General features: G+C 33.8%; 8 protein-coding genes across 12 annotated transcripts; 6 read left to right on the top strand and 2 right to left on the bottom strand.

Moving 5' to 3' along the window:
• Positions 1-1,747: 1,747 nt before the first annotated feature.
• LOC110682301 (abscisic acid 8'-hydroxylase 4-like) lies at positions 1,748-7,424 on the top strand. The gene is made up of 9 exons (XM_021858613.1): positions 1,748-2,247; positions 2,571-2,892; positions 3,206-3,355; positions 3,963-4,208; positions 4,352-4,441; positions 4,747-4,825; positions 5,759-5,865; positions 6,009-6,136; positions 6,963-7,424. The coding sequence occupies exons 1-9, from the start codon at positions 2,039-2,041 to the stop codon at positions 7,072-7,074; spliced, it is 1,443 nt and encodes a 480-aa protein (XP_021714305.1). The 5' UTR covers positions 1,748-2,038; the 3' UTR covers positions 7,075-7,424.
• Positions 7,425-10,423: 2,999 nt separating this feature from the next.
• On the top strand, positions 10,424-14,315 carry LOC110682300 (pentatricopeptide repeat-containing protein At4g39952, mitochondrial-like). Its single transcript, XM_021858612.1, has one exon. The coding sequence runs from the start codon at positions 10,940-10,942 to the stop codon at positions 13,871-13,873; it is 2,934 nt and encodes a 977-aa protein (XP_021714304.1). The 5' UTR covers positions 10,424-10,939; the 3' UTR covers positions 13,874-14,315.
• A 7,958-nt stretch (positions 14,316-22,273) lies between these two features.
• On the top strand, positions 22,274-24,085 carry LOC110681715 (ethylene-responsive transcription factor ERF109-like). The gene has a single exon (XM_021857844.1). It carries the CDS (start codon positions 23,090-23,092, stop codon positions 23,861-23,863), a length of 774 nt encoding a protein of 257 aa, XP_021713536.1. The 5' UTR covers positions 22,274-23,089; the 3' UTR covers positions 23,864-24,085.
• A 4,181-nt stretch (positions 24,086-28,266) lies between these two features.
• Positions 28,267-29,929, top strand: LOC110682299 (ethylene-responsive transcription factor ERF110-like). The gene has a single exon (XM_021858611.1). The coding sequence runs from the start codon at positions 28,878-28,880 to the stop codon at positions 29,634-29,636; it is 759 nt and encodes a 252-aa protein (XP_021714303.1). The 5' UTR covers positions 28,267-28,877; the 3' UTR covers positions 29,637-29,929.
• Positions 29,930-30,748: 819 nt separating this feature from the next.
• On the bottom strand, positions 30,749-40,513 carry LOC110682298. 3 transcript variants are annotated; one of them, XM_021858609.1, is made up of 8 exons: positions 40,288-40,513; positions 34,966-40,089; positions 34,641-34,885; positions 34,412-34,556; positions 33,287-33,470; positions 32,869-33,201; positions 32,065-32,771; positions 30,749-31,775 (listed from the first exon to the last, which is right to left on the bottom strand). In XM_021858609.1, the coding sequence occupies exons 2-8, from the start codon at positions 39,910-39,912 to the stop codon at positions 31,122-31,124; spliced, it is 7,215 nt and encodes a 2,404-aa protein (XP_021714301.1). In that variant the 5' UTR covers positions 39,913-40,089; positions 40,288-40,513; the 3' UTR covers positions 30,749-31,121. The 3 variants fall into 3 exon arrangements, with proteins under 3 accessions (XP_021714301.1, XP_021714299.1, XP_021714300.1); XM_021858607.1 differs by having other exon boundaries at positions 33,287-33,488; positions 40,288-40,512; XM_021858608.1 differs by having other exon boundaries at positions 32,065-32,762; positions 33,287-33,488; positions 40,288-40,512.
• Positions 40,514-43,137: 2,624 nt separating this feature from the next.
• Positions 43,138-53,067, top strand: LOC110682296 (ATP-dependent RNA helicase eIF4A-like). Of its 3 annotated transcripts, XR_002503403.1 has the most exons (9): positions 43,138-43,363; positions 43,451-43,499; positions 43,600-43,737; positions 45,848-46,060; positions 46,616-46,655; positions 46,739-46,836; positions 47,024-47,077; positions 52,498-52,654; positions 52,912-53,067. XR_002503403.1 is itself a non-coding variant. In XM_021858604.1 (8 exons), exons 1-7 carry the CDS (start codon positions 43,302-43,304, stop codon positions 47,039-47,041), a joined length of 618 nt encoding a protein of 205 aa, XP_021714296.1. In that variant the 5' UTR covers positions 43,138-43,301; the 3' UTR covers positions 47,042-47,077; positions 52,498-53,067. The 3 variants fall into 3 exon arrangements, 2 of the variants coding, with proteins under 2 accessions (XP_021714296.1, XP_021714297.1); XM_021858604.1 differs by having other exon boundaries at positions 52,498-53,067; XM_021858605.1 differs by lacking the exons at positions 52,498-52,654; positions 52,912-53,067 and adding an exon at positions 47,454-48,163.
• A 1,686-nt stretch (positions 53,068-54,753) lies between these two features.
• On the top strand, positions 54,754-58,173 carry LOC110682297. Its single transcript, XM_021858606.1, has 3 exons — positions 54,754-56,646; positions 57,541-57,820; positions 57,911-58,173. The coding sequence occupies exons 1-3, from the start codon at positions 56,598-56,600 to the stop codon at positions 57,966-57,968; spliced, it is 387 nt and encodes a 128-aa protein (XP_021714298.1). The 5' UTR covers positions 54,754-56,597; the 3' UTR covers positions 57,969-58,173.
• A 4,024-nt stretch (positions 58,174-62,197) lies between these two features.
• On the bottom strand, positions 62,198-65,457 carry LOC110682578 (protein FAR1-RELATED SEQUENCE 5-like). Its single transcript, XM_021858934.1, has 5 exons — positions 65,142-65,457; positions 63,654-64,645; positions 63,332-63,495; positions 63,022-63,247; positions 62,198-62,941 (listed from the first exon to the last, which is right to left on the bottom strand). Exons 1-5 carry the CDS (start codon positions 65,455-65,457, stop codon positions 62,198-62,200), a joined length of 2,442 nt encoding a protein of 813 aa, XP_021714626.1.
• Between the last annotated feature and the right edge of the window lie 2,718 nt (positions 65,458-68,175).

The raw sequence follows: 68,175 nt of genomic DNA, 5'->3' as shown, positions 1-68,175 counted from the left end.
CTGTTAAACGTAAGGTTGTTCTCTGAATGCATGAACCACAAAAATTTAGAAAATGACAATAAAAAATTATGAACCACTATTTCTAATTATAATTTTTTTTGTTCTAATTATTTAAAAATAAAAATCGTTACAATAACCAGTATACATGTATTCAATAAATTTCAGACATCACCATTACGACGAGGATGCCTGCCGCCCCCTTAAATAATGGCGTACAATTCATTAGTGACCTTGTATTATAGACAGTAATATGGCACTCCTATTGGCTAAAATCAATTATTCTCCATTAAAATTGAGAAGTCACGTAAGAAGTATAGTGACTAAACCAAAAGTCCAATGTGAAAGAGCCCCAATAGTTGAGGAAAGGGTCTAAAATCCACGTCAAATGCCAGTGTGGATACAATAAAGGGACCCACCTTCTCGATTGATCGAACGTGATCAGCACCGCCCAAATTGGGTGATGGATTGCCGTTGGATGAGGAAAACTGGTGATCATCATCATAAGAAGGTTTGGGACCAATGGCGAAAGATCTTGTACTAGTAAGAGTGTAAGACCTCATCCCTCCTTTTGTGGTCCGTACTTCACATTATTCTGGAACACAAATTTTTTAATGGGCCCATTCAAATTTTCGAAGCCGACTCGATACAAATTGACAAACGAGGTATCTTGTGTGTTTTTCATTTTATTTTATTGTGGAGTATTTTTTTAAGCTGTGCCTAGTTAATATAATCGCCATTTTAATTACCAGTAGGGAAGTATATACGTTTTTTTATGTATTAGTTGAGGGGTAAATGTGTAATTTCTTAAATGCAAGTTGCAAAAAGTAATGAGATAACTCACCACAAGTACTGAATAAATGACCACGCTGTTTCAATATATTTATAAAAATGCCACCAGATTAATAAAAATTCGTTTATCTGGCAGATAAACTTGTATTTGCCGTTCTTTTAAGTAACAAACGGTAAATAGGATATTTGAAAAGTTATATATAGGATATATTCTTATAAAACCATAATCAACTAATCTACATGGTTCATTGAATTAACCATTATGACTTAGACACCTTATACTTATTGTATGGATGTGTCTAAATACCAAACACAACCTTAAAACAACTCTTAATTAAATATCCCACAAGAAATGTCATAGGACGTAAAAGGTTTATTTGAGAGTGAGTGATAGCTCAGGTGATTAAAGCTTCCCCTTTCTGATGTCATACAATTTACACTTTTCGATTTCAGGTCATCTTGGGATGAATTCTCATCACTCACTCTTGTGATCCTTTAAAAAAAAAACACAAATCTTGTCATTTTCAATATTATTATAAAATCTAATAGGATCATTTTCAGTATTGTATAAATCTTGTCATATTGCTACTTGTATTAACTAGTGTGTTACTTATGATACAAGTAATAATCTTGTCATATAAGCTACAATTGGAAACTACTAGTTCCCAATCAACTCAAGTTGTGAGTTTGATTACCTAGAATTTTTGCTCATCCCTAATCATAATCATGATACACATGCAAAAATTAGTGAAACAATATAATCATCATTTAGGTCTTTATCTAGCCGAGTAACACGCTAAAAAAGGGCCCTCTAATTAAAAGTGCAACGTAATTAGTGAAAATGAAAACAAAACGTGAACCAAGTTAGAAAATTAAGATCTCAAAGAATGCTAATGGCTCCTCTAATAAACAAACAGCTGGACAAGGGCCAAATAAAAGGTGCGGTGTCCCTACAAATCGTACCCTCTTTTAAATAGTAAAGCCTCGTGACTTCAAAGTGGGCCTTCCCACTAGATTGGCCCTCTTCACAATCCTTGCTATATATATATTCCCAATTTATTTCCATTCTCAACATTCTCAAAGTAGCACATACACGCCCAAAGTAGCATAATTTCTCATTCTTAGCTTGCATTCTTTTTTTTTGTTTTTTTTTTTGTTTCCCGTGTGTGTGCGTGCACGCTCGTGCATGTGTTACCTAGAAAAGAAAAAAAACAAAGAAAGAACGAGCGATTGAGAGATAGATAGCGCGATGTCATCCATTTTTGTAGTGATTTTATTAGTGACAAGTTTTGTAATTGGATATGGTTTATTCTTAGCAAGAAAGTTTATTCAATGGAGACTATCTATCAAATATGGAGCAAAGCTTCCCCCCGGTTCTTTGGGCTGGCCATATATTGGCGAAACTCTTGAGCTTTTCTCACAAAGCCCACACGAGTTTTTTACCACTAGGCAAAAAAGGTTACTGTGAACTCCGATTATCCATGAACATTCTATGTTGCCATGTTGGTTTAAGTTTTGCAATTGTGTAGTCGAGGGATTTGCAGCGTCTGTTGTTGTTTGATTGGCTGAATAGATGAATTGAAATTTTAGTTACTTAAGAAATAAGAAATAGTAATCGAGCAATATAATATTTTATTAAAAATTTCAACTTGTGATTATAAATGATTACTTTTTGGGATGGAAAAATATAATTTAAAATACATAGTCGTGTCAATCAATAAATTTATACGTGTACTAATTCAATTCTCACATGGGTGTCTTGTTTTGATTATTTTTATTAGGTATGGGGACATTTTTAAGACCCACATACTAGGGTGCCCATGCATCATGTTAGCAAGTCCGGAAGCCGTAAAGTTTGTTTTGATGACCAAAGCTAACTTGTTCAAGCCTACGTACCCTAAGAGCAAGGAAAAATTGATTGGTTCAATGGCAATTTTCTTTCAACAAGGCACATACCATGCTCAAATTAGGAAATTGGTTCAAGCTTCTCTTTCATTAGATTCCATTAAATCTCGTATTTCCAAGATTGAAGCCATTGCCAAATCTACTTTGGATTCGTGGGCCGATGATCGGGTAGTTCATGTCTTCCATGAGTTAAAGAAGGTAAGACAATAATATCCAATTTATGTATCTTTTTCTGGTTTCAAAAGTATTACACTCTTTTTTTTTTTCTTTTTTTTTTCACTCACTTGGTAAAACTTTTACGTTCACATTAACAATGTCCTGTTATAATAATAGTAACTTTGTAATATTTGTTAGATAACTTGTAACCTACTTGGTTTCATTTTTTTTTGTTAGGGGTGACTAATTAACAATTACAATTTATTTTTCGCATGGTTTTTAAATGTATATTCTAGATATGATAATGACTGATGAATGATGTATGTGTTGGATATAAATTTTGATTGGTGTGCAGTTTACTTTCGACGTAGCGGTGCTATCGATATTTGGTGAGCTGAACAATTACTATAACGAAGAATTAAAGGAAAATTACATCACGTTGGATAAGGGTTACAACTCTTTTCCTACAATGATCCCTGGCACTTCTTACTTCAAATCTGTTAAGGTATGTTTCTTCATATTCCTACTCAATTAATCTTATGCATTACCCAACGTGCCTATAGTTTATTCCATTACGCATTACGCATATGACTTAGTCTGTCGATATTGGATCAAGTATTGTTAAAGACATTTAACTGAGAGAATCTATTTCTTACATTTCCGTCCTTATAAGTGTTAGGTTTTAGGCCTTGTTTGGCAAGTGGCTGTTGGCTGGTTCACTTGGCTTGTTTGACCAGCTGGTATATTTGGCTGTTTATAATGGCTTTTGAAATTGGCTGTTTATAAAAGTGTTTGGTAAATTAATTGTTGGTAGTTGGCTGTTTATTAGATAATTTGTGGGCCAACAAGCCAAAAGCCAACAAAAAAGCTACTCAAAGCAGCTTTTTCATTTTGGCTTAAAAGCCAGCTTTTTCACTGGCTAAAAAGCCAATTACCAAACACATTTTTTGGCTGTTTGACCTCATAAAAAAGCCAAAAATCAAAAGCTAACCAAAAAACCATTTACCAAACATGGCCTTAATCATCCAAAACTTTAATTGAGAGATTTTTTTTTTTTTAAAGATGCATCGTATTTTCGTTTTCTAATATTGCTCTTGTTAAAAAAAATATAGGCAAGGAAGAGGTTGGGACAAATCATAAGAGAGATAATGAACGAGAGAAGAGAAAAAAGATTGGCAACAAAGGACCTTCTTGGATGTCTATTGAATTTCAATGAAGACAAAAAAACATTAAGTGATGATCAAATCATCGACAATGTTATTGGTGTTCTGTTTGCTGCTCAAGATACAGCTGCTAGTATGATGACATGGATTTTGAAGTACATTTCTGATTACCACAATTTACTTCACGACATACAGGTGATTTAATTTATTAATTCTGTACTTTAATTTGTTGTTTTTGTTACAATATACGGAATAAGATGCATGCTAGCTTGACATTAAATTACAATAATGGTGCTTAAGTTTGCTTAACACAAATTCTTTTTCATTAAACGTTTCAGAGTGAGCAAATGGCAATTTACAAAGCTAATGACAATGGAAAGCGACCATTGACATGGACACAAATTAAGGAGATGACGGTTACACATAAGGTACCATGTCCAATATGAAATAACACGTCTGCTAGAGTAACATGTTATTGTTCTTTCAATTACATATTATGGAATAGTTTGAAGAAAATCTTTATTTCTCTTTAAATAAGATTTTTATAATCAAGGACTTGATATGATTCAAATCTTTTATAGTTTGAAGAAAATCTTTATTTCTCTTAATTTTTTAAAATTTATTTTTAGTATAATCATGTCAAGTCCTTAATTATAAAAGAATTAAATAAATGTTTGACCTAATATTTTGAAATACAGCTTTAGTCAATTAACTAATTGGTGCATAAATTCAGGTTATGTTGGAGAGCTTAAGGATGGCCAGCATTATATCATTTACATATCGAGAAGCAGTTGAAGATGTTGTTTATGATGGTAAGTAATGTGCTGCTAGTTATGTTTTATTTTGATTTGATCATATTTATTCTAGTCTTATAAGAGAGCGAGGTACAAATTTTTTAATAAGCTTTTAAAACATAAATACTTCGTATTTAGTAGTTTAGTTTGAAAAGGCTTGAGATGTGACACACGATACTCATACTAGTAATACTACATATTTAGGAACACATGCCTCCATCGCGATAAATCTTCATGGGAAGTAAAAAAGGTTAGTTAGACCGTACCATAGCAAAACTCTGGAAACCGAATAAAATCAAACCGTATCTAAGCAATCTAGCTAGGTCGGATTTTTGTCCATCCATATATTTTGTCATAATTGTTAGACACCGCCTTTTTCAAACTAGTTAGTAGGCAAGCTGAGCTTCAATGAACATTATGTTGATGGAATTAGAAATTAAGACATAAAGTCAAAGAGGATGTCCCAGTTTCTCATTTGTTTCTCACATGTCATTTTCGTAAATAAACCAACAACTTTATTCAATTATTGAATAAAAAAGTTGTTGATTTATTAACGAAAATGCCATTATGAGAAACAAATTTAATTCTCACCATGAGAAACTGGAAATTTCCCTAAAGTCAAATGCTACAATTTGATGCAGACATATTGTTAGTAAAAAGAAAGAACAAAAGAAACACATTCCATTTAAATCAGTACGTTAATCAGATACTAATCTAGTCATTTTCTGCCTTGCTTAATTATGTCAACCTTCTAACAGCTAGAATGATATGGAAGATTCTGTTCATGATTCAATGCTATATATGTAATTATGTACAGTAGTTTTCTACTTTTCTATACATTTCTGGAAGAAAAACATAACTGCGTTAGTTTGGTGCCAATAATTAAACATGCATACGTATTTAGTATTTACAAGATTGAATTTGATACATGGTTGATTTGAATTAATGCAGGGTACTTAATACCAAAAGGGTGGAAAGTATTACCATTATTTCGAAACATTCATCATAACCCGGCGTTTTTTCAAGATCCAGAAAGGTTTGATGTTTCGAGATTTGAGGTATGTTATTTTTCGTATAAAAAAAAAAAAAAAAAAAACTTTCTTGCAATAATTCAAAATCGTCATAAATCAATTGCTTAGATTAATTCAAGTACGTACTACGGAGTAATAATGAATAATATGTTGGTGCCGTATAAGTGCAGGCAGCTACAATGAATAATAAGCCCCACACATTTATGCCGTTTGGTTATGGCGCCCATGCATGTCCAGGAAATGAGGTCGCCAAGTTATTGATGTTCGTTTTTATCCATCATCTCGTCACCCAATTCAGGTATATATATTTACATGTACTCTCTTTAGTGATATGTAGTACATCATGCATGCATCTTAAATACATACGTAGCATGAAGAGAATATTATACACTTTTTTTTTTTTTTTTTTTTTTTGAGGGAATACGTACATAGTGTACGATACAGCATCTATAAGCATTTTCTTCTTATTTTGGTGATTTTATTTTATTTTATTTTATTTATTTATCTATTCATCAAATGAAGAGTTAAAAAAAAAATTTACCAATCCAAACCACGATTTATTTTTCTTGGCTCATATAGTCATTCCTGCATATGAGAAGGATGGTAGTAGATTAGTAGTAGAGTAGATATTATTACAAATTTACAATCAACATCACACACTTTATCTTCAAGCATTTATTCTCATGTGAAGGCAGCAATTCCTCAAAATACAAGCTTAATTGATAAAATGATAGTCACATCCCCACTTTATAATAATTTTATGAGGTCGTATTTTTATGTTGCATGGATGCATGCGTTTGAAGGTAAACAAAAACAAAAATAAAAAATTTGCAATTTTAAATTTGTGGTGAAAATAACTTGATAGTAACTTCATTTTTATCTGTTATTTTTTTTTAACTCAATGTATTTATTTATTTAATTTTGTGGTGAATAAATAACAGAACCAACTGATCACATAATTAGCTTAGCAAATTGCCAAATTACGCAAACATGCATACATCAATTTGTAATTTAGACAATTGAAAGTGATATAAAGTTTGTAATTTATTAGCTCTCAAAAAAAAAAAAAAGTTTGTAATTTATTAAAATGACAAAAAAAATTATATTTTCTTTTTTATTGGCAGGTGGGAAGTGGTGGGACCCCAGGGTGGTGTTGAATATGGCCCATTTCCAATACCGGAACAAGGACTCCCAACTAAGTTCTGGAAATTATCGCAATCAAACTCAACACAATAGCACACATGAATAGCAGTAATAGTAAACAAAATGGTCCTAGATTTTCATAGCAATAGCAAATTAGCAATATAGCATAGTGTATGTTACAATAATGCTAGCTGACTTGGCAGATGATAGGTACGCCAAGTCAGCTAATTAATTAAGCTCTCCAATAATACGAGTTTAATTTGGCATGATTAAACAAGCCAACTTTAATTAGTAGTTCTAAAATAGTTTGATTGGTTTTTTATCTTTAAATATTTTTAAAATTTATTTTAATGCAATTGTAATAATATAAATAGTGCAAAAATCTCAAAGAGATGAAGATTTTTTCTTATGGAGTTTTTGATTTGGTCCCAGCCTTTGATTAAATTATGTAATTTTACCATAACATGTTGTAAATATACATGTACTATAAATTATGAATAGAGCTTTATTATTGATTGAAAGCCATTTCTCACTAAAATAGTCATCATATATAGTGGTTGTTAATTTATCTATATAGATTGACACTTATAATAAATGTCAAACGTCTGGTATACTTAACACTTTTCACTTGCAAACCGATATAATATAAATATTATTATGACTAGATAGCAAATACAATTAGAAAACAACTTACATCTAATGCATGCACACATTCAATTTACATTTATGGAATTGAATTAACAACTAATTGCTAAATCACAAATTTAACATGATTTAGTTGCTTGGCTTGAACTATTATCAAGTATGTTTAATTTATGTTACAAAAGCATGCTACCAATTAATACTTTTTTCACCCATTATGGACTTTTATGATCGATCTCTAATTCCTCAGCTAAAAATTTCAACAATCCCTACATCTTTAGAAAATGTGAGGCAGCCAACATGTTAATTAACAATGGTTAAATTTTCTAAAAGTACTGCTTAAGAGTGACTAAGAGTTTTTAAGACGATAAAATGAGATCAAGGAAATAAAGTGATAAAATAATGGTTTTGAATATGCATACTAAGATGAAAAGTCATACATTGTTCAGCTAACATTTGACTTATTCTATCTTTTCAAATTGAAGATGTGAAGGAGAGGAAACAAAATTGATGCTACGTAATATGTATTATGCATGCATATATAGCCGACCATTAGTATATGCTAGATTTAAATGTTTTTAGATTAGACATTAACATTCACAATTCAAGGTCAGAAGTTTGCATCCATCCAAAAAAAGGAAAAAATTAACTAATGAAACTATTTGTCTCTTTTGCCGGATTTTTTTGTCCAACTTGAAACCTATCATTATAATTAGTCTGAATCCAAAGAATTGAATCAATGGTCAAATTTAGTTAAAGTTCCTTTGTAATTAAAATGAGGGGTAAACTGTATAAGGTAAGAATAGCTTAATATAGTACGGAGTAATATGTAATTATATTTATGTCAATTGGAAATTTATACACGTGCAATTGTTACACCACCCCATAGATTGAAATACGTAGTACCAATATACACCGTACAATTGATTGAATTGTATTGTTTACTGGTTAGATACAAGATAGTGCTTATTATCTCTTGGCTCAAAAGGATGTTAACTACCACTTCCTCTGTTATTTTTTACTTGACCTGTTTATTTTATCACGCTTGCCAATGCAAAATTTTAATAGTCAATAACTTTAATTCTCCATAATTAAAAAAATTAAAAGTTATATATTATGATAGTACTTATTGAGACGAATTCAAAATGATCCAACATAAATACGTTTTTCCTTACATATTATTTACAAAACACGGTCAAAGGAAGGGTGGTGAATAGTGTAAAAGTCAAAGCGGGTCAAGTAAAAAAGAACTGAGAAATTATATCTATATGTATATAAGGTGGTACAGTGGCCTAACTTGATGGTCAATTGAATATTCTAGTTTAGTATTGTTATTAGAGTACTCCTTATCTCACTAATAACTTCTTATAATTGTAACACTTTAACTTTTATATTGTTATCGGATATTATTAATGCTTGCAAACTATGATAGTTAAGTTGGTATCATTATATTAAACAAATGAAGTTGTAAGAATATATAATTTCCCTACTTATTCGTGCATTTGGCGCTTGCAAGGCCACAAAACATGGGATGTATCTAGCAACACAACTAGATTGGATCAACAGAAAGTAGTATACTTGACTACTATTGACATACTCCGAATGAAAATTTGACAACAAAACAATTAGGTCGTCAATCGTCATCTGATCTCCAATGAAGGGATCAACTGTGGTCTTAATAGAAGAACCAATTCAGCTTGTTGAAATTGGAGACCACTATTGTAAGGACGTTGACATTTTGACTACATTCTTCCATCTTTTGAATTTTTATTAGTAACAAATTAACACTGTTTTGACTTTAATTTCTATTAAAAATAAATTTGGGCTTTAATTGTCTATAAGTCAAATTTTAAGCAGAAAGAAGTAATCATTGTGAAAATTTACATTAAGACTAATTCAACAATATTTTCCATACAATATTTTATTTTATTTAATTATGTTTTACTTTAAATTGGTTAAAGTTTACTTATAATACATGGACAAAATGGTGTAACAAAATTGAAATATTCAAAATGTTACAATACAAAATGTTTAATTATGAAAAAGTGTAAAAAACGCATAGTAAGCTACTAAGCTTGCATATTTTAGTGCATTATTTTTATTTACTAGCCAAAATATATAATCATACCACCCATACCATAATTTTTGTCCCTCACACATTTTATGTACTAATCAATATGTTAATGATCTGTCCTCTTCCACCTTCTTGTCCATCTCTCTCCACCATCTTTCCCCTCCTCCCTCTGGCTCCTCATATTTGCCACAATTAGGACCTGTTCCGATTGACTGAACTCAGCTGAACTGAACTGAACTGAACAAAACTGAACAAAACTTATTAATTAGTGATTTTTAACTACGGATTAGTGATCTTTGATTATTTATTGATTATTTATTACTATACATATGTGTATATACAAATGTACATATTAAAATATTTACGAAAAATATACTATATAATTATAATTATAAAATGTATGGAAAATATATTATAAAATGTATGGAAAATATATTAAAAACTTGAAACCTCTAAACATTTTAAACACATATACTATTTATTATTATTATTATTTATTGATGATTATTATTATTAGTATTATTATTTCAATTATTTTTATTATTATTATTATTATTATTATTATTATTATTATTATTATTATTGTTTTTGTTGTTGTTGTCGTTGTAATAAGAGCTTAAAAGAATGAAATTTGGCTTTATATCATTAGCAATATCATTAGACATAAACTAAGAGTTGAGCTGAACTGAACTGAACTGAACTGAACTGAGCTGAACTGAACTGAACTGAATTTCAACGGAACAGAACAGGCCCCTTAGAACCGTCTAATAAACAACTAACTTCTATTCAAAAAAAATAAACAACTACTATTACACCTTTCATATAAGATTACATTCGCTAATTTAACCCTAGATCGTGAAAGATACTTTTGCGTAATAATTTTCAAAACCAATCTGATTTGTACAATTAAAGTATTAAACTATACTTTAAATCAATCAAAAGGCCCACCAAAGCCCTCCACATACCATCAAATAGAAATAGAAATAAGCCCATTTCAGTCTTTCAAATTGGTCATTGCTATTTCAAATTCCGATATCGGACAATTTCACTCTTTCAAATTCGCCATTGAAAATTAAATAATGCTTAATATATTGTGATCGTTTCCGGTCAAAAAAAAGAAAAAAAAAAAAAAGCCATTGAACTAAGCTGACAATCTATTAATAAAAAAAAATGAAAAATAAAAAAACTAACTGAGAATTTAAGGGAGCAGCTCGTGTAAGAATGTAAGATGATGAAGCTGACATGGTTTTGAAAGCTCTAATCCACTTTCTTCCTTTCTCCAACTTATTTCCTGTCAATTGCAGAAATTTTGCAACTTTATCTTCTTCCCAATGCTATGCTCGATCAAAAATTAAACTCACCAATAAAATTACGGACTTAAAACCACTCAAATCACTTCTAATTGTCACTGGATTAAGTCATTATAAACTCGTTATTTCTGAGTTTATTGATCGATGCTTTCATCTGGGTACCCCTGAACTTGGGTTGTCTGCATTTTATGCATCAGATAATCGCAGCTTACTTTTGCAGAATTTGATTGTTAAGCATCTTTGTAGATTGGGTTTATATCAAGATGTAATTTCTGTGTATAAAACATGTAAGTTTTTTGGTACTAAAGATGGTGATTACACATTTCCTTATGTAATTAAGGCTTGTTCTGTTCTAAGTTATGAAAAATTTGGAAAGGAGATTCATGGTATTGTTATTAGAACTGGGTATGATAGGAATGTGGTTGTTCAGACTGCTTTTGTTGATTTTTACTCGAAAATTGGGTGTATGGACAATGCACGGTTGGTGTTCGACAAAATGTCCCAATGGGATGTGGTTTCTTGGAATGCTTTGATTTCAGGCTATTCTTTTAATGGCCTTGATTATGAAGCACTTAAGGTAGTGCAAGACTTGTGGGTGAAGGGTGTGAAGCCTAATGTGATAACTTTGGCTAGCATAGTTCCTGTTTGTACCCGTTTAGGATTCCGGTATTCGGGTTGGTCACTACATGGTTATGCTGTAAAATGTGGGTTTGATCAAGATGAGTTGTTGACACCAGCTTTGATCTCAATGTATGCTAATGAAGGCCATATTCGAGTTGCTAGATGCTTGTTTGATCTTTCTCCTATAAAAAATGTGGTCATTTGGAATTCTATGATATATGCTCATGCACAAAACCAAATGCCTGAAGCAGCCTTTAAAATGTTGCAGCAAATGCTCTCTGCTGATCTTCATCCTAATGTAGCCACTTTTGTGTCTGTGATCCCATGCTGTGAAAAGGCAAATCTTTACGACCATGGCGAAATCCTTCATGGGTATGCTGTTAAACAAGGGATGCATAACCAGATATCTGTGGCAACAGCTCTTATATCTATGTATGAGAAGCTAGGAGATGTTCACTCAGCAGCAAATGTATTCACTTGGATGCCTCACAAAAACCTTCTTGTTTGGAATTCAATCATTTCAGCGTATGTACATCATGGGCTCTCACAAACGAGCCTAAATGCTGTCCATGAGATGCAAGTTGCAGGAATTGAGGCAGACTCAATATCCATTGTCAATATTCTTTCGGCCTGCTCGGTGCTAGAGGCATTGCTTCTTGGTAAGTCTGCTCATGCTGTATCTATAAGAAAGGGTTTTGATTCAAATCATAATGTGTTGAATGTTCTCTTGAAATTTTATTCTAGCTGCTGTCAACTCCACTCTTCTTTTAAGCTTTTTGATTTGATGGCCTCAAAGAATACTATTTCGTGGAACACGATGATATCTGGTTGTACACATAATGGAGAAACAGAAAAGGCTGAAGCCTTATTTGTAATAATGCAGCTTCAAGGAGTGCAACCGGATGTTGTTAGCCTTATTAGTATCCTTTCTAGTCTGACTGAGAGTGGTAATTTGGCACGAGGGATGGCTCTACATGGATTTGCTCTCAAGTCATGCTTCACTTTCGATGTTACATTAGCTAATGCTTTGATTAGCATGTATTCTAGCTGCGGGGACCTGGATGCTGCTGCAATGGTTTTCCATTCAATGACAGACAGATGTTTGGTTTCTTGGAATTCATTGATCACTAGTTACCGACATCACAATTTACACAAAGAGGTCATAATCTTGTTCAAGAATATGATAAAAGATGGTCAAAATCCAAATTACATTACATTGCTAAATGTATTGCCCGGGTGCTCTACACTTTTACAAGGCAAATCAGTTCACTCTTACGCCATCACAACAGGGGCTATGCTGCAAGCTCCTTTTGTGACATCTTTGATCTGTATGTATGCAAGCTTTAACAATATAGTTTCGTGCTTCTTACTGTTTGAGGCTGGGGATAAATTGGATATTTCTTTGTGGAATGTGATGTTGTCGGTCTTGTTTGAATCAAGAGAGGTAGAGAAAGCATATTCTCTTTTTTGTGAATTGCTGCAAACAGAGGTTAAAGTGGACTATATAACCATTCTAAGCTTGGTTTCGGCTTGTATACAGATAAACAGCAGCTCTGTCGCTAATTCTATATTGGCATCTGCGATTAAGAATGGTTTTCTCCGAGAGACAATAGTTAGTAATGCTTTTATTGATTTGTATGCAAAATGTGGAGATATTCTGATGGCTAAGAAAGTATTTGAGGTTTTACCAGAAAAGGACATTGTCTCTTGGAGTGTCATGATAAACGGGCATGGATTACATGGGGATGGTGAAGGTGCAATTTCTCTTTTGTCGGAAATGGAAGGTTCAGGCATAAAGCCTGATAGCGTTACATATCTTAGTATCCTATCAGCCTGCAGCCATGCTGGGTTAGCTGATCAAAGCTATGCAATATTCAACTTAATGCTAAAAAATGGGATTCAACCAACAATTGAGCATTGTGGTTGTGTAGTGGACCTTCTTGGTAGAAAAGGTTTGCTAATTGAGGCATATGACATTGTTAAGAGAATGCCTGGTGGAGCTTCAGTCAGTATACTCGAGTCTTTACTAGGTGCTTGCATGGTTCATGGAAATCTTGAAATTGGGGAAAGAACTGGGGAGTTGCTTATTAATAACCGTGAAAATGTTGGAGCATACGTGATACTTCATAACATCTATGCAGGTGCTGGAAGATGGCAAGACGCAAACAGAATGAGGAGTATTATATCTGATAGAGAATTGAGCAAAATTTCTGGGTTTAGCATGCTTGAAGGACAGAAACTATGATGCCACTGAGGTTATTATTTGGAATCAGGATAGTGAAGGGTCCATGATTTCGAAACTAAACATTACAATGTTGGAAGTATTTGGAAACGGGGGCTGCCCAGTTAATCTTCATGATTAACAAACTTTGTCAATCTTTTATGCCATGTCAGAAGTTAGAGTATGTGGATGTCGACTCAGCAGCCGAGTCAGAAGTAGAACGATACACATTAGCATATTATTTGTAAATGGTGGCGCTCGCTGCTGTTAGTCTGTTACTTATAGGGGTTGTTCTTGATTGACGGTGGAAGATGAATTCATGGTTGCATTTAATGTTGGTAGGTAATGGTTTACTACTTTGCTGTTTTCCAAGTGATGTAATAATTGTCTTCTTGCTCCATTCCCGTAGAATTTGACTATCAAAATTGAAATAAACTTTTTAATCTAAAACACCAAAAGTCAAAAATATAGAATTATTGTCAAAAAATATATATTGTAAAAAAAAAAAAAGAATTATTGCAATAATTTCTATTTATTTGAATTTGATTATACTCGTATAAAATATTATACTCGTATTTGAATATTGTTTGTTCATTAAATCAATATATCTTATGTAAATGTTTTATGCTTTATTATTAAAAAAATAAATTTACTATTCAAAATATATACTTGTACTTTTCTATTTTTTTGAAATTAAGTATTAACTATATACTTGTATTTTTTATAATATATGTAACATACCCATTTTTACCGTATTTAAGAAAAATGGATTAAATGATTGATAAGAGTATGTGGGTCATGAGTTTTAAAGAAGAAAAATTTACAATTGATGAATTGAAAATAAGGTTTTTTTTTTTTTTTTTTTTTTTTTTTTTTTGGACACAAAAACAGAGCTTAGCCATTTATTAACTCATCAAAAGTTCAAGATCATTACAAATCGCCCTGTGAATTTCCGGGGATACTCCTCTAACCAAACCCGAAAATCACTAAAAGTACTACTCAAACTAGCTAAACCATGGGCAACACTAACTTAAAAACTGATGAATTGAAAATAAGTTAGATTAAAGTAATCATATCAAATTTGATGAATTGAATGTGTAGATGATCTGACCACTAACTTAAAAACTGAAAAAGAAATGAATTTTTTTGTACTTTCAACAATTTTTTTATTTATTTTTTTTTTTTTTTTTGTTGTTGTTCCATCCGGTATACCCTTTGGGCTAATTCGAATTTGGGGATCAATTTTGGGTGAATAAGTTCCAATCCCCTCCCAATTGTTGTTACAAGAAATCGAACACGGATTCTCCCTACCAAGTATAGTCTCAATCATCACTACAGCATCAACCAATTTGTTGTTGTTGTTGCACATAATACATAAGATAACAACTATTTTTAGTAAATGTTGCACATAATATGAAACGGATGTAATATAAAATATTTTTTTTAAAAAAATAAAAATTACATCGCTTTCATAAGATTTTGGAATGACAGATAGTAGCCATATTATATTTATTTATCTTTATCTTTAAATTTTATTAGTTGGATTTAGTGAAGACCATGAGAGGCTATTGATATAATATTTAATGTAGGTTTTTGTCAAAAAAAACTCAGGGCATGTTCACTTCAGCTTAATTTCAGTTCAGTTAAGTTCAGCTCCAATCAGTTGAATTCAGTTCAGTTCAGTTCAGTTCAGCTCCAATCAGTTCAGTTCAATTCAGCTCCTAATTTCCTTCTCTCATAAGATATTCATTTCACTTTAGTTCAGTTAAGTTCAGTTCAGTTCAGTATGGTAGATAAAGTTATTCTTTTATTGAGAAGTAAAGTGGCAATTCAATAATACGTGGACCATTGGAAAAGTAAGAAATGATAAATTAAATATGAGTGGAGATATTAGTAGGTAAAGATATATTATTACTCCCTTTGTCCCTATATTTTTGCCCCATTTGACTGTGAGCAAAATTAAAGTTACGGAGGGAGTACATTATAAGAGGAGTTCCGCATAGTCCCTATGTGCAAAAATGCATATAGGAGGGCAAAAGTGGAAAAGCACTGAGTTTTGACATCCAAACTGGTACTTTTAATGGTTACCATGGTCAGTGGTACATTTTTTATACTATTATGCATGTATATGTACTATTATGTCTTAGTACTTTAGTACAGTAGTACTATTATATCTCACAATGGCATAATATTTTGATATACCATTTACATACTTATTTGTAATATTAGCATTATATATAATTATTTATACCACTACAACATTTAGGGCCTGATCACTTTAGCTTAATTTCAATTTAGTTCAGCGCCAATCAGTTCAGTTCAGTTCCAATCAGTCCAACTATGTTCAGTTCAGTTCAGTTTAGCTCCTAATTTTTGTCTCTAATAAAATATTCATTTAAGCTCTATTCAGTTCTGTTCACTTCAGCTCCTATCAGTTCAATTCACTTCATCTCATTTCAACTCCTAATTTTATTTTACACCGAACATTTTGGGGCGTGTGAACAGTAATTTTTTCATAAAAGTAACCTTTTTTTTTTTTTTTTTTTTTTTTTATAAAAGTGACCTTTTTTTTTAACAAAAAGTGACTCTTTTTTTTTTCATAAAAGTGACCCATATTTTTATAAAAATGATTTTTTTTTTAAAAGTGACTCATATTTCTACAAAAGTAACCTCTTTTTTTTTTTTTTTTTTTTTTTTTTTTTTTTTTTTTTTAATAACAAAAGTGACCCTTTTATTTTCACAAAACTTAATACACAATAGATCTCCATCATTTTATTGAAGCTAGATTACTAGTCTTCTTCATTCCACAATTTACAAGTAAAAATGTACTGAAAAACGATGAAAGAAACGCAATTAAAAATTGAAATCAATGTTCAACAATAGCAAAATCACATAAATTATACTAATTGTAGACACCCATTTGCGTCTCCCCAAAACCAAACCCGGTGATAAGTCTCTTTCACGTCATTTGATTTATCAAACAAAGCGAAAGTGTGAAAAGTCTAATGATGAGGATGTTTTTATTAAAATATCTCTTCTTTCTGTTTTTGAAAACAATTCTTTTCTTACCTTATTTATGAAAAACGTGCATTCCATTTTAGTTTGGTCCATGATAAGGGTCCAATAATAGTGTAGTTGGATGGGGCTTGAAAAGAGCTTTCCAACGATATATTATAAGCCCAATTCCGATGAATAATGAGGAAGTTATGGCCAAAATACTGAACTAGGCCCGGTTTGATCTTTATATGGGGCTCAATGATCTAGAGGAGGGCCTAATCATTCCTAAAGCAATTAGAATTTATTTTAGTCTTCTAGAAGGTTCTTTTCATTCCTAATTCAATTAGCATTGATAAATTGACTTTGGTTGACTTTTTGGAGTTTTAATCAGAATAAAAGAGTGTTTTTGAGGAAAATACAATTTTGTCCTTCTGTACGGTTAAATCGAAATTAAGAAAAAAACGTGAAAATCATTGTTACGCCTGACGACAGGGATTAACGTCTGGCGCTAATCTTCAGCGTCTGGCGCTAACCTGTTTTTATTCTCGTCGAAAATCTGATTTGTTTTTCTATCCGTTTGGCTGATTTTCTCTATAAATAACCTCCTAAAACCTCCGTTTTCAACTATCAACTACCATCAAAATATCATATATTCTCTAGTTTTCTTATTCTCTCTAGCTTTTAAGAATTCTCTTCTCTCTCTAGCTTTCTCTACAAAATTCCACATTCACAAGACCTAGAAGCACCTAGCCAAGTTCGAAGTTGTCTTTGCCCTAGACGTGAAAGGTTTAATTTCTGAGGGTTTGGTCTCAAATCTCTCTTTCAATTATTATTTAATTTAATTCTTTGATTATTATTCTCCTTGAAGTTACTAACGTGTGTATTTTGTTATTAGAAAGAGATATGAGGCATCCAAGTAAGTGCTTTAATTGATTTATTGTTATTATGATTACTTCCTCCGTTTTTTTTATTGCATCATAGGGGTTTTGGAGGCAAAATTTGGTAGTGGGAAAAAGTAAGAGAGAGAAACGTAAAAATACAAAATTGTCCATGTAATGTAAGATAAAATAAAAAGTAAGTGTGAAAAAGTAAGAGGATGTTGGGTATTTGCAGTGTGAATATAGATATTTTTTATCCTAAAAAGGAAATGATGCAATAATAAGTAAACTTCCTAAAGTAATAAGTGATGCGATAAAAAAAAGAACGAAGGAAGTATTAGAAATCATGTTTAGGTTGTTATTATGATTCCTAGTATCATGTTAGGGGTGTAACCTTCAGCTCGTGAACGGTTTACAAGTTCCTAAAACTTGTTGGCGACTCTTTTGCTATATCTTCTTTCCCTTTGGACGCCACCATACTTTAGTGTATGATCATAATGGGGTTCAAGCTAGGGGTAATGCTTGAAATATTCCCTACACTAATATACTTATCTCACTGTAGACACCCATTTGTGTCTCCCCAAAACCAAACTCTCAGAAATATCAAATCTTTTACGTCTAGGGCGAAGAGAACTTCGAACTTGGCTAGGTGTGTCTAGTGCTAATAAATAAGTTAATTGAAAAGGCTCATAAAAAGAGCTTTTTCAAAAAGAGCTTATTTATTGGAATAACCTCTTTAAATAAGCTTCCCATCAAACGCGTTAAATTAGCTTATTTAATAGTCAGTAAATTAATGTTGGTCAAATAAGTTAATTTTGCTCAAATAAGTTGTTTACCAAACAGAGCCTTTATCCAATTTCTCCTAAAACTCCGCGCATGGAGAAATAGAGCAAGTATTAAGAAAACGAAGGGAGTATTTGTTAAGGGAAAGGGACCTTTTGAAATATTAGAATCTATTTAGTTGTATTTAACAAACCTCTTATGTCTTACAAGAGGTGAACGAGTGTCCTATCCTTATTGTTTTTTGTTTAAAAATCTACTTTAATATTATCATGTTGTTCTTATTTTAATTTTGAAATTTGAATTTATACGCTTCATTCCTATGGCGGAAAAATGGTAATTATAGACTAAAAAAAGTAAAAATAACTAATACGAGTATATCAACAAAATCAACTCTTTGAAATTCCAACAATAAATGTATACTCTTATTGCATATTTACAATTATAATTACAATCAGTATGACTTGAGTGCTCCATATTTGGTCTCTTCATTTGAGATGTCCTTGGATCAAATCTGGTATTATAAAAATCAAAGAATTAATCATAAAAACTACACAATGTAAAAAAATTGAAAAGAATACATAATTAAAAACAAACTAATAAGAAAAGCAAGTTATTAATAAAAAAAGGAAATGCATCGGATAGATTGAGTGAAGAAAATTAGGCGAAATTTAAGAGAAAAACTGACCTCATTCTTCTTTGCTTGAACACGGCAATATACATACAAATTTTTTTTTTTTTTGAGAACACATATACATACAAATTTCATTAATAGTACTGTATAACACTATAACTTAAAACAAAATTAATTTTACCACACCTATTTAACCAGTCAAAAAATAAAGAACAAAATCCCAAAATAATCAATCATCCCCACGGATCCACCCCACAAAAACAAATCCACCATTCTTAGAGCAACCCATAAAAACAAGACAAAAAAAAACTCCTTACAAATAATCAATCAAGCCAGTTCGATATGCTGAATCGGGTGATTATCTTATTGTATATTATAGTGGTCAAATAAATTTATGAGCTCCTTACAAAATACCCAATCGAGCCGCATGCAAATCCAAAAAAAAATAAAATTTAAAAAACTTTCAACAATTTCAATATTTACAGTTGAAATCAGAGATGAAACTGCATTATTCCATATTCATTGTTAAAACTGAGGATATAACTTTTGCAACTTAATATGACTTAATCCACGTTGACTTCCCCTTAGTTGTCTTCAATAATTGTACACCTCCTATTAACCAATTGGTATAGTCCCATTGTAATCGTGTGTTCCAATAATTTGCAAAAACATAGTCGGTAGTCGGTGCTCTAACATTTCTTGATTTGGAGTTGGAGGTGAATTTCACTAGTTTCCTGTGATAACAAATACAAAGGAGATAGAGAGAGAGAGAGAGTTAAGTGTTTCACAGTGAAGACTTGACGTTAACAAACGGCTGTCATATGGCGTTAACCCCAAACAGCAATCAGTAATATTACGTGGATGCTTAGTCATTATAGTTGGCCAAGTCAACACACGGAAGTTACCATTTCATCCTCATAATAATAGGTTGAAATACCATAAAAGCCCCTAGATTAACAAAATTCAGCAATCATGAAGATTAACTGGGATTTTCCCTTTGGAAACAAGTTCTTTCTTTCCATTCCCTCATCTTTCCCTCTGTTTCTTTTCATTCCCCTGCCCTCTGATGGTGAACCAGACCATTAAAGTGTTCTGTTTCAATAGAGTTTCAAACCATTACAGCGATATAGGCATTAATGTCTCTTTCCGTCTTCTGGATAACCCTGCAAGAAATCAAGAGATGTACACACTTTGTGTCACTCACTGAATTTCTCCTGTACAACATCCTCCCTCCTTCCCACAATCGTTAGATACCTCCAAAAAAAATTAAACTGCTTGACAATATCAGGAACGTTAGATTTTTTTTCACTATTCATGTATTAGCTTTGACCATAATTATATACTAACATAATGAAAATACATTTTATCATAAAATATGCTGTTGGATACTAGGTATTAATATAAAGTTTCATTATATAAATTTTATAATAAGTTTCATTGATATTTAATTATATAAAAATAAAGTCAAATTAGTGTATTGACATGTGAAAGTCGACCGTGTCAAATATTATGGGACAAAGGAAGTATCATGCAATGTTCCAAAATCTACAATTTAGGCATGGTAGCGTATACTCCGTAGCCAGATAGTGTATAGCTGTTGCCTGTTGGTAAAATGTTCTCAGAAAATACAGGTGTTTGAAAGGGTAAAACAAGGGAGTAATTTAGACGTTAGAAATGGCTTGGCAGTTGCTGTACTACTACTTCGTAGTTACCTAACTCACTAAAATTCAAAGTTAGCCTTTTACTTAGTTTCTTTCAGCAGTTCAGTCACTTTCAGAGTGCAGATTGTAATCTAGTTGGAATTGAGACGTATTCTACCACTTGAATGCTAACTAACAGCCAACAGTTAGTGAGTTGTGGCCCTTAAATAGACCGTTTTGCTGTTTTAGGAATTTTCAAGGAGGGAGTGAGTAATTGAGTGAGTGACAAGCATTCATGTTGTGCTTCCAAGTTCCTTCATGGTGTTTGCTGTTAATTACTTAACTAGCATTTTGGCCCGTTCGATGCACGGGTTCATATTTAGGTTATTTCATATGTAGGTATGTTTTTCAATAGTTGAAACTTGTGACATGAAATACGAACTAATTGTTTCATTGCTAAAACTTAAAAGGAAAAAAAGAATGAGGGTAGAATTGGGGAAAAAGATAAAAGAATTTAGCTACATATATATATATATATATATATATATATATATATGAAGACTATAGGATATGAAATGACATATTAGTTTAAGTTATATTTTAAGTAAATTAGTTGAAAAGACAATTTTTATATAATTCAATTCATATGTTTATGTGATGTATATTAATTGGTTTAACATGTATATTAATTGGTTTAACTTCATTTTATTATGATGTAAATGAAACACTTTATTTTCTTAATTGAATTTGCAAGTTACAGAATGTATAAAGACTTAAACTAAAAGATTAAAAGGGGTGACATGTGTCATGTGTGGTAGTGAGTGACTTGTGATGACATGTGTCATATGAAAAATTATGGTTTGTGTTTTTAAATACTAAGTATAGATATAGATTTGTCAAATCTTGTCTTCGGTCTTCTAATTGTTTTTTAGGAGGCTACTACAAGACTGTGGGGGCATGATTTATTGATTTTATTACACCTTTTTTTTCTAAGTAGTTTTTCATAAATTTTACTACTCTATACTTGATTTACGTGTTAATTTTTGCGATTGGAATAGGGATTTGGCTTATTTGCAAATACATAATAGTATAATGCCTATCACAAATGAAAATAAGGAAAGGAAATATTAGTAGGAGTAACTTTATAATTTTCTAACTAATTCTCAATATATTCTCAAAACCAACCTAATTTGTAATATAATTGAGGTATTTTGTAAATGAAACAATACTCATACAATTAGAATACTGCTTTGTACGTATCTGGGAAGTGTTTATATTTATTATTTTTTTACTCGGTAAAAAGTTATAATAAATAAAATTGTTACAAGTACCACTATAATTTCGTGTTTTGCTTATAGCACTTTCTAATTTGAGAGAGTTAAGCCTATTAAAATAATTGGACGGTTAACTCTTAAAATACCAATTAGAAAGAATCAAGTGTTGTTACAAATAAAGTTGCTACCAACTTACCATTATAATTTATAAATTACAAATTTGGTCATTTGTTTATACCTCTTTCTATTTTTAGAAAGTAAATCCTTTATTTAGGCTATTAAATATATAAAATTATTGGACGGTACACTTAAATATACGAATTAAAACAAGCCAAAGTCTAAGCTATACGCCTAAGTCATCTATACCTTATATACAATACTATATAACACAAGAGTCAACCCTTTATACAAAGAAAAACAAATAAAAGTGCACCACTTTACAACATTCAACGCCCCTTATACAAAGAAAAATGTGGTAAAATAAAATAAAGTACACCTTTTACAGCAGTCAACGCCCACTGTCAAAAACCTTTTTATCCTAATTCAGATATTTGTGTGACGACCAAAATGTCATCCATTCATGCAAAATCACAACAAGCTAAAAAAAATTCAAAATTCAGAAAGAAAAAGAAATTGACGTCAACAAAGTGCTTATAAGTTACTAACACCATGACGTGGATAGGTCTTTTGCTCCCACCTGGCCCACTTAGTGTCATCCACCTGACATCCTCACATTTTTATATTATTATACTACTCCAACGTGACAAAAAACCTGTCTCTTTTTTCAATTTTTTTTGGATATCTATAATTATTTTGACCACAAATCCAAACATTATCATTTTACCTTGGGCCTCTTTTGTCGTATTTATATATCACGTATGTAACCCGTGTGTGAATTGTGTTGACCATTTTCTCTTTTTTTTTTTCCAATTATACCCCTACAATACATATATAAGGCGCAGTCAATTGAAAACATAATGAATTCAGCTCAATTACTTAAATTTAACAAAGTCAAAATTGCCAAAAATAGAAAATAAATGGAAGCTGAATCAAGCCAATACTATGTGTACAATGATAGACCACAAAGTTGGCAGTTGAGTCCAGAGCAAGAGATGAATGTCATGGTTTCGGCTTTGAGGAACGTCATTGCTGGCGGCCGAGGCAGTAGCGTTGGAGGTAGCGGCAATCAAAACCCATCTAATGATGGGTCCAGATTAGTACTTGAAGCACTTCAACAGAATCAAAACACCTCCACGTCATCTCCCCCTGCTTCCGCCACGAGTCTGAATTTCCCGCCAAATTTCGAAAATTCAAATAATGGTAGAACTGCTAATACCAGTGGCGGTAACGGGGGACCGAGGCGACGGAGGAAGTACAAAAGAAACAAGTTTAGAGGTGTACGTCAGAGGCCGTGGGGAAAATGGGCTGCTGAAATTCGTGACCCGCACCGGGCGGTTCGAGTTTGGCTAGGAACATTTGAGACAGCTGAGGATGCTGCTAGGGAGTATGATCGTGCTGCCGTTCGATTTCGAGGTCCTCGTGCTAAGCTTAATTTTCCACTCACTGATTACCCGCAAGAGCTTGAAGAGCAGCAGAACCTCCATAATAATAATAATAATAATCAAGAGGTTGACAATAACAGCGGTAATCAACAACAACAACAAGTGGTTGCTGGAATGAGTATTGATGATGACAATGCAAGTCCTACGAATCAAGAACCGGAGACGAGTGGTTTCGTGCAGATTACTGATGGTACGGAGATTTCGAATTGGGTGGATGACATGATTGATAATATTCCTCCGTTTCAATGATCATCTTCTTTGTGGTACATACTTCAAATAGAAGAGGGGTTGATGACATTTATCGTAGTTTTATAAGGGTAATAGTTATTCTTTATTTTTTATGTAGCTACAACCTTGAGGAGTTTCACTTGAAAGTTCATGGATATGGTTTTTTTTTTGGTGTTTAAAGAACCCATATGGACAGGTGAGAATCGATTACAAGACCTCCTAGAATCGAGAGGGAAGCTCTAACCACTTGAGTTGTCCCTCTTAAGTTCATGCATATATATATACTAGTATTTAGAGTTGCATTTAAAAAAGGGTCTTTTCTTAGCTTTTAGGGGTTCAGGGTAATTTTTAAATTATTTCTTTTAAAACCCAAATCATGTCTAGACTGTAGAATTAGTTAGTCTCTGCTTTTTTTTTTTATGGTTTATTCTATCATTTGTAGGGCGTTAGAATAATTTTTTAAGGAATTAGTCAGGCCATCGTTTTGTGTAGAGCATGGCGCTATTTTTTTTAAAAAAAAAATTACGATTGAGGTCTATTTAACAATAGATAGCTTGTTTAGTTGGCTAAACTTTTAAATGACCAAACTAAACTAATTTGGAGAGTTTGAAGAGGAGTTATATACATACAGAGTATATAGTAAATTTTATTCATTAGTCTTTTGCCTCTCACTAATGGTGGAATATAATTTTGGGATGCCACCGGTGTAAAGAATATAAGTAGCTATTATATGGATAACAAAAATACTTAAATATGGAGCAAATAAGTAAACAAAACAAAAGGAGATGAAAGAACAAGAAAAATAGTAAGGGAGCCAGCTAATGTTGAGTTAAGACTTAAGAGAGTAAAAATCAAATGAATAGAACACATGATGATTGAAATCACCGATTTATAAAATTTCAATGTTTTATAAAATACTACTTACAAAGAAGACATTTTTAATATTTATTAATGAAATTCAATGATCAAAATATAAGATAAGATAATGGGTGACGTGAGCTTGGATTTTATTCTAGCTCTCACATTTGTATTTAGATCATCTCAAAATAATAGATCACTTTCTTAATTTAATTGGCTATTTGGCTAAAATTGTGTCAATATTGCTCTAAATGACGTAAAGAATATAAAAGAAATGCTACGAAATACACAATTTAAATTAGGTGAAGATGTAAACTTTGAAGTAATAGAAATAGAGTTAATATATAGACTCAATTATTTCACAGGCCCCAATTAATCAATATTTTTGTGGGACGGGTGTAGGGTAGCAATTTTTTTTAAAAAAAATTACTTATAAAGAGACCAATCATCTTGAATTAATGGAAAGGTAGAATTGCATAGCTTGCTTTATGCAAAGTATTCTGTAATTCCACAAATCATTACTTATATAACTAATTAGGGGTGAGCAAATCGGGAACCGGGTCCTAGAATTCGGATCCTAAATTGGAATTGGTTCAACCGGGTCCTAAAATTTAGGAATTGGTATTGGAACCATCGGGTATCGGTTCCGGTTCCGGGTACCCACTTATATATGTAATTGTTAAAATATAATACAAATTATAATTCTTATTCTAGTTAGATTCATTTTTAGCGTTTAATACTTATATTTACATATGCATTAAACTATTTGTATTTATGTTAGGTATTAATAATACTTTTTTAATTTACAAATTAGATACATTTAACATATTTTTATTATTTAAAATTCATTTAGTTTAGCATATATTAGATAACCAGGTACCCCACCGGTTCCGGTTCCGGTTCCAAAAGGTTTAGAATTGGAATTGGTTATAACCGGATCCTTAATTTATTACCCGGAATTGGAACCACCGGGTCCAATTCCAGCTCCGGACCCGCCGGTTCCAATTTCGCGTACCCTGAATTTTTGCTCACCCCTATAACTAATGGTAGTATTACAACACTTTCTTATAAAGAAAATATTTTATTAGTTTTTTTTTTTTTTCAAATCTCTTAGTCCATAATTGTTTTAATCTACTGCGTAATTTTTCCATTATAATAACCGCAAATCTGTAAAATGGTAATAATATTAAAAAAACAACACAATTTATAACTATATAAGCTTGAGTATTATGAATATTATGAGATAAATATAAGGGAAATTCCCATTGATACACTTCAGGTATTGACTTTTCCCAACGGTACCACATTTTTTTTTTGACTTCCTAATGATACACATAAGTTTATGACTTACTAACTCACGTGATTAAGTCTGTTAATCAGACGTTAATAAGTTAGTAAATCTAGGTTAAAATATAATTTTGTAAAAAAAAAAAGAAGACTAATTTACCCCCTTTTAAACCCTTCCCTCCAACGATAAAAAACCCTTCCCCTTCCATTTATGTCGATTTGACATAAACCAAACTCACTTTCAAATTTCATCTTTCTCTCCTCTGCTCTCTGTTGAATTCACGAAGGGTTTGCAAGGGAAAATTTGCTAATTTCGTTGGTCTACAAAGCCATTAGAGGGAAATCTTGCATAATTCAGGTACTTTAGCACTACTACTGTTCATTTATGCATGATTTGGTGCATTTGTTTGATGTTCTGTTTTAATATGCGATTTTAGGTTTAATTCATGATTTTAATGATGTATATTTGTGCGATTTTAGGGTTCTTTCATGTATATTAGGTGGGGGCTTATGTTTGTTCAATTATTGGTTTAGAATATGGAATTATATTGAATGAAATGCCATGATCATGTTTGATTGATTGTTGGATAATTGAATTGGAATTGATTTGCATGTTGTAAGTGTGTGCATTGTTTACCTTATTTTGCAGAATGGGTGATGTTGTGATAAGGTTTCATTACTGGGATAAACATGTTGATATTGATGTTGACTTATATAGATGTAATTTGATGGACTTGATTATGGATTTTGAGGACACTACTGCATTAGACACTGAGTATCCCTTAATCAACCCTACCTTTGGTTATGGTCACAATGAAAAGAATCACCCTTTACTAAATGATGCTGATGTTTTAAGATGATTCATACCCTAGGTGATTGTGAGATGTACCATATTTGGGTTGGGTTTGCCAAGAAACCAAGTGCCTTGAATAGAATGATCAACAGGTTAAGGAACAAATCCAAATCTGCACAACCAATTGATGCACCTTCCCAAACATTGTGAAAGACTCATCAAGGGAGCATTGGACCATTATTTCTGATAGGCAAAAGGCAAGTACTTTCCTCTTTGTGTTTCAATTTTTTGATTGTTTTGCTATGATATGAGTCTATCCCTAAGTAAGCTTATAGTGTTTGCATTAACCCAATTCCTGACACACAGCAATGGCCTGCAGATGAGTCAGGTACAATCATCATGCCTCCTAAGATGAAGAGGGGAATTGGAAGACCAAGTAGGAATAGAAAGAGGGAGGAAGGTGAAGAGCAACCTGGAAAAAGGTCCAAAACAGTCAAATGTAGCAAATGTGGTTGCTTTGGCCATAATAAGACAACTTGTAAGGGAGGGTTAACTGGGAAAGAACTGAAGTGAAATGAGCCTGTTGTCATAAAAAATCCTAGGGTCAGAGACCAAAGTAATGCAGCAAAGGCAGCAAAGAAATCTGAAGAAGTTGGATCTCAGTCTGCAGCTTCAGCTAAACAAGCAAAGGGACAGAAGGGCAGCCCCTCAGCTGAGGAAGCAATAGTACTGACAGCTTCACAATTGTCTAACCAACCAGTGCCTATGTCTCAATGAAAATCAAATTCTCCAAGCTCCTAAGTCTTTTGTTCTGCAGTATAGTGGCATATGCATTTTGATAATTTTATAGAAAGTCAAAACTTGTAATTAACTCTGTTTTTTTGTCATTTGGGATGATTTTTGCTGTTGTTATTTGGTAATTTAGTAGACAACTTTACTATTGAAAGTTGGATTTTTGCAATGTTCCCAAATAACCTATATATATTAATGAATGTTGGCAACTGATGTCATTTTGTCTATTTCAATTTGTCCCACATTTTAGTTACTTTGTCTATTTTAGTTGATCTCAATATTAAACATACACAGTCAATGATAAGTTTGCAGCAACGTCAGAAGAGAAGATAAGTTTGAGATAAGTTTGTAACAATGGAAGAGAACTTTAATGGAGAATAGAAGAGGGGAAATTGGCTTTTTTTAGGGAGGGAATAGGGTTTGAGAAGTTGGAGGAAAATAACAGACAATTTAAGGGGAAAAACTTGGAGGGAATGGATTAAAAAAGGGGTATATTAGTCATTTCATCTTTTACTAAGCCTAAGATGTTAATTTATCAAGTTATTAACGTCTGATTAACAGATTTAGGTACGTGAATTATAAAGTCAAAACCTTGGGTGTATCAGCAGGAAGTCAAAAAAAAAATGTGGTACCATTGAGAAAAGTCAAAACCTGGAGTGTATCAATGGGAATATCCCTAAATATAATACTAGACATAACCGAATAAATAATTAAAACTACTTCTCTTTTTTTACCATGAGAGTGATTATTTATGATCATATACATAAATACATAATACAAACATTAAAGGTTGCGTCAAAAAAAAAGTACATGAAAGAAAAGAAGAAAATAATTTTAAATTATTAGGAACACGTGTTCTTAGTGCCAAAAGAATAAAGTATTAGTACCACAACATTAAACTGTATTTTATACATGGAACATGAAACATGAAACATTATCCATAATTCCTTATTGCCTTATTCTATAAATTGGAATGTAAGATACTTTACAACTATACCACAAAGAAAAAAAAAAAAACAGGGAAAAAAAATAATAATAAAATAAAAGACAGAAAAGTATTGAAAGCAGACAACCAGCTGGACCCAGTTAAAATTATACTAATAATTTGGTAAATAATAAAGTCAAAGCGTTTCATACTCTTCTAAACCCCGTGTGTGAACTGTGTTGTGACTGTTGACCACTTTTTTTACTCCACTCACTCGCCCTTTATATAACCGCTATTACCTGATTTTCTTTATTTTCAAGTTTCAACCATCTCTGTTTTTCCTACCTTAAAACACACAATTCCAAAATCAATACTAGTAGATGGATTCAACCCAAAATTATTATTTCTACGACGAGAAACCCTGGAAGATGGAATCGAACCACGAGATGAACATGATGGTATCGGCTCTGAGTCAAGTTATTTCTGGAGACGACGGCGGCTACAGTAGCATGGGCATCAATCAACAACCACCTATTGATGGGTCCCATTTAATATTTGAATCGTTTCAAGACCAACAAAATTTCGCCACGTGGTCACCAGCGTCTTCTACCACGTCACCAGTTCTCCCGCCAAATTCCCAGATTGAAAATGCAGACACTACTACTGCTACTAGTAGTAGCAGTAGTAGTGGAAAACAGAGGACAAGAAAGTACAACAGAAACAAGTACAGGGGAGTACGGCAGAGGCCTTGGGGGAAATGGGCGTCTGAGATTCGGGACCCACACCGGGCGGTTCGGATGTGGCTCGGAACATTCGAGACGGCCGAGGAGGCTGCTAGAGCTTATGATCGAGCTGCTGTTCGCTTTCGAGGCCCGCGTGCTAAGCTTAATTTCAGTGTCTCTGATTACCTTCCACAGCTTGAAGAGTACAACAGTAATAATATATTTTATCAAAATCAAGAGCAGCAGATAAACAACAATAATAATTATGGTAATCATGTTAGTCCTACTAATCAAGAGCCAGAGACGAGTGGTTTCGTGCAGATTACTGATGGTGCTGAGCTTGAGCATTGGATGAACGATATGATTGACAATACCCCTCCGTCGTTAATGTATGGGGACCCATCATTCGGAATTTAAATTACATCATTGTTTTTTGTGAGAGAAAAAAAAAATATGTTTATGGTAGTTGTAAAAGGTGAAAGGGATAGTAAAATTTAACACAAAAGATGCTTGTAATGTAATTTTGTATAAATATAGCTTAAGTATAGTATAGGAGTACATATTATCATGTACCTAGATTATGTCCAGAACTAGTTAGATTGTCTCTGTTTTATTTTTTTTAATAGAAATGGATACAATTAGTTTTGATTCATTTGATCGTTTGTTACGAAATATTGAAGGATTATCTAAATGGAAAATGAACAGTCACACATGAGGGTTTATATATTGAATATTTTTATGCAAACATAAATTATGATTAATCCAATTATCAATTATTTTGTTAAAAAAAAAAACACACAAATAAAATGTTCCCGCTAATTTCATTTCTTTTATAATGTGATAAGTTGGATTTGGAGCCATTTTTTAATAGATTAGTAGTTTTTTATACTCTAATTAAGACATTGGTTACTGGTTGATAAGTAGTTTCAATCAAGACTAATTACAAATATACTCCGTACTTTAAAAACGGAAAGAAGAACCAATGCTAATTACTCAATCAACATAAAAAGTTGTATTAAAAAAAGCACGTGGAACATGATTAATTACAATAATCAATGATGCTTACAGTTAAGTAATACTTAATACATTAGAGCACGTTTAATAAGTGCTTGAAAATAAAAAATGTACTGTTTCCTAAAGTGGTAATGTGGTACAACTATATTCGATGATTTCTATATAAGGAAAAGAAACTTCATGTTGATGGATTCTATAGATTAGAGTGCTACCAAACAGCTGGGCCCCCGTGTTGTCTGTGAAAAAAACAGCAAATTGTCAAAGACTTTCACACTACATCATCTTCAAGTTGAAATCCACGGTTTTTTTGTAATGCTTTCTAGGAAAGATCCTTCTCACGTGTTTTTTCCGTGGGTTGATTCCTTCAAATTTTGGAAAGTCATGACAGTTGTACAGGCCCAATATGACAGCTGTCCAGCCCAACAAGAAGAAGCCCAAGACCCAAAACAGCTAAATTTTCTAAAGGACAAAAACAATCAAAGATATAAGAAAAAAGGAGTAGAAAGCAAGAGTTGGAAAGAGTTTTATCAGTAATTCACTAGCCAAAAATGAGTGAGAAGATATCCATATATTGTCACAATAATTAGAGACAATATTAACACATAAAACTCTCATTAATCCCTACAAAACAATATTTTCTCTATAATGTCGAATCCAAAGCCCAATGCCCTTAATTTACTTCTTCCACTCTCATATAAACTAAATCATTACTTTTACAACCCTTTGTTAAATTAAAAGGGCTTACAAACGGGACAAAAAGCTAAGTACTTCTAAAATCACCTAATATGAGGGATCTTCAACTTCGTAATTTGCTTCAATACGATGATTAGCCCAAACCATCTTTGAGGTGTTCAGCTGGATATAGTGTGTTCTCTTGTTTACTGCAGCTTATTGAGCAGTTCCAGTTCCAGTTGCGCTGGTGTTATTTTGCTTGGCAACATAGATCTGCTTTACTTTGGTAGGAGGGAAGCCCCTCTCTCCTCCTGAAGAGTGGTTCCTTCCATGGAACCCCATTTTACGGTTGGACCACTCTGCCCCTGAGCTGTTCTTCTGACCCCCCCCTCTCTGATAATGATTGTACTGCTGTTGTGCAGATGGATGCTTTTGTTTAGACATTTGAGCTTGGGCTTTGTTAGGGGCAGAAGCTGCAACATGTGGGTTCCTTTGGCTTCCAGAGCCTTCAGCACAAGCATCAACCTTTACAGAATCCCCAGACCGGCTACTGCTCCCCATATGAAGAGCCAAAGCTTCAGAACCAATGGAAACTGGTGGATTTACCAAACCAAGTTCATTAGGGAATTGGGTTGCAGCAGCATTTGTACTCATAGAAAAAGATCGACCATCTTCAAGTGATGACGATGTTTGGGTCTTAGAGAAGCCGCTTGCATTTAAAGAGTGATGATCAGCAGATGCATGACTTGACTGAGATGGCATTGCACCCTCAGCTTGCTGTTGCAATGCCATAGATTGTGGAATAGTGTGAATGGGTGATGATTGAATATGAGACCACCGAGGATGCACAGAGACATCAGGTGAAGAGGACTGCAAAGTGAAAATTAAACAGTAAATTATATGAAAACCAGCGCCCTATACCAGATCATAAACAGTTAATCCCTCTCCAGACAAAACAAATAGCAAGGCTGCTCAAAAACTCAAGATGGTTTAATCTCTTATGAAAACCTAAGGATGGCTTCAGTACTCATATATACGCTTCACCATCCAAACAGACCCCACACTAGCAAAATAAATCATGACTTTCCATGCCACAGACAGCAAAGGAGATGGACAAAATGTGCTTAATCATGTAAAATTGTAAACCATTTCAAGATACCTGAAAAGGTGACACTTCGAACATGGCCAAAGGCGATGCCATTGACAGCAGTGGAGACCCAGGAGCCAAATGTTGAGCCTGAGCTGATACATTGTGAGCGCTGCGCTGCACAGGGACCAAATTTGTATTGTTCATTTCACCCTCACTGCCAACCAAGGCAGGTGAGGAATTATGCTTCCAATCTGGCTGTTTCCCAGAGGGGATGTAGGTAGTTCCCATGTAACTCAAGCCAACTTGTCCAAATTGCCCTACAGGAGCAAAATGATTATAAACCACCATATGTGGAGGGCCTTGCACCCCGGGGATACTTCCAGGAGGACTTATGAAAGGGGCTGTGAATCCTGCAGGAGGACCATAGAATGAATCCACACCCGTGTGGCACTGTTGCCAAGTTCCCAACGGCCCCGAACTAGATACACTGCTCTTCTGTGGTTGGGGTTGCAGGGCAGCAGATTCCTCATGGGGGCCAAAGGCAAAGACAGGACCCCTCATCATAGGATTCATATCATAATATGGAAAATGAGAAGTTGGACCTCCAGGAAATGGTGAAAGCATATGACTAGAAGAACTGTGAGGACTAGGTAAAGGTGGCCATATCGAGATAGGTGGTGTCTCTACCGACAGATCTACAGGGAGGGAAACGCTCAAAGTCTCGTCACCCTTCGATTGACTCACTGCATTCTGATCACCCGACATGCCTATGAAATCTCAAAAAAAAAAAAAAAAAAAAAAAGTGAGCACGGATGATATGCATGATAGCACTATCTAATTAATCAGCCAAACAGACAAGATAAGTTATAATACCTGTCGTGATCCTGTTCATATCAGCACCACCAAAACTTTTGGGATCTGATATGGTAGTTGAACAGCTACCAATCCCATTCCCAACAACTTCATCATTGCCAATAGCAGCAACAGCAACAGCTGAAGCTGCTGCTTCAGCTTCAGCCTCACAATCCTCTAACGGTAAGCACAACTCATTAGGACGTTTCTCTTTCTCAAAAAGAACATCACAATTATTTTGCGATGCAGGCATACTTTGGGGCCTTTGAACATTCATCGGGAGAGAAGCAGGAGGCCTAACGTTATGTGAAACACGTGTACTTGGAGGAAGAATCGTTGGAGATGTGACTGCACCTGGAGAGCAGTGAGCAAAACCAATCAGAAGATAGCTATAATTTAACACACAACACAGGTTGACTTTCATGGCTGCCAGACTTACCAAATTGTATCTTCTCCCCAGCAAGGAGAGAATTAATAGGACTAGTTACTGAAGAAAATGTGTTATCTTTTGCAAGGACAGATGATGATGACAAGCCTGTGTCATTGACTGAGCTACCACAATCTCCAATAGATATGACGTGTGTATCGAAATGAGCAGGTTTCATAGCCTCCTCGAGTTGGGTCTGTGTCAAGGCCATAACCTACAAATAGTCAATCAAGCAATTCAAAATTCTAACAAGCTAAACTAATAACAAAAGTAATAGTTAATTAATAAATGATGCCTTTACAAGTAAAGGTAAGGAGACGACAGCAGCTTATCACTTGGACAATAAAAGGCTAAACCAAATGTAATAGACCGGCTTTAGGGGGGGGGGGGGTCAGCCACAACCTATACGGGTCTATGCTAGAAGAGTCAAACACGGGTATCAACAACACAAACCACAAAGAGCTAGGGACAAAATCAATTAAGAAGAGGAGAAGGAAAGAAAGCAACCTTAGTCCTAGGATGTTTATTTACGTTTTTCTATATTAGCTAAGTTTCACATGTTAAGCCTTAAGGTCATCCTTGACCATCTTAGTATAAGTAGTATGGGTAGTGTTAGTGGAAAATCAGACACAAATTAGTGAGGAAAAATTGGAGAGTTGCAACCTCAAGTTGCTAGGAGATTTGTAGCCTCAAGCTACTGAGAGATTCATAACCTCAAGCTATGGCTATCCTTATGCAATCCAACCATTAATCAATCAAATGTTCAATCTTTCAGCCTTAAATTAATATTAATTGTGCTTAATTAAATAAGTAGAATCCAGTCTATAACACCAAACATAAAAATACTATTACTAATGCCAAAATCACATCAGGAAAGCACAAGAGTTTATCTAGTTCATTCCATCACTATGTAACACTAATAAAATTAAACATATTTCAAAAGCTTTACGATTCTTAACTCTTCTCCACCCCCAGAAATACTATAAAAAAACATCCTATTTCATTCTTAGAGCTTGAAATACTAGTCAAGAACAAGTGTACACTGTATAAATCCACACTTATAAATAGGTTTACAGCAAACAAACATGGAAACAATGAAGCAAACATTGAAATTACGACTGATGATGTGATGCATACCGGCTGAGTAATGCTTGGACTACCCCAGGAGCCAATAGGTGACTGAACTCCATCAACAGCCTTTCCTTGAGAATCAAAAGTCACGTCAGGAGCATCAGATCCGATAGTTTGCCCATTGTTTGCATAGGAATTTGTTTTTGGTGGCCTGAAAACATTTAATAATTACCATTTCAGCAAACTGAGAAAATTTGAAGTAGACAAGGAACATTTCCCTTCAAGTAGTGCTTACTTCACAGTTTGGGATTTGCCTTCAATTTGACAATCAGAACCTATAGGAGGAGTGCCAATTGGAGCCAATGGCTGGGATCCTACATTATTCAATGTTGCAGACACATCATTGTTTAGCAAGCCTCTTTTTGGCGCGATAGCGGAGCGAACACTCTTTGTTGCTTGTGCATTTAATGGTGCAGTTGCTCTGCTTGTGCTTCTAGTTGTGGCAGTACCTTGGGCTGCAGGCCGAGATTTTTGCTGAGCCTGAAGTACAAAGAGTAAGTTTAAAATTTCAGGAAAACAAATAATACATTCAACAGTCAAATCAATAAAAAGGCATATACCTTTTTCATGTTGTTAGATTTTGCCTTAAAATCCTTTTCTCTCTGTTCACGCCGATCATTCAGCATTTGCCTCTTTGACCTGACCTCAATAAAGTCATCTTCATCACTAGGGGCTTCGATACCAGGTTGCTTAAATACACGCACGATACCACTTTGCAGGGGAGCATCAACGTCATCTTCTGAACCAATGTTTCTTTTCAAGCTTCCTTCAGCACGATGTGAAGTGTCTAGCCCACTGGTTGCAGCTGCTTCTTTTAATGCTGCCTTGTCTTCTTCAATCCCAGAACCAGACACGTGAATCTGATCTGAGCCTGAAATCTCTGAATCAACGGTTTGCTTTGGTTTATCAGACCGTAGTTCTTTCTTAAACCCACTTTTCGGCTGTGTCTCAGTACTCTTTCCATCAGAATTCAATTTGTCATCCGGTCCAGCGAAACTAGAAGGCAATACAGAAGATTGCTTTCCCTCAGCAGGCTGGCGTACACGGAACTCAAATCGCTGTGGACCACGCCGTGGCTTCCTCTGAAATCCATTGATATCTGATCGAGATGCCTCGTTTGCAGAAGAAGAAGACCTAGGTCCAGGATGTCTAGCTGTGAACGCAAATCTCCTCCCTCTGCCGCCCGAGAATTGGCCCTGGGCTGATGGCCCACTAGAGTCTTTTACATTAACAGCAGAATGAGATGATGAAGGCCCAAATCGACTTTCTGATGCTCTATTATTCAACAAAGGCTTCGGGTTTCTTCCTAAATTACAAGGATGCCCCAAATTGTCAGCTTGTTGACCCAAGTCAGGCCTAATCTGGCCCATGCTGGAGCTGTTTTCTTGATTCTGACACAACGAAACATTAGTTCCTGAACCCGGTGTAACAAGCTCTTTGAAATCACTACCCTGATGTGCATTCAACAGATATGGAAGCTGAACTTGATGGCTTTTAACAGAACTGTGTGATGAATCTTGAACAGGCTTGGCAGCAGGTGGACCTCCAGGTACTTGACTTGTAGTATAACTTGGTGTAAAATTAGGCTGAACAAAAGACATCGATTGAGGTGCTAAAGGTAAGATTCCCTGAGACATGGGAGGTGGATACCTGAGCTGACCAAATTGAAAGAGGGGAGGCTGTGGAGCATGCATATGAGTTAAGGAAGGACCCATTTGCGGATGAAGTTGGAGAGGCATCTGAATAGAACCAATTTGAATAGCTGGAACAGGAGAGGGAATCAAAGAAGGTCCAGAAAACAACCCAAACTGAAGCTTAACAGGCAAGTCAGCAGGGCCCTTGGTAGCAGCTACACCTGGCAAGGTCTGATTAGATGACAGTGAGTTTGTCATGACAGGAGATGATACCGACTGCTGAGCACTCAAAACAGTACCAGAGGTAGAAACCCCTGTATTCAAAGAATCTAATGACATAGATACATTAGTTGGCTCAAGATTTTTCTCAGACTCTTGAACTATAACACATGAACCATCAACGGATTCTTTTTGTTCCAGGATGCTGACAGCCACTTGAGCTCCTCTATACAAACTTTCATCAATCTTCGGACTTTTATCATAATCCTCATTTGGTATTCCAACTTCCACACCCTGGTCAAAGCCAAGAACCATGTTGTCCGTATGAGGAGAGTCTTTCCCTTCCAGATGCATATCTTCAAACTCATGGTTCAGTTCAACATTCTCATCATCTCCTTCATGTACATCTTCTTCATGGTACCCTACATCTTCATCATACTCTTCTTGCTCTGGTAACTCCTCATTGTTATCTATTGTCCATTCTTCATCATCACCTACTGATACTGAACTCGCACTAGCAATAGTATTACCTTTGACCATTTTAGCTTTTGAGAGTAAATCCTCATTCTCAGAAAGGGTAATATCTTGGCTTTCTGCCCTACAGTGCACTGCCAAAGATTCCCTGGATTCATCCAAATCATCATGAGACAGATGAGTAGGAGAACTAGGGGGACTTGAAACAGAAAGTGAAGATTGCGAGTCACGCCCAGGTGTAGTACTTCGATTCAGTTCTTGCTCCCCATTTATAGAGCTCTGCTCCGCGACATCCAATATTTCTGAATGCTCTTTATGAGCATCCTGATAGCTTACTCCAGCAGACTCACTTCGCGATGCCTGATTCAATTGAATGTTTCCATCTTCATATGCTGAGGACTCAGGATGTTCACTTTCTCCTCTGAAGGAAGTCCGATGTACAGAAGGTAATGATGGAGGGGGCAAGACCCGGGGTTGTCTAGCAGGATATCTTGACCTGCCATAATTACAAAGGTCATCCAGATCAGAATTCTGATAAAAACGGTCTGGAAAGGGAGAATTTCCACGACCCCTGCCCTGTCCCCACCCCAGATCAAATCTATCAGCAACATTATCAGGGAAGTCAGCTTCTAAGTCCATGTTCCTGCCATACGGATCACCATCCCCAGAAATGTTCCACCTTTGACCCCTTGGATGAGGAAAATCGTCCATGAGAGGTTCTGGAATCCCCCCTCGGTAGTAACCCCTGGTAGGCATGTAGCCTTGCCCTCCATACAAGTCTTTCCGAGGAAATGACTTTCCTCCCACAGAGACATCCCGTCTAGGACTCTGATGACCGTTCTCGGGATCTGCAGAAAAGAAAGACGAGCTGTTCCCATTCTCAAACATATCCCGTCTCCAAGAATTAAAGGGTTTTCCTCTATCTGTAAAAGCAAAAGAAGATTCTCTAGCTGCTACAGCCCGGGACCCCATGTCAAAAGGTCTACTAAGACTGGAATCAGAAGATGCTGAATTTGTGATCCTCTCCACCATCCTTTCTCCATCTTCCCAGCAAGAAAAATCATCAGCCCGGACATCTCTATCTTTGGCAACCACAGGCATCATTTCATCTGGAACAGCAGCAGAACTATTGACCTTTGCCGTTTCAGCCTGTCTCCTTGCAATCCTTTCTTCTAGTTCCAGAAGTTTTTGCTTGGCAGCTTGCTTTCTTCTATCCTCCTCCATCATCATTCTTTGTTTCTCATCTTCTCTAGCAATCCTCTGCTCTTCTGCCCTCCGTATAGATTCTAATCTTTCTTGCTCTGACCTCCAAGCAGCTTCACGTGCTTCCTCTACCAATCGTCTCTGGTGTTCTTCCTGTTCCCTAGCAACCCTCTGTCTTTCCTCTTCTTCTCTGCGAGCCATTTCCAGAGCTCTCTCTTGCTCTTCGATGATACGCTGCCGCTCTTGTTCTTGAATCTGTTGAACCCTCTCAAGTTCAGCCTCAAAGGATTCCCGAACAGGATCATGAAAGTTGAGTGGTTTATTTGCATCCTTCTTCCTCTTTACCGCCCCAAGAACACCAGGAAAAGGATCTTGTTCATCAAATCCAGAGAAAGGGTCTTCGACATAAGGTTTTTCATTTCTGGAAGTGGAACGCTTGTCCCTAACAAAATTCTGTATGTGATCACTGCCAGACAACCCCTTATTACCAGAAGAAAATGAGGATCTCAATCCCATGTTACTTTGAACCTCAGATTTATATCGATTAGAATTATTGGCATAAGAGTCTCGGGTGTCCCTCTCTGGCTTTCTACCATTATTTAGATCCGACGAGCTATTCCACTGCTGTCTACCATGATCCCTCCTGCCAGCAACATAATCCCTATTAGCAGTTTGTCCAACATTATATTCATCCCGGATGTTGCCTCCTTGTTGGGGTGGGAAGTATTTATTATCTTTATTTGCTTCACGATTCACACTGGCAGGCCTTGCACCAAAATTGTTTCTGTCATTTATGACTTCTTGGGAACCAAACCTATCTCTGGAAACAGGGGTTCTCCATGATTGCCCTTCATGGCCCTCTCGGCTTGGTACCCGAGAATTTTTGTTAAAGGAATCGGCATTAGAGACTTCGTTCGGCAAACCCTTGCCAACATCATTGTCGCGCTGACCCCTTCTATCAAAAAGATTCTGAGCTGGTTTATGTGGTGGCAAGCTGCTCCGAGGCAAATCAAAATCCCTATCCCAGTAAGCTTCAGTTCTTGCGAAACCAAGGTCTCTGCTCCTCTCAGTCAATCCATGACTAGTATCACGCTCATCATCTGCCCAATCAGACCTCGGACTCAGCCGGACCAGTGGAAGAGGTCCAGGAAAATAGTCATCCTGCTTTCGGCCTTTTTCTTGAGAGCGGAAATTGGCTGAACTACGATCCTCTCTATTATTAACACCAAGACCATTACCAGCAGAGTGATGGGAAGACTGTACCTGGGGACGCATGTCAACATGGGAATTCAAGTTCAAACTCTCCCTCTGTTCTCCTGTGGGCTGTTCACTCATCCCCTGCCTGTGTTTCTGATGAGCTGAATCCTTCAGTTTCTGAGATGGCACATTTGCAGCACTCAAAGTAGCTTTCAGAGAAGGGAAATCTTCACCTTTCAAAACATTTGCTTTTTCCACAGCACTCATCATAGTCACAGAAACATCAGTTCTAGCTGATGGTGGCATATAAGCAGTACTAACCCCACCTCTGTTAACCCCGTCAACACTTTGAACCCCATGATTGACACCCTCACTAGACAATGGCCGATCACCAACACCCTCCCTCTCAGTTCCAACAATTGCACTTGGCTTGGACCAGCCCATGCCTGATGAGGAAGGTCTCGCCCCACTACCAGCAGCACCTCCACCAGCAGTCCCACTACCAGAACCCAATGAATCAAACTTCTCATGTTCCCTCCTCAAAGAAGGCAAATTCAAGGGGGGTGGAACAGAAAGCTTCGTCCCAACTTTGTGCGAACTCCTTGGCCGAGAAAGGACCACCATCCCACCCCCACCTCCTCCTCCTCCAGCACCACTGGACCGGTTTCCCCGACCCAATCCATAATTACTACTGTTTGATTGATTAGAATGCAAGGACTGTCCATATGATTTATTCAGATTCACGGATGCAAATCTGTTGCCTACACCCGGATTGGCCATCGACCTGAAATCCGACAGATCCCTAACCCCAACAAAAGCATCAAAAATAATTCCCCCCTTAATCACCGCAAAATTAACACAATACAAATCAGCTCAATCAATTTCCTCCCTTTCACGATCTCAAAATAATCAGCTAGTAGCAATAATCAAATCCTCAAATCACTCGGTTTTTCTCACCTGATCATCAACCAAACCCAAAAAAACAAACAAACACACACAAAACACAAATTCAATGACGATAATCACTCAAACCATAAAAAATGAAGCAATTAAATACGCAGACAATAAATGAGTCTAGACATGATTGAAATAGAAACTAAATTAGGGTTTCTCGATTAAATAAAAAATCTGAAAAAACAAAAGCGAATTAATTACCTGATAATAATAAAGAGAAAGAGGATAAGTGAGGCGGCGGAGGTAGCAGAGTTCCGTGGAGAATCGTACGACGGAAAATCGCCGGGCAGAAATGCCCTACTACTCCAACGGAAGCAAAAAAAAAATTGAGGAGAGAGAAAAAAGAAAAAGAAAAAAGAAAAGGTTAGAGGAAGACGAAAGAGGAAAATTAATTAAGATTGGACCTTTTGTCAATTTAGTTAGGTATATTCACCGTACTTGGTGCTGTGTCTTGTGGCTACTACCTCTTCTAATTACTTGTTAGTTGTTACACTCTCCTATGGAAACAAAGAGTGAGTGTTCAAATTTGGTTTTTTCAATTGGATCTCTTATCTTTCCATTTTTGAATACTACGTATTTTCTTTCAATTAATATAATCTATTCATCTATTTTATCAATCGATCCACTAAATGTGAGGATGTCTAGGTTAGAAATGGTGTTTTGACGAATGATGGTTCTTAATTTGGATATCAATTTAGTACCAAAATATAGGGGTGAGAGTGGGACGGGTACCCGCACTTTTAATACTAACGGTTCGGGTACCCGACAACCCAAAATCCCTAAAAGTGATATCCATAACCCAAACCGATAAGTTTGGGTACCCGGATTTTCGGATCGGTTATCAGGTACCCAATAAGATATCCAATAATGATAATTAAACTTACTTATGTAGTTATTATAATATAATTTACCACTAATTAACATCAATATCATATGATTTTAACCAAATTATTAATAATATTACTAATCATTGATATTATAAAATAATTATAAAGTAAAGTGAGAGTTTAGATTTTAAAAATATAGATTTAAATAGGGAAAAAAGCAAAAAAAATGTTTATCGGAACGGATCGGGTATCCGTTAATTTTAAAATGATACCCAATAACTATACCCGATAACAAATTATTGGAACGGGTACCCGAACCGTTATGGTTATCGGATCGGATACCCTAATTTTCGGAACGGTTACAAATCGATTTTAGGTTTTTCGGGTAGTTTTGCTCTGCCAAAATATACCTATTGATATCACTTAAAGTTGATTTGTTTCAAAATGGATCAAAACCTGTCTATCTATAATCTATAAATCTAATTAAAGTAATAATCACTGACATCATCACTATCCAAGTGGCAACTTCTCATACAAAGAATTCCTTCTAAAACTTTTGGTGACATCATTTTTTTAAGATAAATAAAGGTTTGAAATTGATAGATTAATGCATATTTCCTAAAGAATTTAATGATTGAATTGGCTAACTACGCATTTTCCCGTTCCTCCTACTCTGTACATTTACAGTGATTGTATGCACGGGACTCACCTAGTTGTTTTTTATTTATACTTCCTCCCTATAAGATTGCACGACCTTAAGTGTGTTCTAATAAATCGTGCAACATTTGATGTTAAATGTAGAAGGAAAAAAAAAAAAAGGTCATGGAGGCTTCAAAACTACAATAGTCATGTAGCTTGATGATATATTATTGCAGTAACTTTTTGATAACTAATCACTCTCATACAATTGTCACTTAATAATATTATGCTCTCCTCTCTCGGTATAAAAAGTGGTTTGTAAGAGAGTTTATACTATGAAAAATATAAGGATCTACTCTTATGTTTTATAGATATTCAATTGTTTCATGAAAAGTTCATATAATACAATATACGAGTTGGTAAATTGGATAAGATAATACTCCATATAAGTTCAATACATTTAGATAATTGAAAAAGGGTTGATAAGCTCCAATAAAATCGATTGACCCTTTATATACTAATTAAAAAAACAATCAGATTTAATACACCTTACATAAGGACAACATAAGCTTAATGAATTCATATACACTTAGGGCCTATTCACATTTATTTAATTTCAATTTAGTTCAGTTCAGCTCCAATCATTTCAGTTCAGTTCAGTTTAGTTTAGTTTAGTTCAGTTTAGCTCCAATTAGTTCAGTTCAACTCTGCTCCTAATTTCCCTTTCTCATAAAATATTCATTTCAGCTCAACTCAGTTCAATTTAGCTCCAATAAGTTCAGTTCAGTTTAGCTCAATTCAGTAAACGTGAACAGAGGGTCTCTTCACGTTTACTTAATTTCAGTTTAGCTCCCATCAGTTCAGTTCAACTCTGCTCCTAATTTCCCTTTCTCATAAAATATTCATTTCAGCTCAATTTAGTTGTTTTGCAAAATTATCCTATAAAATGATATTCTCATTTTTCATTGTTTGGTTGGTAAAGGGATGAAAATAATGGAAATTTTCCCTAAAAATTGTTGAATTGTAAATTAATACCCTATTTGCATCGATTTACACTTATTTCCACAATATTGTCCACGTAAAATTGATAGAAGGTTTGTATTTTTTCGTTTTTGTTTTTGCATAGAACCGCTAACGATGATAGCGGTTTTATACTTATAAAATCGCTAATGTATTTAACGGTTCTTGTATTAGGTTCTTATATTAGAAAATTTCATAAGTTAAAACCTAATATAAGAACCACTAATGACGTAAGCGGTTTTATAATAAGTATAGAACCGCTATCACTGTTAGCGGTTTTTTGCCGAATCTATATAAAAAACACAAAGCCTCTAGCAATCCTACTTGGACCAATTTTCTCAAAGGTAAAACCTTACATATCTTCTCATTGATCTTCTCCCTTCCAGTCATACTTTCCCCTTCCTATATATACGAAGTAATATGCTTTTTTTTTTTTGAAATAATATAAATTTCTTGTTGTATGAAGGAAATAAAGAAAAACTATATTTATGACTGTATTTTTCCTTAAAAATTATATAATTATAAAAAGTTGGTAATCTATAAAGTTATTTTCCGAGCCTTAAATTTTACAGATAACCCTTTACAAAGCGATCCACTATAAGCTCGCCCACTATTGAGTACCGACCCCCACCGACCTACTCAAAAATCAGCTCCCTAGAAGAAAGCTTAAAGACACGGAGTATATAAGTAGGCCATTATTCCGGTTTACCGGCAATCACACTTCGCAAAATGGCGACTGACACCGGAGAAACCCCTTCGTCACCGTCGCAACCGCCGTCGTATACAATCGGGTACGTAAATTCACCACTCTCTCAATTTTTCCCAATTAATTTTCACTTCTACTTTAACGGAAACTCCGCAATTCTCCCTTTTTGAAGGCAACCTCGCCACTTCTACCTCGCCGTCGATCGCCTCCCTTTCAAAATGGTAATCGCTTTCTCTTTCCCAATTTTACATCTCGAAACCCTAATTTCGATGATATCTTAAATTCTGGAATTTGAGGTTGATTTATAGTTGTAATTTGCAGGAGACATTGGTTGATTTGCTTGGAGTAGTAGGAAGAAGATCGGGGCTTCCTATGGTTCTGTGTTGTAGTTCTCGTGATGAGCTTGATGCTGTTTGTTCAACTGTTTCATCTCTTCCTTACATTTCTCTCTCCTCATTGGTACCACTTCAAATCCTTTCTATTTTGTTTCTAATTTAATTTTCTAGAATTTTCTCATTGAATTTGATTATGTTTCTTTTTATTGTTAGGAAGATAATTTTTAATGAATGAATTATGATACAAAATTTAGGATTAGGGTTTGATTGCTGGATTTTTATGCGATGACATGTTAGATTTTGTAGTTTAGCCTATTAAATTCCACTTTAATCACATTGCCTATCTTTAATTCTAAAGCTTATGCACGTTACTCGCCGCTGCCTACGGCCAACTCCATTCCTTACCACTAAGAAGCGAAGCCAGGAGTTGAAGGAGGGACTTTAACCCTCAATCTCAGCCTTGGGAAGGCTGTGCTCTTCCTTTAAGCTATTTCAGCCAGCTATGGTAGTGGCGAAGGAGTTAAGGACTACTAAGCAATTGATGTATCACTTGATACAGATGACTTTTGTATTCCGCTGGACCACATTATTGACCTTTGGTTGAGCTAAGAGCATGAGTAGGTAGGGCTGGGGGGGGGGGGGCGGGAGGGCTAGAAAGGGAGTTTGTTTTCTTTGTGCTAGGTAGTGGCGAAGGAGTTAAGGACTACTAAGCAATTGATGTATCACTTGATACAGATCACTTTTGTATTCTGCTGGACCACATTCTTGACCTTTGGTCGAGCTAAGAGCATGAGTAGGTAGGGCTGGGGGGGGGGGGAACGTGGGAGGGCTAGAAAGGGAGGTTTGTTTTCTTTGTGCTAGATAGTGCTTTCTCTGTTAAAAAATTGTAGTTGCATGTAGATGACACTTTGTTTTCTTCATTTATTCCACTTAATTTTGGTGATGGGAAGAGGTGGGGATGACATGACAATCACAAATGATACTTTGGTAAGGTACCATTTTCTCCCTTTGAAAAATCAAGAGAGTTATATGTGATTTGTGATTCTAGAATGAATGAAGAATGCCATGTCAATTCATGGCATTCCAGATTTCCAGCCAATAACAACTTGCTCGAGCAAAATGAACTTCTTAGTGATGATCACTTGTAGTAAATAGTATAAGAAGAAGCATGTTTTCAGTTTAGATATGCCAAAGTTGCTGCCCTTCATCTTGTGCTTTTGATGTCAATTTATTAACTTAGTAAGCCTTAAGACCACTTTTGCAATTCCTAGATGGCAGGTTCTAAGCTTCTGCGAATCTGACCTTGTAACAAAACATTTGTGGGCTCGTACCTGTTACTTTACTGGCTTCTCTAGTGAATCACTCATCTCTCTCTCACTTGCTTGCTCATTATATTTAGTTTTGAAAGAAAATCAAAGACAAAAAAATGACATACCTTATCAGGAATGTATTTATTGTTGAGAATTTGAGGTCATGGGTTCAAGTATTGTACACATCATGTTTCTAATTTGTGAAACTTACTGAATATAGGCGAGTGCCATGCCGCCAGGTAGCATTTGAACTTTCTTAGAAATGTTTTAAAATGCTTTAGTATAGATTGGACAAGTTCCCTCGTACATTTCTTCTTTCTTATGTATTGTGGATTTTGGGTTGGATTGTGGGCCAATCTTCCTAGGAAAGGGAACTATGTGTTGTGCTGCGGTATATCTTGATTTTATTTATTTATTTATTTAATAATTTTATTATTTCCTTTCAAATGTGGCTGCTTTATATTGTAGGGTTCCCTACGAACATTCATGCTAGCTGACCCCAAATCATTTTGGGACTAAGGCTTTGTTGTTCTCCACCACTTTCACTAAGAGCTGGCGGACTATAAGTTAGGAAGACCAAGTTAGAAGGGTAGAACAAAGCTTATCATTCCAAGGATCATTAGACATTCCTCATTCGTTTTGGAATTACGAAAAAGGTGTAACTTTTAAGAGCCTCATGCAGTTTCACCAAGTTAGTTTTACATTCGCCCTACAATGGTTATCTAATGTTACTCTGCATCTCAGTTTAAAAACTGCGCTACTAGTAGTGAGGATTGAAGAGGCATCTCATTTAGTTTAGACATATGTCACTATATTGCTGGCATTTTCCTAGTCAGTTTCATAGCATTATTTTGGGGGCATGTGGAGAAGATTTCAGATTTTCAATGCAACTACTTATGGATTTTATTTTATAATTATTGGCAGTATAGTGATCTTGCTGAATCAGATCGTGCACAAATACTTGAGAATTTCCGTCATGCAGTCGTCAAGTGGAACCAAAGTGCTGTAGGGGATGAAGATGAGGAAGGGCTCAAGTCTCATATGGTAGTTGTGACTGATGCTTGTCTTCCTATTGTTTCTAGTGAATCTCCTCTTCCTGCTCGTATTCTCATAAATTATGAGTTGCCAGCAAAAAAGGTGATATGTTGCTTTTATGAAATTTGATGCAGTCTGCATTGTTTTGTGCTTGTGCTTTAAGCTTGATACAACCTTACCCAATTGTTCGGAAACTTGATTTTGACTGGGAAAATTGTGTTTTTATTCCAAGTGTGATTATATTTTGAGTATTAATGACATTTATACATTAGTGAATTACATTTTTCAATTTCTTTTTCTTAGTATTTTAACACTGTTTAGCTTATTTCACTTGTTGAATGTTCGTAGCTTAGGTTCTTTATGCCCTAATCCCCTGTACCCAACTCCCTTGGCAGTTAATGAGCATATATATGGATTTCGCTGGCCCCATCATCACATCATCTTTTCTATTATCTGCATCTGTTTGTCTCTGAAATAGAAGTGTATATTGAGTTCTGGCTCTAGTATTCTTGTTAGTCTGTGTATTTATTATGTTTTGATCTTGTGAATTTTTTTTTTTTTTTTTAAATTTCCTTTACAGTAATTGTTGAGTATATATGCCTGCCTTATTTGCATTATTTTGGCGAATAATTATGCTGGCGTATTTCTTGATTGCAGGAAATATATATGAGGCGGATGGCAGCTTGTTTAGCTTCCGGTGCTTTATACTTAATTTTACGTGATTTTCATGTTATATTGTTATTAAACACCATGCTTTATTTATTGTGTAAGTGGCTGCAGATGGGATTGTGATTAACATGGTTGTCGGGGGTGAAGTAGTGACTCTTAAGAGCATTGAAGAAGCCAGTAATCTTATCATTGCTGAGATGCCTATACAGGTTAGTTCATTTCCCCCTCTTTCTATAGAGAAAAACACAAATCAGTACGATGTAAAAACTGGATGACGATTATTTTCCTAATGCTGTTTTAATCATTAGATTTATTGATTCTGTGATGGGTTTTAATTCACTTTTATCGCAATTTTTATCTTGTGGATGCTATAATTGTTCAATTTTTCCTGCTCAGGTATCTGAGATATTGTGACAATAAGTCAGCTCATCATTTCATTGGATCATTCAGGTGCTTTTTACTCTCTTAGATATGCAAAATCTATTCTCTTGTGCGTGCATTGGATGTACGCTGCATTGATTAGTGTTCATAGTTGTCTAGAGTATTAAGTTATTAACCACAGATGAAATATGCCAATGTTTTCACTTTTCACCCATCATGCCCTAGTCAGGTCCGGCTTCTGCTAAAGTATATGAAAAAAGCTACTAGTTCTTAGTACATTCTTCAAAATGGTATTCAGCTTTTGTTCCTAAATTTTATGGAGTATGTTTAAAGGTGTGGTTGGTTGATTCCTTGGGGTCGTTTATTTGTTCATCCGTAGCTACTTACAAGATACAAAGTGCTCCAAATTCATAATCTTCACCTATTTTTACTTAACATTTGGCAGGATAATATCAGGGGAATGCTTTTGCTTGGGTCACAAATCTGGAGAAATTTAGTACTTGTGAATGCTGTGATTATTTGCTAGTTCAGTGATTCAAAGAGTCTTTAATCTCCTAATGTGTGCCTGGTTTTTCTTGCTAGTAAGGATAAAACATTTGTTTTTGGAATTGTCATGTGGCGATTTTTTGGTAGCCGAGACTGTTCAGCTTGGGTAGTGTTTAATGTCATTGAGCTGTCCTATTTGCTATTCTGGGCTATTACATATGAAATTTGGAAGGCTTCAAGGGGAAAAAAATTGGTGGTAGGTTGCTTTCTTTGCTATTATGGGAGTTCAGTGAGGGCTTTGGTGATTAGAGGTCCTTATTTTTCTTTGGCATCTTTATTGAATTGAGAGGTGCATTTAGCGTTACTTTAGGCTCATGGAGTGGTTCCCAGCCCTTGTCCCTTTCTATTGTATCGTGTGATTGGAGTTTTTACCCCTTTTCCTTGAATTTTGGTGGACTTTGGGTCCTTTTTTTTTTTTTTTTTTTTTAAGATTTATCTTCATACCTAATACTACTTGATCTTCCATCCAGGATAATCAGTTGTGTGCTTTAGCAATGTACTTGTTAGGAGTAGATTTAAAATCAATGAACTTCAGGACTTAAAGGTAGGATTAAGTTATTAAATTTAATTAATTAAATAAATAATGTGGAATGTCTCTTATGTGGCAAATCGGCTAAATCAAGTGAACATTGGTGGATTCAATATGTTCCATTTACAACTAACAATTGAAGATTCTTTAATGCTGGATTATACAATGTTTAGCTGTTTGTGCGCAGTCCCCAAAGTTGTTTTTCTTCTTCTTCTTCTTCTTCTTCTTGTTATTGTTTTAGGTAAGTAGAATTCCTAGGACATCCTAATATAGACTACAAATAACTCATTATATAGTGGGAGTTTTGGGTGTAAAGGCAAGGAGTAATATTCAGGGAAAAAAATATTTCTGTATTTCTGGGGATTTTTATTCTGGTTAATTACCTCATGGTAAGGAGAAAAATTTAAACATTCTTGTAGTCTAAAGGTTTATGGTTCTTAACTCACTTTAAGCTTTTTTTTTTTAATTTTATTTTTTTATCTGCACTCAATTATGGCCAAACTATGTTTAAACTTCTGCACATCCTGCTTGGTGTACGAGTTCAGCAATTCTGAGTTTGCTCCGTAACCGTTAATAAGATCTTCTGTAACATAGGCCTCTTTACTGACTGAATAGTGGCTATATCAGTCCTCCATGTTGATGAGCAAGTTGACCCGACTCAATTATGCTTTATTAAAATTATGCTTTATTAAATTAATTTATGGTTGTGTCTGTTTGTGTCAACTTCCACCTAGGAAACTAACTTCTGCCATCTCGAAAACAATTTAACTAGAGAAATTATTAATACCTCTTCACCGACCAAACAACGAAGTTGGGTGAATCAATTTTTCTGGAAAATGGTTTCTGCCCAACCTCCTTTTATGCCTCAATACGGTAACTATCTGACATGAATAAGGGTCTTGATGTTGAAGCTTTTGAACCCATTTAGTTGATTAAACACTTAAACATGTGTCTAATAGACTACACCCTCACACAGGAATATTCAGATGTAAACAATGAACAACACACACAAATAGGCAACAGCAAGATTGATTGATTGAATTAGCTAAGTAGCTCGAGGCTACAACTCTCCAAGTTAGTATCTTTAAAATACAACTCTCAAAATTCAAATAGACTAATTTCATAACCTTCACTACTACTCTCTTCTTAATTTATATACAAGGAGGTTCACAACTAGCTGTTACTACTACTATTGCCCATACTCTACCAATGCTGCTTGCCATGGTTCCACTACTTGCTGCTGTACTGCTACCTTCAAAGCTTAACTGTTTTTGTCCTTGTTTGCCAACTCCTTCCTTTGCTTTTGTGCTGTTATGGTGGTTAACTCTTGACAGCCTTGATCCTCTGTTTTCTTCTTTTCTCTTCTCTTGTAGAACTTGGTAATTGGCGGCTTTGGGCCTGGTCCATTACAATGTCTACGTGATTGACATATATAATTCAATACTCCGTATAATATTAGTGTTTAGTTAGCCTTGTTTAACTCACCTTATTGCATTGCAAGAACTATTGCTTATTTAAATAAGATAAAATAAAATAAGATAAGGTTATATCACATTGGCACTTTGAAACATATCTATCTCACACAAAATACACTCCCTTGGTCCTTGATGATAGTCCTGTATGATGTTTTGTACATATTCCTAAATTTTCAATACAATATAAAATTTCTTTATATACACAATATATAATATACTTCCTCCGTTCTATTAATAGTGCAACAATGGACTTTTTGTACTATTTATCACTCTTGTTTGACCATATAATATGAGTTATACGTTAAGCAAAATATAGTCAAGTGAGATCTTGTTGGATTCGTCTCATAAAACACTTTCACAATATCAAGTTTTTATAATTTTTACTTACACAATTATTCATATTTAGCATATAAAATGTGTTTTGGGATGCGTAATTTCCTTTTTGTTGCAATATTAACAGAACGGAGGAAGTATATATATATAGAAATTTATAAAAATTACTCGGTATATACTTTTTACACAATTTTGTTGAAATAAACAATATAAAAGAAATTTATGCTCTCCTTTTCTCTTTTAACGAGGGTGAAATAGTTATTGTACTAGCAAATGAAACGCTAGTACTCTATTAGAATTTCAATTCGTCACTGTTATTTATAACAAGTCAATTGTTAAAATTTTTGAGGGTGCTAATAAAATTTTCACTCATTTTTGTTTTGATTTATACTCGAATCATAGAGATAACTTTGAAACAATTTTGGGATATGACATTGAATAATTATAACTTATCTATTTAAATTAAATTGTAGAATTAAGGTGAACTATATAGGCTCAAACATCTTTATGGCATATTTGTATGTTCCAAACTTCCAATACATATTTTGGCAAAACCTGATGTAACTTCAGTAATTTTTTGATGAATGAATCAGTCAATAAATTGGCATGGTATTAAACTACTTCGGACATAATTTTGACCTGTAAAAGTGTGAAGGGTAATGGCTCATGTTAACAAAATGATTTGAGTATTACATTTGTTGTGGAATAGGTTTGGTCACTCAACATGCTAACAAGAAAGGGATTACTGTATTGGTAATGCTGATGCTATTTATGATGTGGCAGTAGTGCTTTGTCATGAACATGTAAATCGGTTATCTTAAAGTATTTTAAGGTTTGAAAACATGAGAAGGCTGAAAGCACTCCTTTGTGTTTAAATTTGGAGCATGTCTTCTGCTGAGTGGTACCATTTGCCTAATTGTAGTGGAAGGAAATTGAGTATAAAATCAATATATGACCTAGCCCATAGTCTTTCTAGGTTCTTATTATAGGCTGCTGGCATATAGTTCTACAGCTATATAGTAGCTCGAATTAACTGCTTAAGCGGACGTGCATGCTATTCATGTTTTGTAGTGAGTTGGCGTAAACATCCCTTTTATTTTTAGCTAAGTGGAGCACACAAACAATTTTACCTTTAATTATGTTACTAAGTCTATCCCTCTGCTATCGTGGATCACATATTTGCAACCCTTGACTTTTACCTAGCCAAAGAAAAATAAAAAGAAAAGAAGATAGGAGCATTTGACTCTGTTTAGCTTTGATACCTTCGACAAATTGGCTTTGTTGACATTTGTGCCTGTATTTTATACTCAATACTCAATGCTTGTACTGCCATTGTGATTTATTCCATCCTAGGAATTTAAAAAGCTGAATCTACGTGTTTCATTGTACGTTTATATAATTGGGCTGACTTAGAATTTAACATAAATATTAAATGAAGGTGCTCCTGAATATTAAGTATTTGACGAAGTTTAAAATATACTACCAGGCAAACTAATAATTTATGGGTATAATACTGTAGTGAATCTTTTATTATTTTTATTTATCAATCTGTAAATTATGTTTTTGGGTGACAGCGGGCTGCTAGGATCAACCTAGACACATCCACAACAGGAATCATTATTTTTATTGTTATTATTTTTTGATTCCGACAACAAATATAATATTGTGTTTATTCGAGAAGGGGGCGAGTTTCAATTGGTGTACTTTGTAGTTTGTACTTATCTAATTTGAAGGAGATGATATTTGTCCATGCAAGCAACGTTCTCTAGTAGAACGAATCTTGCTGTCTTTCTCTTTCTTGACAGGGTATTTGATGTAACTAAATCGTCAGCAAGAAGACATTTTAGAATTACTTTTTTTTTTCCTGCCGTCAAGTGTGTTTTCTGTATTATCTACTCCGTCCCATGCTTTATCAACTGATTTTTTTTTTTTTTACTTTTCTGTATCATCAAAACTGAAGTGTATTCATTGTGTGAACTTGCAATTTACTTATTCCCTTGTTAATTTTGGTTTTAATTTTTGTCTAATAGTTAGTTTGTAAATTGGAAGGTGCATAATAGTTAAGTTGCAAATTCAAGCTAATTAGTGGCAATTCAAATTATTTCCTCTTAGAGATTTGTGTTGGTATGTAGGATGGTGTATTATTGGGAGTGCTTATATGTTTGGTTTAGAATTTGAGATAGTGTATGCTATTGTGGACTTTGTGGCAATGGACCTTGCATGCTAAAATATTTGTCTTTTCTTTATGAAAAGATTTTGAAAGTTGCATTTGTAATTAATTTGATTGTAGTATAATATTTACAATTTTTGTTGATGTAATATAATAGAAAAATTAAAGTCAAAGCTAGACATTGAATGTTAAGAAACAAATGGGGTATGAATTAAGAACTGTTTATACACGCATTAGTTTTTATTGTGCAGTTGTGCTGGTAATGTGTGCATTTTTGTTTATCTAATTGGTAAGAATAAGATAGGACTAGTTTTCTTGTATACATTTTGCCTGTGTATATGTTAATTTGATGATTTGACAGATCGCCTTGTGTGCCCCTTAAAGTGAGATGAGTTTTATTTTAAGCTTAATGAACTAATCATAATTTCTTTTGCAGGTAGATTTTGTGATCCCTAGCAGAAAGCAAGAAGCAGATCAAATTTGCATGTAAAGGGGCAAAATAGCTGTTATTTCAGCTGTAATTGTGCATATACTTGAATGTCTGATTTGACTGAGCTCTTTAATGATGCTATTAAAACTGTTCAGCCAAACAGGTCAGCAGCTAATTTTATAAGTTTTTGAGTAAACATGCGGGATATATCTCTCTAATCCAACGTGTAGCACACCTCATTGGAGGAGAGAGAGAGAGAGACACACAGAAGAAAATATTAAGGAGATAGAAAGAGGGGGTGGGGGGGAGTTTTAAGATAAAGTATTTAGTATAGTTGCATTATCTATAAACACGTTAAGAAGAGTAGAATATGCAATATGGCGGCTGGTCACTCATGTCTAGTTTCCTGTAATCTAGCAGGATTCAGGAACCTTCAGAAAAGAACTGTTCCAGATAATTGTTGAGAATCCACAATTAAATAAGTATCAGATCGATGTCACGGGTGACGACTGACGATAGTTTCTAAATACTACTATTTAAGTTTTGTTGGCTATCCACAATTGATGTTTTGTTATCTTTAGCATGCCCGTTGACAGTATCCTGGACTCCTACTATATTTGCTATTTCTGGATGCCATTTGATAAGATTTCTATGTCTTTTTTGTGCTCATTAAAGAAATAATATATATATATATATATATATATATATATATATATATATGGGATCATGTGAGAACCCATGACTTAGGTGAGAACTATTTTAAAATGAGAACTCATCTAACACCATTCATTTTTATTAGATGAATGGTTCAGATTTATTGTTTCATTAGTGGGAATTCACGTGGGCCACCTTCATTAATTGTAATGATTGTTTGTATTTTTTTTTTAATTTTTGTGCATTGGGACACAAAATTTGCCAAAAGTTGTCATTATTACATGCTTTTTATTATTTATTGCATTGAAACACGTTACGTTAAAATGTAGTTGAAGTGTACGTCGTTAATGATGTTTCGTAAAATATATCAAGTGTTTCAATTTATAATATTAATGTTTCATATATATTATTGTTTGTTTCATACAGTTGGGCTTTATATGAACTAGGTGTACTGTGATTTCTTATACCTTATCTGATGTTTCAAAAAATATACCTTATGTTTCATTTTATAGTGCTTATGTTCCATAATATATATGTGTTGTTTCATATACTAATGATATTATTTTATACATAAAAATCATTGATATTTCATATAATATTTTATTCGAATATTATTTATATTGTTCCAGAAATTTGAACTATTGTCTCATAAATATTATACATTGTTCCATACCATATGTGTGAAATGTATCAATGACTGAAATGCATGTTCCCAAGAAAATTAAAAAGCATGTACCAATGACTGAAATGCGTGTTCCCAAGAAAATGCATGGGAAATTGATAATTAATCTCAGCCATCCATTAAGTGTAGTTGGTGTACGTTAATGATGTTTTGTAAAATATATCAAGTGTTTTAATTTATAATATTAATGTTTCATATATATTATTGCTTGTTTCATATAGTTGGGCTCTATATGAACTAAGTTTACTGTGATTTCTTATACCTTATTGATGTTTCAAAAAACAAACCTTATGTTTCATTTTATACTACTTATGTTCCATAAAATATATGTATTGTTTCATATACTAATGATATTGTTTTATACGTAAAAATCATTGATGTTTCATATAATATTTCATTCGAATATTATTTATATTGTTCCAGAAATATGAACTATTGTCCCATAAATATTATACATTATTCCATACCATATGTGTGAAATGTACCAATGACTGAAATGCGTGTTCCCAAGAAAATTAAAAAGCATGTACCAATGACTGAAATGCGTGTTCCCAAGAAAATGCATGGGAAAGTGATAATTAATCTCAGCCATCCATTATGTGTAGTTGGTGTACGTTAATGATGTTTCGTAAAATATATCAAGTGTTTTAATTTATAATATTAATGTTTCATATATATTATTGCTTGTTTCATATAGTTGGGCTCTATATGAACTAGGTTTACTGTGATTTCTTATACTTTATTGATGTTTCAAAAAACATACCTTATGTTTCATTTTATACTACTAATGTTCCATAAAATATATGTATTATTTCATATACTAATGATATTGTTTTATGCAACAATAGTTCATATTTCTGGAACAATATAAATAATATCCGAATGAAATATTATATTATGTATAAAACAATATCATTAGTATATGAAACAATACATATATTTTATGGAACATAAGTAGTATAAAATGAAACATAAGGTATGTTTTTTTAAACATCAATAAGGTATAAGAAATCACAGTAAACCTAGTTCATATATAACCCAACTATATGAAACAAGCAATAATATATATGAAACATTAATATTATAAATTGAAACACTAAATATATTTTATGAAACATCATTAACGTACACTTCAACTACATTTTAACTTAACGTTGACAACACAATTCAATGTAACATTACATTTTTTAATTGAAACAGCGACAAGTCTTTTTGAAACAATAATAACATCTCAAAATTATTCTTTTAATACAATAAAATAAGTAATTAATACTGTTCCAATTGGATGATATGCTCGTTATTGTCAATACAATTTATATTGTTCCAGAAATATGAATTATTGTCCCATAAATATTATATATTGTTCCATATATAAGAACTAGTGTTCCAATTACATGATATGCCCCTATTTTCGAATTTTAAATATGTCTTAATACTGTTCCAATTGGATGATATGCCCGTTATTGTCAATACAATTTATATTGTTCCAGAAATATGAATTATTGTCCCATAAATATTATATATTGTTCCATATATAAGAACTAGTGTTCCAATTACATGATATGCCCCTATTTTCGAATTTTAAATATGTCGTTCCAGAATTTTCAACTATTGTACCACATACAGATTTGCTCTTTTTTTGCACTACTTCGAAAATTCTACCAAGAAAATATCAAACGAACTCCAAAAATTCAGAAATTTTGTATGCTTATTCTACACAAAAAAAATAAGCAGATTCAAAAAAAAAAAAAATCGCTTCAAAAGGGTTTTTTATGAGAGAGAAATCTTCATTTGAAATCCGTCTTTCCAGATTTGCTCCTTTTTTGCACTACTTCGAAAATTCTACCCAAAAAAATATCAAACGAACTCCAAAAATTATGAAATTTTGTATGCTTATTCTACACAAAAAAATAATCAAATTAAAAAAAAAATCGCTTCAAAAGCTTTCTTTATGAGAGAGAAATTTTCATTTGAAATCTGCCTTCATTTCTCTCTCTTCAATGGCTAAATTAAAATGAAACCAGATTTTCCATTTTCTCTCTCTTCAATGGCTTAATCTCTTGGTTTTATAGTACATAAATCGGTGTTTCAATGCAGAAAATAAGGAAAAAAAAGTAAAAAACATGTACTAATGACTGAAATGCGTGTTCCCAAGAAAATGCATGGGAAAGTGATAATTAATCTCAGCCATCCATAATCTCAAAATTGATGATGTAAGATTGGTTCTTATTTTAAGAGGGTTCTCACCTAAGGGGTGGGTTCTCACATGATCCCTCCCCTATATATATATATATATTTTATCAAAGTGAAAAAAATAAAAATAAAAATTCTGCAGATGCACTGAAGTATTTAATTAAACACAAATTTTAAAAAAAAAAACGGTGTTCATTAATTTAATGAATGGCGGAATTTTTGGACAAGCATCAACTGCCAATTTAGTGGGTTTGGCACGTGCTTCCTAATGATTGCCAAAATAAAGAAAGAAATAGAACTTTTCTCTCTTCATTCATTCACTATAGCTTTCTCTCTCTTCGTTTTTCTCTCTCTAAAAAGCAAGTAACTGGCGATTTCGAGCGTTTTCTATGTCCTCCATTGTTGATTTTCGAGCTTTTTCTTTCTTCTTTTTCACTGGTGAAGTTGTTATTTGCTTAATTCAGGTTCGTTTACTTATTTTTTTGAGATTTTTGTTAGTTTAAATTGTTTTGATTCTTCGATTTTTAGGTTTTTTTATTTTGATTTTGTTTTCGATTTTCGTAGTGTTGATTCTGCAATGGTGAAGAAGAAGAAGATTACAAAGAAGGCTGTAGATGCTGAAGAAGGTGTGTTTACTTAAATTTTTCATCATTTTTTCAAATTTTTCAATTGAAATTTCGCTTATATATGTCGAATTACTAGTGCATGTTATTTCTTATAGTTTTCAGTTGATTTTTTATGCATATTATGATAATTGAATTTGAATTATGAAGTTATTATGTTTAATTTTGCTTTATTTTATTGTTCATTGTATATAATTGATTCAAAATTTTGCTTATTATTGTTTAAATTTTGTATGTTAGGTTTTAGTTAGAGAATGCTAATTAAACTGATTATTTGTTTAGGTTTTATGTTTTAGTTAGATTATGTGTATAATAGGTATATTCGCATTGTGTTTGTGCATCTGTGTTTGATTAACATGCATATATGCATTGCTCATTGTGTTTGAGTAATAGACATGTGTGTCATTTATATGTTTTGACAATGTTCATTTTATGGTGTTAAAAGGGTGACTTTATGCTGTTAAAAGAGTCACTATATGTTGTTAAATGATTAACTTTTTCAGTTAAAAGGGTCACTTTTTGCAAAAAAGGGTCACTTTATGCATACAAAAGGGTCACTTTATGCTGTTAAAAAGGCCACTTTATGCTGTTAAAAGGGTCACTTTGTGATGTTAAAAGGGTCGCTTTATGCTGTGAAAAGAGTCAGTGTATGTTGTTAAATGAATAACTTTTTCATATAAAAGGGTCACTTTATGCTGTTAAAAGGGTCACTTTATACTATTAAAAGGGCCACTTTGTGATGTTAAAAGGGTCACTTTGTGATGTTAAAACGGTTACTTTGTGCTGTTAAAAGGGTCACTTTATGCATTTAAAAGTGTCATTTGTGCACATTATTCTATATTTTTCCATGAGTAATTTCTGAATTTGTATTTATATTACTTTAATAATTAAATACAGGTGGTTCAATAGGTGGTTATCGTTATAAAAAGCCTACAAAAGGAAAAGGAAAGCCTAAAGAGCCTGCTAAGCCTAAACCAATACCAAAAAAGACACAGATAGCTCCTGAGAAGAGCAAAGCTGTATCTAAAAAGGCTGGGAAAATTCCTGAGAGTGACAAACCAGAGTCTGAGAAGGCCAAAATAGTTCCTAAGAAGGCCAAAATTGTACCTAAGAAAGCTAATACAGTGGAAGATTCTGATTATGAAATGCTTTCTGAATCTGATTCTGAATCTTTTATGTAAGTATACATATTTTTTTTATTACATTTTTAATTATATTTTGTTTTTATTTTATATTGTTTTAGTTACATTTTTTTTTTTCTATTTAGGGAGCAAAGAAGAATCATTGCAAGATGTAGACCCTATTCATTGGAAATATTGCTGTAGAACTTTAGTCCTGTGCAAAAACAGGCTGTTGAAGAAATTGGTTTTGGAGGTTTATTACATCTTAAATTGAAAACTCTTAATTGTCAAATGCTACCTTGGCTTGTTGAAAACTTCAATGCTGGTAGCTGCATGTTTACCATCGTTACTGGTAAAGAATTTGTTGTTACTAGAAATGATATATGCGATGTGTTTTGCTTGCCTTTGAGTGATATTTGTGTTCCTGAACTTAATAAAAATTCTGAAGATGAAAGTGTAGATAAATGTATCATTCAGGCATGGAAATCTGATTATGGTCTTTCTGGTAAGCAACCTCTTCATTTGTCAAAATTGGAGTCTAGGATGGTTGATTTGGTTGATGGAGGGGAAGAATTTAAGAGGTGTTTTGTTCTTCAAGCTATGTCTAGCTTTTTAGCTCCTACTACTAATAGGACTGTTTCATTGAAGTTGCTGAAAGCTGTTGAAAAAGTTGATGAAATTAAAACTTTTGATTGGTGTTCATATGTTTTAAAAAAGTTAAAGAAGGTTGTTCAGAAGTATACGGATGATGAAAATGCTCAAAATGTTAGTGGTTGTTTGCTGGCTTTGCAAATTATGTATTTTCATCGTCTAAATTTTCAAGGTGAAAAGGAAAGTAGTACTCTTCCTTTAATTCAACATTGGACGGATGTAAAGATTAAGAAGCGAATTAAGTTAGAGATCAAAGCTCGTGGTTATGGGCAGGGACCATTGGATACTATTACATATCCTGTGTCACAGCTTTATTTTAGGGGAACTGTTTTTAAGCCAGCTCCTACTTTGGGTTATGATAAGGGTCCTTCTACAAGTGGTACCACTGGTCGCGTTGTTGCATTTGAGCTTCCAGAAGGTATTATGACCGATGAAGAAATTAAAAAAATTTCAACTGATGTAAGTGTTCTGTTTTCTTATATGTTTAGTTATTATTGCTTTTTGTAAACAAAAGTTACCCTTTTTTGTGTACAAAAGTTACCGTTTTGTGTACAATAGTTACCCTTTTGTATACAAAAGTTACCCTTTTTGTGTACCAAAGTTACCCTTTATTTGCACCGAAGTTACCCTTTAGTTGCATTAAAGTTATCTTCAATATTAAGTTAAAAGAGTTACTTTATTCATACAAAAGGGTAACTTTTTTCATTTAAAAGGGTCAGTTTATGCATTTAAAAGGGTCACTTTTAGCATATATTTAGATCTCCTACTTATTTTATTATTTTTATTTGTAACATTTTTTTTTCATTGTTCATATGTTTGTAGGTTGTTCATGAAACGTTTCTTTTGTTTAAAAGAAATATGGATGTTTTATTATTTGTTCAGTCAACTGGTTTTCAAACCTTGAATGATCTGATTACTTCTCGCAGAAGTGTTTCATTATCTTCTGATGATTTTGTTTCAGTTTCTCAAACTGAACTGCTACTCTCTGATCCTCATTATTTGAAGATTTTAGATGGTTTAATTGATGAGTGTAATAAAATGAAGTATGTACATGATATGTTTCGCGGTTTTTATGAACCTACAGAAGGTAACAAAGATTTTGTTCCTGAAAAAGAACCTGCACAAGGTTTCGATGAAAATATTCCTAAGGATGATGACAATGGTCATGGAAAAATAGTTAATGAAGGCCTTAATGGTTCTGGACCTTCTGCTATCATTCCTGGTCCTACTCAAAATATTCCTGTCGGGCATATTGATCAAAATGAACCTCCTCGACTCAGAGCAAATAAATCTCTATGCTCTCTGGGACTGTGGACATGTAGGTGTGCATGTGCCTTTTGTAACTCTTTTTGTAAAGAGCAATGCTCGGATTTTCAAGAATTTGTCTCAGTTACATTTGGAAATTCTCGATTATTGTTTGCTGAAGGATGTTTCAATGGATAAGAAGTTAAGTATCCTTTTTTATTATAATTATTTTTTTATCTGTTTTTTTTTCTTATATATATTTTTTTTTAATGTTGATCTTATTTTTTATTGTTTCAGTGAGAGCCTTGTTACTTTTGGAATGAACTTTTTAATTCCAAGAGAAGACATGGTGTCCCTTGTTGCTCCACTCAGGATTTGATGGTGCGTTATTGATTGCTTCTGTCTGTATTTGAATGAGAAAGCATGTTTTCAGGCTACTGGTCCTCGGAAATTCTTCTTCAGTGTTAGGCAAAGTGTAAGTTATCTCATTCCTTTTTTTATATCTTTTAACACATTTACTTTATATATATATATTATTGAGATCTTATACTTTAATAGTTTTCATTCTTGCATGTTTGTGACAATATTGGCAAAGGTAACATATCTAGTGTTGTTAAGGATTTGCACGACATATGGGAAGGTTGGGTTAACTATGAGAATCCAGAATGTAATATAATGGATGTTGATCTGGTATTTTTATTCTAAACTTAATGTAATAAATTTAAAAGAGTTCTCTTTATGATATGCTCTGTTTAAATCTCTTTAATTTTGCTGTTTCAGATCTATTTTCCTGTTCTCATTGAGAATCACTACATTTTGTATGTTATTGATCATACAAAAGAGTTGGTATATTATCTTGACAACATTATCTGGACTGATTCTGCTCTTGTTTATTCAAAAGAATTGTGTTCAAAGATGGTATGTTTATGTTTGTTTTTTTTTGTTATGTTACTGTTGATTCATTGTTTCCATTTTAACTTTTTTGATTTTAATGTATTCTAAACTTTTATATTTTATGTCAGTGTGTTCAAATGGGTGCTTTTCTTGGCAAAAGAAATCATCCAAAGAGTTCTCAGCTACCTTCTTATGGTTTTGAAGTTGTTGAGTTGGAATGGAGAAAAGAAAAAGTTGACAATTTGGACTGTGGGGTCTTTGTCATGTATCACATGCTCCATTTTGTCGGTGAATCGTTCAAATTCAATGATCTCAAAACAGTAATTATCTATATAGTTTCTGTAGTTTTTTCCTTTCTATTGCTTTTATTAATTACATATTGATAATTTTTATTTTTTTTGCTGTTTTGAGATTAATGGAAGGAAATTTTTACGAGAAGAGATCTGTACCACACTGGTATTGTGTGATTTGAATGAATCTAGGAACGATGTGTTGTTAGAATTACACAAGTTCAATGAGAAGAAGAAAGATCCTGCTTATGTCAATGGAATTGAAGAAAGATTAAAGGCTGCAATTGCTGCAAAGAAGAAGAGAGAAACAGAAGAAAGAAAAATGGCAGCAGAAACAGAAGCAAAGGCAGAGGGAGAAGAGGAAAAGAACAAAGGAAAAAGGGCAAAAAAGTTTACTCCTTCTAAATAGTGAAATAATTGATAGTTGTTAGCTGATTAGTTCAGGGGGTTTTTTTAACAATGAAAAAACTTAGTGTATGTGCATAAATTAAGTTTAATGATGTAATTAAACTTAGTTTAAAGTCTTTAGTTGTTTTTGGAATACTGATGTATGTGAATACATAAAGTAATTAAAAGGTTTATTTTTATGTTTTTTATGGGGTAACTTTTATGCAGAAAAGGTTAACTTTTATTTATAGAAAGGGTAACTTTTATTTAAGAAAAAGGTAGATTTTATTGTTGGAAATGGTAATTTTAGCAATGAAAAGGGTCACTTTTATGTAGAAAAAGGGTCACTTCTATTCATGAAAAGGGACACTTTTTTCTGTAAAATAAAAGGGTCAGGGGTTTTATGCATGAAAAGGATAACTTTTAGTGATAAAAAGGGTAACTTTTATTAACAGAAAGGGTAACTATTAGAAAAGAAAAGGTTGATTTAGTGGATAGAAAGGATAACTTTTATGCATGAAAAGGGTCACTTTCATGCATAAAAAGGTTTACTTTGTAGCATAAAAAGGGTTACTTTTGTGGGTAGAAATAATAAGTTTATACATGATAAGGTATACTTTTGTGGGTAGATAGTGTAACTTTTATGCATGGAAAGGGTAACTTTAATTGATAAAAGGGTTAACTTTTATTAACAGAAAGGGTAACTATTTCCAAAGAAAAGGTTGATTTAGTGGATAGAAAGGATAACTTTTATGCATGAAAAGGGTTACTTTTATGCATGAAAAGGGTTACTTTTATACGTTAAAAGGGTAACATAAGTTGATGTCTTCCAATAATTAAACATGTGCTAATAAAAGTGTCAATCACATTTTCATTAAACTAGTCATAGAGTAAAAAAACAAAAGAAAAATAGTTTAACAATACAAGGTATATTAATTTCGGAAAAAAAATGTTCTAAAAAAGATCTTAAAAGAGTCGTAAGTTAGGTGTCTTTGATCCAAATTCTGAATTCGGAGGTGGCAGTGTTGGTTTTCTTTTTCTCTTGCTTTTTTCAAGTCCTCCTTTTGCTCTCTTGCTTCTTCCTTTTGTTACAGCCCTTTTAGGATCAAGAATTATTAGTACACATGTGTTTGTACTCGATGCTGAAGAAGCGTCAGTATTGCTTTGAGTGTTGTCTGCCACATCAGGAATGTTAGAAGCAGCTTCTGCACTTTCTTTCTGAGCAGCACTAGCAAGTAAGTCTTCCACCATTTTAAGACTGTTTCTGAAGCTTTCTTCCATAAATGCTCTTGTCTCTTCATTTTCTTGACTTTTTAAGATTAGATTGTAGTATTTCCTCATCATTGTTTGCCTCCATGGAATATATTGCTGTTTAGGATCCTGATTCTTCAACTTATCCCATGCCTCTGTTTTTGCAAACTTAGTCCATCTTTTTGAAACATACTTGTCTGGTATTCTTGTTACTGAATGCAAATGTAGAATTCTGATGCAATGATAACATAACCATCCAGATGCTTCAAAGTTTTTGCAAGTACACCATACAGTTTGGCTCTCTTGTATATTGTTTACTTGATGTGCAGACCATGGCTTGTCTTCTAGTGTTACTTCATAAAGTAGGCATTCTTCATTACTGCCTAACATCTGAACAGTTGTTGCCATAGAGTATCCAAACTCCTCTTCAAAATTTCTAAAGAGTGATAAAGTGAAAACCTGTACATCAAAATCATGTAGCTTCATTTAAATTGCCATATATTAGGTGTAATTTATGTACTTGTCAGTTAACTTTTTACCTGTGCGGCATGCTTTAGCATTCCAGATAGAGGCAATGAAGTGAATGCTATTAACTTGCTACAGGTAAACTCATCATATTTCTCTGTGCTTCTCAAACGATTAGTTGTCTTCTTAAATATGGTATAAAATTCTATCAAAGTAGTTGCTTTACTTGCTCTGAATCCTATGGCATGATTAGTGCTTTCACTCCTTTGTGACGATAAGATCCCTGCTGAAAAGAAATCTCTATAAAGGGCAGGACACCATTTGTCTTTCAACTCATACACTCTTTTGTACCAAGAGTGTTATGTCAACTCATATTTTTGTAACATTGCTTGCCACTTTGCTTCGAATTCTTGTTCTGTCACACACATCTTTAAGCACTGGTTGAATGCAAATTTGAATTCTTTGTCTTTTTTAAGAGCTCCAAATCTGGTTATGGCATTTTGCTCCAAATGACATATACAAAGTCTATGTCTTGTATTAGGAATCACCTGCATTGAAAATAAAGGGGTCACTTTATGCTGTTAAAAGGGTTACTTTATGCACTAAAAAGGGTAACTTTATGCAGCTAAAAGGGTAACTTTATGTGAAAAAGGAAAACTTTATTGTCATAGCTCAAATATGTAAGGTGTCAATATAAATCTTTTACCTCTAGTATAGCATTTGCCATTGCTTGGTCCTGGTCAGTGAATATTGAAGTTGGTTTTCTATCCTCCATAGCTTTGAAGAAGGTTTGTAGTAACCACACAAATGAATCTGACGTTTCATCCCCAATAAAAGCACAAGCAAACATACAATTATGCCAGTGGTTATTTATGCCAACAAATGGAGCACATATAAGATTATATCTGTTGGTTCTGTATGTTGTATCAAAGACAAGAACATCTCCATATATCCTATAGTCTTCTAGCATTATTGAATCTCTCCAAAAGATATTGCAAATTCTTCCTTCTTTGTCAAACTTCACTCTAAAAAAGAAGTTTGGATCCTCTGATTGTTCCTGACTTAAAATGTTCACTAAAGTTTGAGCATCTCCAGTCTCAATTTGTTCCATTCTTAACCTTGAGCAGAAATTCAGGTGATCTACAACACTATGGCCTATATTCTGTTCTCCTCCAGCCTCTGTAGCCATGTAATTGTAAGTGTCCATTGTAGTTAGACCTGAAGATTTCATTGTTTTGATTGTTACAACTTTTTCCTCTGTCATTTTTCTTTCAGAACGATGCAAATAATGCCACTGTGGCTTTGTTAGCTCGTGGTTATGCTGAATAACATGAGCCACCACCTCAAACTGTCCTTCTTTATTCACTTTTGCTCTTATGCATGCCTTGCATTTTGATCTTGTAATGGATACTTGTCTTGGCTTTCTTGTTTTTACATTTACATCCTCTTCATCAACCATTTCAACTAACTTTGTTTTCTTCTGACCTGAATGTCTCTTTCCCTCAGCAGAACACACATAGTTTTTCTCAGTTACTATTTTTGTGTGTTGTTTGAATCTAGTTGTATGTTTTCTTATTGAAAACCCCAGTATAGCAACATGTTTTTCATACAATTCCAAAATTTCTTCAAAAGTTTCTCTTACCACACCAACAAATGATCCTCTAAGATCTAAACCATAAGCATCAATTGGATTTGTATCTGTTATTTAATACAAACAAATCAGATAATAACCACAGACAACATAAAAAAAAGTGTAACATTCGTTTGAAAATAGGGTAACTTTTATGCATGAAAAAGGTAACATTTAGGCATTGAAAGGGTTACTTTTTTCATACAATCTGAATTTTCAGCATACAATCTGAGTGTAACATTTGAGCATAAATAGGGTAACTTTTATGCATGAAAAAGGTAACATTTAGGCATTCAAAGGGTTACTTTTTGCATACAATCTGAATTTTCAGCATACAATTTGAGTGTAACATTTGAGCATAAATAGGGTCACTTTTAAGCATTCAAAGGGTAACATTTAGGCATTCAAAGGGTTACTTTTTGCATGCAATCTAAAAAGTTCTGCATTCAATCTGAGGGTAACATTTAGGCATAAGTATGGTCACGTTTATGCATGAAAAGGGTAACAATTATGTATTCAAAGGGTTACTTTTTGCATACAATCTCAAAAATTCATAGAAATTACCTTTAGTTGCATCTGATTTGGTTGTTTGTTCTGAATTTGAATCAATTGATTTATCAGGAACCACTTGATTTTCTGCATTGTGAATTGCGTCTTCTGCATTCTCAATTGCTTCATCTGCATTATCGATTGCTTCATCTGCATTGTCTGGATTGTTGAATATTGGTACGAATTCATCTCCAAAACAATTAGTTTCTTCTTCTTCTATAATCGATCGATTTAAATCGATTTCAAATTCAGTCTCAATTTGCCTCTGTTTTTGTAGCAATTCGTGAATGAGATTGCTACAATTTGTTGTATCGAAAGTCAAATTCTCCATTGATGATCGAATTCTGCAATTTGTAAGTTTTCTCACTTTCTTTGTCCTTAATTGATGATCGAATTCTTCTATTTGTGCGTTTTCTCACCTTTTTTCTCCTCGATTGATGATCGATTACTGCAATTTTTGCGTTTTCTAACCTTTTTTCTCCTCGATTGATGATCGATTACTGCAATTTTTGCGTTTTCTAACCTTTTTTCTCCTCGATTGATGATCATTTTCTGCAATTTTTGCGATTTCTCACTTTCTCTCTCCTCAATGGATGATTGATAGCTGCGTTTTCTCACTTTCTCTCTCCTCCATTGTTGTTCTGCGTTTTTTTTTTTATTTTTAGGTATTTGAAATTCTGCGATTTTTTTTTTTAAAAAAAAGCACGTGCGAAAACCCGATGTACAGTAAAAATACTGTACACCGGGTACATGCAAATGGGATTGTTAATTAAAAGGATTTTTTACAGTAGCTTATAAGTTGAGCTTGGCAGCGCAAGCTTACCTAAGTGGGGGGCATTAAAGTGGTGGAACAAATGGAAGTTTAAGAGCACCTGTGTTCAGGTAAGGGCAGTAGATAATTCAATGTACGAATGAAACTTAGCTGCTGGCTAACACTTGCAGTGCCGTAGGGCAAACCCAATCATCCATATTTACGTTTTAGCTTCATTATTATTCGGATGTAGGCATGTAGCTAATTCTATAGCATTGTTACTCCGTATTTCACTTGATATGATCATTACCTTTTTGTAATTTATCTTAACTTATTAGCACTCCACCTAAGAAGTAAGAACTAGGTTCCAATGCTTTTTATCCGTAATTAAGTGGACATTACTTTGCTTACTACTGTACGGATTGAGGAGGTAGGTTGATCTATATCTAGGCTATGAGCTTATGATGAAAACAGTTGCATATGTTAGACTGTTAGTCTACCTCTACTTCTTTAAACGCATAACATTTCTTTTAACTTTCTTATTCATACAATTATCTTTTGCACTAGGCAATTTGTATAAATATGGACTTTCTAGTATGATTAATTAATGTATGATATATTGATATGAATACTTAAATGTCTGATTGTTAATAGAAATAAGAAGATGGGTTCTAGTTTGACATCAACATTGTGGAAAGCTTCAAAATTCAATTGTTTTATTTTGTGGAGTATGTAATAATACTAAAATAGTAAGTTTTTATACCTAAACTATAGTACGGCAATACAAGTATGTTGGACAAAAATAAACGACAGTAGTTGGACTAATTCTGCTGTCCAATATGCCTCTAACGTATGTTAATACCACTGATACTAAAATGTTAAAATTCTGGTGAGTGTATGATGATTACGGCCAGTATTACTTGTGAGAAAGAGCCACAAAGACCAAAGAACAGATGATGTGGACGAGAATTGATTCAAATAAAATACGGAGTATAAATTAATTGACATAAAAGGTTGTGGTTTATTGATTGATATTATATTGGTTGAATCACCATTGTATAATTTGTGGTTAAATTGTTCACTTAGCATCATGCAAGCTGTCACACCCAGCACACTATGCATAATTAAACAAATAAATATTAATAAATTGTTGATGAAAAAAAATATTACAAGTAAATACGAAGATATATACTTCATGAAAAAAAGTCAAATAGTAATGTTTACGTGTTTGTTATAACTAGGCTAAGCCACCCTTATTATAAAAATAATATCTATACGCTGACTTGTATATGTGCATGCTGTAATGCACGTCGTTAATAATCTAGGCATGAAATGTCTCCTTAGTGGTGGTTCTGACCCTTTATCATTAATACTCCGTAATAGTTTATCATTGATTTAGCTGTTTAATTTAATTAAGTTGTTTTTAAGGTTTTATAGTTAATGAAGTGTAGTTGATAAGTTGTTTTTTTAAGGCTTTGAAAGTTCAAATTATGCAACCGTGTAGTACTGACTTGGCCATCGATAATTCTCCTGGCATGCACGTAGCGAACGGGAATTTTGTACGTACACATCAATCTTTCTTTTGGGCTGCTAGACCTGGTAATACACGTACCTAGATGAAAACCGCCACGTTACTGGTGATCCCGATTAATCATAAACTATTAATAATTTTAGATGAATGTTTAGTTTACTAATCTAATACCAAGTACGGAGTATGTGTTTATTTTAATAATAATAAAATAACCGAGTATGTGTTATACCTTAAGTACGTATGTGTATGTAGTATATGTAACTGCACGAAAAAGAATTACTTATGTGTGCTTAGCTTGTTCTTTTCTCCGGCTTTAACAAATTGTTCTTTCTGTCCGATCCTAACTTTATGTGTTCACTTATTTATGGCACATAGTTTTTATTTTGAGAGATAATTTTGATTATCAACTGTTAGTTGTTTAAAAACATAGAGAAGGGGGATTGGTAGAATTTGTTATATACACTCGGGTGCGTTGTGTACCCAACTAACTCAAGGTTAGTTTTTGCTCTTCATTTAATAATTAAATGAAAAACAATCATTGAAATGAGAATAAAATACTCATGGGTGTACGGTATACCCGGATGTATATAACAATTTCTCAGGGGTTGGTACTCTAAATAAAGTTAACTAATATGTGACGGACGGAGCTAGGATCAAAGCATGGATCAGTGGCGGTTGCTTCCATCTCTTCTTTGGGTTTCTTGGGATTAATTCTTAAATAGGGTGGTATGGGTAGGGTTTTATATTACTCGGGCTTCGATATCAAA

The sequence above is a fragment of the Chenopodium quinoa genome, unplaced genomic scaffold, assembly GCF_001683475.1.
Source record: "Chenopodium quinoa cultivar QQ74 unplaced genomic scaffold, ASM168347v1, whole genome shotgun sequence".
Classification (NCBI taxonomy): domain Eukaryota; kingdom Viridiplantae; phylum Streptophyta; class Magnoliopsida; order Caryophyllales; family Amaranthaceae; genus Chenopodium; species Chenopodium quinoa.
This window is presented reverse-complemented; position numbering and strand designations above follow the sequence as displayed.

Excerpts from the sequence above, each read along its gene's own strand:
- LOC110682301 (XM_021858613.1), top strand. The coding sequence starts at position 2,039 with ATGTCATCCATTTTTGTAGTGATTTTATTAGTGACAAGTTTTGTAATT. Across the intron at positions 2,893-3,205 it reads TCTTCCATGAGTTAAAGAAG|TTTACTTTCGACGTAGCGGT; the intron begins GTAAGACAATAA and ends ATTGGTGTGCAG. Across the intron at positions 4,442-4,746 it reads AGATGACGGTTACACATAAG|GTTATGTTGGAGAGCTTAAG; the intron begins GTACCATGTCCA and ends GCATAAATTCAG.
- LOC110682300 (XM_021858612.1), top strand. The coding sequence starts at position 10,940 with ATGGTTTTGAAAGCTCTAATCCACTTTCTTCCTTTCTCCAACTTATTT.
- LOC110681715 (XM_021857844.1), top strand. The coding sequence starts at position 23,090 with ATGGAAGCTGAATCAAGCCAATACTATGTGTACAATGATAGACCACAA.
- LOC110682299 (XM_021858611.1), top strand. The coding sequence starts at position 28,878 with ATGGATTCAACCCAAAATTATTATTTCTACGACGAGAAACCCTGGAAG.
- LOC110682298 (XM_021858607.1), bottom strand. The coding sequence starts at position 39,912 with ATGGCCAATCCGGGTGTAGGCAACAGATTTGCATCCGTGAATCTGAAT. Across the intron at positions 34,886-34,965 it reads AATCTAACAACATGAAAAAG|GCTCAGCAAAAATCTCGGCC; the intron begins GTATATGCCTTT and ends TTTGTACTTCAG. Across the intron at positions 33,489-34,411 it reads GTCCAAGCATTACTCAGCCG|GTTATGGCCTTGACACAGAC; the intron begins GTATGCATCACA and ends GACTATTTGTAG.
- LOC110682296 (XM_021858604.1), top strand. The coding sequence starts at position 43,302 with ATGGCGACTGACACCGGAGAAACCCCTTCGTCACCGTCGCAACCGCCG. Across the intron at positions 43,738-45,847 it reads ACATTTCTCTCTCCTCATTG|TATAGTGATCTTGCTGAATC; the intron begins GTACCACTTCAA and ends AATTATTGGCAG. Across the intron at positions 46,061-46,615 it reads ATGAGTTGCCAGCAAAAAAG|GAAATATATATGAGGCGGAT; the intron begins GTGATATGTTGC and ends TCTTGATTGCAG.
- LOC110682297 (XM_021858606.1), top strand. The coding sequence starts at position 56,598 with ATGGTGAAGAAGAAGAAGATTACAAAGAAGGCTGTAGATGCTGAAGAA. Across the intron at positions 56,647-57,540 it reads GGCTGTAGATGCTGAAGAAG|GTGGTTCAATAGGTGGTTAT; the intron begins GTGTGTTTACTT and ends AATTAAATACAG. Across the intron at positions 57,821-57,910 it reads TCTGATTCTGAATCTTTTAT|GGAGCAAAGAAGAATCATTG; the intron begins GTAAGTATACAT and ends TTTTCTATTTAG.
- LOC110682578 (XM_021858934.1), bottom strand. The coding sequence starts at position 65,457 with ATGGAGAATTTGACTTTCGATACAACAAATTGTAGCAATCTCATTCAC. Across the intron at positions 64,646-65,141 it reads CAAATCAGATGCAACTAAAG|ATACAAATCCAATTGATGCT; the intron begins GTAATTTCTATG and ends ATTAAATAACAG. Across the intron at positions 63,496-63,653 it reads TGGCAAATGCTATACTAGAG|GTGATTCCTAATACAAGACA; the intron begins GTAAAAGATTTA and ends TTTTCAATGCAG.